Raw genomic sequence first — 68,414 nt, 5'->3', positions numbered from 1 at the left:
CGCAGCAGAGACGGAAGGCCCGGGAGCACCAGGTCATGTCCAATCACCCCCTTCTCCCCCCCCCCCCCAACCCAGAGCCACAATCCAGAAGAGGCTGTTCCTGTTTCGCTTCGGGGACCGCGGCGCCAGGATGAACTGGGTCCACGTGCAAACCTGGTGCGGGCGCACGAGCTGGCGGCCGAGGCGCTCACCGCGGCCAAGGGGCTTCGTGGCCGTGAGTCCGTGCTGTCCTCCCCGCACAGCCCCTCCCCTCCACCACCCCGTCCCGTCCCGTCCCGTCCGTCCGAGGGGCTCCGGGCCCACAGACGGCCTCCTCCACCCGCAGGGCTGGGCAGTCTGCCACCCGAGTCACGGGCGCCCGTGGGGGCTGCTCAGAGGTGCCCTGGCGGGGGCTGGGCGCCACAGGGGAGGCGGGAGGAGCCTGACTGTCCCTCCGTGTTCCCAGAGCGGGCAGGCCTACTACATCAACGACGGGGAGAGCGTCAACCTCTTCGAGTGGATGGCCCCGCTGGTAGGTCCCAGGTGCCACCCCTCTGCTCGCCCTGCACCCTCCCTGCGCTAACACGTCAGACGCCATTTCCAAAGCCGCTGGACATGGTCACGGGTCACACCGGCCCTGCCTGGGCTGGGCGCTAGCTGTCCTTCTGGGGCCTGTGTTCCCCAGTGGGCATAGGCCCTCCGGTGTGCGTCCTCTCCCACACCCTCCGCACCCCTGGGTGCCCCCCATGGCTACCGTAGAAGAATCAGGTCTGCACGGGCGCCTCTGGCTGCCGCGGACGCACAGACAAGGCGTGCGAATGACCCCGGGGACTCCACCCCGGCACTCGGGCCTGCGGGGCTTTCCGCCGAGGCGGGGCTTCACTTCGGACTGGCACGGGGGCCGGGCCGGAGGGACCTCTGTGGCCGGAGGAGGGAGCGTGTGGCTGTTCCGCTCGAGCCCGGGGATGCCTTTACCTCAGGCCCGTTCCCTTGCAGTTCGAGAAGCTGGGGTACAGCCAGCCCTGGATCCAGGTGCCCACCTCCTGCGTCTACCTGACGGGTGAGCAAAGGACGGGCGTCAGCAGCCCCCCGCGTCCCGGGACCTGCACTCCCAGGCCGGGCGGAGGCGAGGGCGCCCGAGGGCAGGGAACTGAGGCGACCTCACTCCCGGCTGGTGCGCCCAGGCCCCCCCCCCCCCCGCACGCCCTCCCCGCCCCTCCCCTGCGTGTTTAAACCTCGTGCCACGTGCAAGGTGGGTCATGTGGGGCCCATGGTAGAGGCGAGGCAACCGAGGCCCTGATAGATCGGTGGCCTCTCGCGCGCCAGGGCGAGAAGAGGGCATTCACCCGGGGCCTGCACTGGAGGGCCTGCACTCTGGCCCCAAGGCCGTCCTGAGCCAGGTGCTTTGGGACTTGAGGTTCCACTTTGACCCTAGACTCTCCTCCTCACCATGAAGGCCAGTCTCTGCTCACACCCCATCCCCTGCTGGCTGCCTCCAGCACAGCAGAGCAGGGGTTAGGCGAGCAGAGCAGGGGTTAGGCGAGCAGAGCAGGGGTTAGGGGAGCAGAGCAGGGGTTAGGGGTTAGGCGAGCAGAGCAGGGGTTAGGCTTGCAGTGTTCACCCTGGGGATGGGGCCCGCGTCACTGGGGGCGGTGCTCCTGGGAACCTCCACGGGACCCGTATTTTACAGGTGCTGGGATGCTGCCTTTTTAAAAATGTATTTTTTATTGATTTCAGAGAGGACGGGAGAGGGAGAGAGAGAGAAACATCAATGATGGGAGAGAACCATCATTGGGGATGGAGCCGGGAGGCTTGCCTGTTAAACAGGAGTTTGTATAATGTTATCCCTGGGGCTCACGGGCGGGAGGGATGCTCAGAGTCCGCATCGCAGGGCGATTGACCCTCCTTAGGCTCCGGAGCTTTCCGGGCTCCGGGAGCCAGCTGAGACTGAAGGCTCTCAGCCCTGCTGCACACTGCAGTCCACCGGGCTTTTAAAATATAACAACGCCTCGGCCGCACCCAGAACATCCGTCTGTGGGACCGGGGGCAGAGAAGCATCAGCTGCCTTTGCGGAGGTCCAGAGCACAACCCAGGAAGAGCCACCACCCGGCTTCTTCCTCTCCTACTCGAGAGCGCGTCCATATAATAAAAGCCCAACAGGCAAGGTGCCCTCGCCCAGGAGTTCGACGGGGCAGGGCCTGTGGCTGCGTGGAGGGAGGCCCCAGCGGCAGCCGCAGCCTGGAGGGACCTCCCGCGCACAGCTGTCATGCACCGGTCTCTGGCGTTGGGATAGAGGTGATGAGGCAGGCGTTACCGGGAGGTAACCTGGGATCTGCTCGGTCCGTCCTTAAAGTGTGGTAACAGCTTAGCTGTGCTGTTTCCCGGCCGAAGAAGGCCCCAGCCTGCGCTGTGAACTGCGGGTGTGAGGAGCCACAGACAGCATGTCTGCAAAGGGAAGACTCCTCCTGGCAAAGCAATAGCCGCCAGGCCCCAGGGCCCTGCAGGTAGCGCAGAGCTAGGCGCCCTGGGCAGCGGCCTCTCTCCCACAGCCGTGCTGATGGAGTACCTGCACCTGGCGCTCAGGCCCCTCTGCAGCGTCCCGCCCCTGCTCACCCGCAGCGAGGTAAGTGCTGCTGCCGGGCCTGTGCCCCGCACCCTCACCCCTTCCCGCCCTCTGTCCACCCACCGCCACCACCTCCCTCTCCCCGCCCCCTGTCCACCCACCGCCACCACCTCCCTCTCCCTGCCCCCTGTCCCCCCACCGCCACCACCTCCCTCTCCCCGCCCCCTGTCCCCCCACCGCCACCACCTCCCTCACCCCTTCCTGCCCTCTGTCCACCCACCGCCACCACCTCCCTCACCCCTTCCTGCCCTCTGTCCACCCACCGCCACCACCTCCCTCACCCCTTCCTGCCCTCTGTCCCCCCAGCGCCACCACCTCCCTCTCCCCGCCCTCTGTCCACCCACCGCCACCACCTCCCTCTCCCTGCCCTCTGTCCCCCCACCGCCACCACCTCCCTCTCCCTGCCCTCTGTCCCCCCACCGCCACCACCTCCCTCTCCCCGCCCCCTGTCCCCCCACCGCCACCACCTCCCTCACCCCTTCCTGCCCTCTGTCCACCCACCGCCACCACCTCCCTCACCCCTTCCTGCCCTCTGTCCACCCACCGCCACCACCTCCCTCACCCCTTCCTGCCCTCTGTCCCCCCAGTGCCACCACCTCCCTCTCCCCGCCCTCTGTCCACCCACCGCCACCACCTCCCTCTCCCTGCCCTCTGTCCCCCCACCGCCACCACCTCCCTCTCCCCGCCCTCTGTCCACCCACCGCCACCACCTCCCTCTCCCTGCCCTCTGTCCCCCCACCGCCACCACCTCCCTCTCCCCGCCCTCTGTCCACCCACCGCCACCACCTCCCTCTCCCTGCCCCCTGTCCCCCCACCGCCACCACCTCCCTCTCCCTGCCCTCTGTCCACCCACCGCCACCACCTCCCTCTCCCCGCCCTCTGTCCACCCACCGCCACCACCTCCCTCTCCCTGCCCCCTGTCCCCCCCCCCACTGCCACCACCCTTCGCCCCTTTGGCACCATGACTGGGACTGGCTGAGGTCTCGGAACCCCCTGGGGGCACAGGTCTCGGGCTAGGTCCTTCGTGAGCATCTGACCCCGGGCTTTGCTGAGGCCGAGTGTTCTCTCTCACTGAATGGTGACAGCTCCAAGCCCTTCCCTCATCATTGTCATCTCCTCCAGTCTATCCTCCCAGCCAACCCGGAGGCTCCAGAAACAGGCCCCATGACATTTACTGTTTATCATTACCTATTTATTTCTAATATGTTTTTATCGATTTCAGAGAGGAAGGGAGAGGGAGAGAGAATCATCCATCACCTGCCTCCTGCGCACCCCACGCTGGGGATCAAGTCCATAACCTGGGCATGTGCCGTGACCAGGAATCGAACCGTGGCCTCCTGGTTGACGATCACCCACTGAGCCACGCAGCCGGGCGTGACTTTTACTTTTTAGAATGCCACAACTCCCCACCTACTCTGCCAACTCGCAGCACTCTGCCGCCCTGAGCCTTTGGCTCCGGGTCCCTGTCCATGCTTACCGCATGGTGTGTACATACCAAGTGCCTGCTCTGCACAGACGTGCTTCCAGAGAGGGGTGTCTCTCCTGGCACACGCAGTTAAAGAGAGGGCGTGTTCGTGCAGAAAACTTTACGGGTGTCTGGTGTTTTTGCAGAACCCTCCTGTGCACTCTCTTTAGTTTTCTCCGCTGGCCTGGGAGGCACTGCACTCGGGCAGTCCTGGTAGGTTAGGAAGGGAAAGAGAATTATGGTTGTGATCTCACTTTCTGGTGAAAAACAGGACTAGAAAAGTCGGTGATCTGTCCGCGGTCACCCCGTTCTGGAACTGGCAAGGCACCCCAAGCTTCGTGCTCCCCACCCGGCAGTGGAGGCTGGGCAGAAAGAGGCAGGTCCCACAGCCTCTCCTGGAACCATCGGAGGGGCAGGGGGATGGAATGGGGACACAGCGCCATCGTGTGAGCAGCTGCTTTCTGTCTCTAGCCATCACCTCCGATCTGGGTGTCCACATCCCACTGCCACTCACAGGGAGGGCCTGAGGCTCTGGGAGAAACAGCCGGCCTGTGCTCCTCGCTTCACCTGCAGCCAGACCTGCAGGCTGTGAACTGACCGCAGCGTGTGCAGTGAGCCAGGGGTCAGTGTGAGCTGCTGACCGCCCGGCGGGGCTCCCTGGCTGGCAGCTCCGGGCAAAGGAGCCCCTCCCGGGGGTGGCCTGGCGCCTCTGCCGCTCGGCCTGCGCACACAGCCGGCCTCCGGCTAGAACCGGAGGTTTCCTCACTGAACTTGCACTTGGCAGGCCCCGCTGGGCGCCGCAGGCAGACACGGTCCCTTCCCGGAGCTCGGTGCAGAGGGGGCCAGGAGCCCACAGCCCGGAGGCCCAGCCGGGAGCTCAGGCGCACAGCCGGGCCGGGCCGTTCTGAGGCGGCGGCGGGGAGGGGGCATGGCCTGGGCTCAGGAGGTCACAGGAGCTCCGCACGGCGCCCCGCAGGTGCACAGCGTGGCCGTGACGCACACCTTCCAGATCCGCAAGGCGCGCGCGCAGCTGGGCTACGCCCCCGACAAGTTCCACTTCGCCGACGCCGTGGAGCACTACGTGCGGGCCCGCCCGCCGCCCCGCGGGGCCCGCGCGCGGGGGCTGCTGCGGCTGCTGCTCGCGCTGCTGCTGCTCGGCCTGCTGGCCGCCGCCCTGCTGCTCCGAGGCCGGCGGCCGGCGGCCTGACCGTCTGACCGTCTGACCGTCTGACCGTCTGACCGGGCCCAGCCCCGCCTCACCCTCCGCCCCGTCCCCGCCCCGCCTCACCCTCCGCCCCGCCTCACCCTCCGGCCTGACACCCCTCTGGGCCTCGGTCCTGCTGCCCGCTCGCTCGGGCCTGGCCCGGTTCCGATGAGGCCCTAGCCTTAAGCCTGCTCCGCCTAACGGGACTGCCCCCCACCCCGGTCCAGCCTTGGTGGCCTTGGGTCTCCCCGCTTTGGTTCCTCCTTTTCCGGACGGAGGGGTGCGCCGGAGCCCAGCCTGGCTGCTCCTCCCTCTGGGCCCGGCCCCGCCCCTCCCGCTCCGGCCCCGCCCCCTCCCGCGTGTCCTGCCCGGCCCCGCCCCTTCCGCTCCGGCCCCGCCCCTCCCTTCATCTCCTGCCCCGCCCCCTCGCTCCCTTCCCAGGTGGGTTCTCGGCCCGGCCTCCGCGGGCGGGTGTGGGCAGCTCCATCTTCCGCTGCAGCCTCTCCGGGGACCGCGCCCTCCTCGCTCCCCGCGCCTCCGGGGCTGCTCCTGGGTCCTCTCGGGACCCCGGGGACCGTTCTGGAAGCGCTGATGGCTCCCGCTGGGCTCCCGCAGGCCCCTGTGTGCGGACGGCCAGGCTGCAGGAGCCCCACACCCACGCGTCTGCCCGCCCAGCCCGGCCCTTTGGACTTCCGTTTAATCTGGGGGTGACTCAGCGTAGCAAACACAGCACCAGCAGCGACATTCAAAGCAAAACAAAACCTTTTTAAATAATTAAACGTCTGGGAAAGTTCCAATATGGTTATAACAGGAAGAATTAGGACTTGGTCGTATTTTATAATTTAGTACCGCTTCTGTTTGTTAAGGAGAGGGCAGTGGTGGTCGCCATCATCTCTGACATTTAAACCCACAAAACGCCTTAAGCAGCCTCGCTTTCCGCAGGGGCGGCGCCTCCGGCTCCTGCGCGGTGCGGACGCCGGCGGCGTGTGTCAATGTTAGCGGTGTGTCCATACTCCGGGAACATCACACAGGCCCGTGTGAACCTCCGGTCAGACTGGGTCCCGGAAAAGATGGAAACAGCACAAATCTACAAACCCTGCGGGGGAGGGGAAGAGTCAGTCAGAGGGAACGGGTCTGCGGTGTGGGCATCCCCGGGGGCTGTCCCTCCGCTGAACGATGAAGGTTGTGAAGCGGCGGCAGAGTGCGCTCCCTTTGCCAGGCTGAGCTGTGTGTGTATAACATACAACGCTCAGTAACGGTCCTTCATGTCTGTGAAACGCTGGGCGGTTTGAAAGGGCTTCCATCTACGTGCTGCTCTGTATCCGTGGGCCACCCTCCCAGCAGGTCTGTCCTTGTCCAGGGAGGAGCCTGGGGCGGGGCTGACCTCAGCGGGGAGCTGCCGCAGGCCCCGGGCCTAAACGTGATACGGGGTGATTTCCGCTTGTCTGCACCTCAGCCATGCCTCCTGTCCCTCCAGAGGGAATTCTTTGAATCCAAATTTGGAACGTGCCACCCTCAGGCTTACAACCTATGGAAGAGCGCAGGATCGAGTCGATGGCCCTCCCCGCCTAACACCTCAGCCTCCTCTTTTGCTCCACTGCTGGCCCTCGGTCCAGCGCCCTGAATCGCCTTCACAGAATTTCAAGTCCCAGCTAAACGTCCCTTCTGCTGCTGGCCCGGCCAGGTTGGCAGGCTGCACTGCTTAGCACCCACTCAGAGGTGTGATTAACGACACTGCCGTGTCTGCAAGCTCTGTGGGTGCAAGCACATGTCTGCCCTGTGTGTCCTGCAGCCTCCCGAGAGCTTGGTTTCCAGCCACAGTAGGTCCTGCCTAAGCAGTTGTTGAGTGAATACATAACCGTCGTGCCCCTAAACCAAGACTGAACACCAAGAAGGAAGTAGACCTGGGAAGCTGGGCCCTCAAGGTTCATCATCCCAGAGAGGGGCAGTGCCCCTCTTCCAGAGCCCCTCCCCGGGGACCCTGAGGTTTCTGGAGTCAGTGGTGCTCTCCCAAGTACACAGAGCCAGCCAGAAGGAACCCTTCTGAGCTCAGGCAATGATTAAGTCACCCCCACATAACCTTGGTACTTGTTGGGCTAAGACATGGAAGCACGAAATGACTGTTGGGAACTTTTCAAAGTATCTCAGATGGTTTTTCCTGGAAATACAGAAAGGCTTTCCTTTTTATTTTTTGGGTAGTAGGATTGGTAGGTTTGTGGGCTAGGCTAGGCATGAGAGGCCTGTGCTGCAGTTTCTTAGTTCTCCTCTCCCCGCCACCAATCCATTTTTTTTAAAAATCGACCGTCAGAAAAGAGGAAAGGAAGAAAGAGAATTGTGAGAATGGCACCAGAAGATTAAATAAGCTTTAATGATAGAAAAGAGAAACCATTAACAGTGTGGCAGCGGTGGGATTCGAACCCACGCCATCGAAATGACTGGAGCCTAAATCCAGCGCCTTAGACCACTCGGCCACGCTACCTCCTGTTCGCCAAGTGTTCCACTGCGACTCTATCAGTCTGATGACGTGGCTCCCGCCGCAAGCCCCGCCCCCGTGCACATGCGCATGCCCAGTAGCAGTCTAGCCTCGGTTCCGCCGGCCCAGCCTCCTGTGCTCTGGGGGTCACAGCGCCCCGGTGATCGCAGCGGCGGCGTGGGAGCGGCGTCGGGAGGAGAGGAGAGCGTCTCCGGTTAAAGCCAACGTCCCGTCCTCCGCTGTGCGGGCACCTGAGCCTCCGTGAGCGTGCACCTGCCGCCCACGGCCGCCTGGGGGCGCGGCAGCGCGGCTCGTGCGACCCTGGGGACTGCCGGGCCCCTGCGAGCTCCCCCGCCTCCGGGCGCCGCTGCCGGCCTGGTGCCCCGGTCCCGCCCGCCGGGCCAGAGGGATCCCCGGAGGCTGTTCCAGGCCGTGGGCACGGGGGGGGGGGGGGGGGGGGCAGAGCCGGCTCCCTCCGGTTTCTAACGCGGCCGCACCGAGCAGCGGCGCCCATCCGCAGCGAGCACCAGCTCCTCCGCTCCCGCCGCCACAAGCAAAACCCTTTCTAACAACAAGCGAATGAACATGTAGACGGGAGCCAGTCCCCTCTGACATCCCGAGCTCTGCTTCCCTTCCTCCTGCCTCAGGAGCTGCAATTCCTGTATACAAATGTTCACAGCGGCGTTATTCACAAGAGCCGGGAAGTGGAAACCATCCAAATGTTCATCCACTGATAAATAGATCAGTAAAATGTGCTAAATACATATATTATCATTTTACTGATCTATTTTTCAGTAATGCTACCTGCTACAAGGTTGATACACTTTTTGAAAACATGATGTTCAGTGAAATAAACCAATCAAAAGGGGGGGAAAAGTTGCAATTCCTTTCAGTCCACTTGTTTTCTAATCACACAAACACGCGCGGGCGCGCGCGCAGGCTTACTCATGAGCATGCAGAGCTAAGGAAGTTGTTAACGAAAAAACCATTGAAACCTGTAAAGGATTTTTTAATGAGTTTATTTGAGCCAAAACTGTCGACAATTGCCGGGAAGCAAAACCTCAACGGTTGAGATAATGCTCCACTGAAATCAAAGGAGGGACAAAGGTGGGTTACATGAAATTCATTGGTGATGGAGTAAGGAGGCGGGAGAAAGCAAAGCGGTGGGAAACTCCTGGGATTGGATAAAAAGTAAAATGATGGACGTGTACTCAGGTGAGTGCAGGAACAATTAACATGATAAAGAAGGAATTTGAGGCATCTGTCCTGGCGCCCACCACATTTGGTTGTTCCCCAGGGCTCCGGAAAAAGGGAAGTTACAAGTTACCCAGACATCTCACAGATATGTTATCTTAGAGGCAAAAAGGCAAACGGGCTCAGTAAAAAGATCAAAGTTGATCTTTGTCTGGGAAAATATCTGGGACATGACTACCTACTATAACCTGTTAGATATTTAATTTTCAAACCATCTTTTGTGGTTATCTTAGGTCTCTGGGTTTGCAAGACTGCCACGCAGGCCTTCCCTGAGCTTGTCAGGTTAGCATGTGGCTTTTTCTTTCACAAAGTAAACAGAAATACAGCAGAGTAAAGACATTTGGATGAATGGGTACACCACTCCCAACCCAGGGGTCCTCATCCACACCCAGAACCTGGGAACACCTGACTCTGTGTGACAAAGGGACTTTGCAGATGGGACTCAAGTCAGGGTCTGGGGACAGGGAGATTACCTGGGCGGGGGGGGGGGGCCCACAGCAATTGAGAGGGCAGGGCGGGGCAAGGATGAGCTCCCAACTCCACCCCGCAGGGCGGAGTTATCCCTAGCCCTCAAAACCCCTGGACTGGGAGAAATTCGCTCTCTTCCGCCATGCTGCCGGCATTGGTGGGAAGGGCCTATGCTAGCATGGTGAAGGCTCTTTTGTTTATTGCATCGGACTTGGCTCCCTGGTGGTCCTTGGGGGATCACGAAGTCTGGGCATAACATATGGGGGAACTCGTCCGGGATCCCCACCCAGGACCATGAGGGACCCCAATCCGGAGAGTCAGACTGGCCGCGGTAGGTGTGTGAGCGCTCTGGAGGGACGTAAAACCCCTCATGGAATTGGTGCCCGAAGACGCCTGGTGGACGCACCATGAAGGCCACGGGCAGGAGGATCAGAAGACGTTCTGACCTCCCTGGAGGGCCCTAGAGGGACCCTCATGGGGAGAGGAATGAATCCTCTCCAGGACGAGGTGAGCGGCGTGAGCCGTTGCCTCACCTGCGGAAAGTGAGCCTTTCCCAGGTCTGAGTTTGGTATCTGCGGGCGACATGGCGCCCCAGGATGGAGCCAGTGAAGTGTGGCCGGCGTGGTGGTGCGGGGCCCCCTGGCGGCGTTGGGTCGGAGGGGGTGCTCCCGCGGGGCTGGGCAGTGGTGGCCTGGCTCGGGGAGCAGGCACCTGGGTTAATTAGCTGGCTGCCCAGAGAAGGGGAAGTGGAGCCGGGAAGCCACTGGGGCGACCCGCGCTTTCTCTCTGGGGGCCGCCTGAGTAGCGTGGCTGGGGCTGCAGTGGCAGCAGCCTCGCTCCGGGGGCCTGGGCTCTGGTGGCCTGGGCCGGCATGGAGGCATCTGGTCCCTGGCGACATCAGGTACTGGAGAAGAGCTCAAGGGCAAATCTCTGTGCTCAGTAAAGTGAAAAGGCCAGTTCAAAACGAGTGCGCATAGTTTTGGGCTGTGCTTAAAACTTTTCTGTGTACAGAATGAGCCAGAATGAGGTTTAAAAATGGTGAAGATAACTGGGAGATAAATTAAAACTAGTTTCCCAAGTCATTGTAAGCAGCTTTTGAAATTCCCAGCCTTGAGGCAGATGGCTGAGAGGCTTCAGGTAAAGAATGTGTTCATTTGCATTTGAAATGCTGCTCCAGCAGCAGGTGATTGGTGGTGAAGCAGCCCACAATGGTTAGTCTTCCTTGTCATTGGTATCAACTAAGCAGAGTCATATAGCTACTTAAGTATGAATTGTGATTGACCTATGATTTACTGACATTGTCTTAAATCCTAGTAAACTGCCTCTGGTGTGGAGAGGTCTAGGGGAGGCCGGAGAGCGCAAGACTATTAGCTCTCCTACAAAGAGATTATTCAGTGCTTTGTTTGAACTTCAGAAAAAAAATTGAGATCTGAAAAAACTGTAGGATTAGATTTGTTGCTGAAACTTTACCCTAAATAAGCAGGATGTATTAGAAATGTAATGTTATTAATCTAAAAAAATGCCAAATATATTTGACTTGCCAGCTTTAAAAGCTCAAAGTATAAATTGAATTAGGAAAAGTTAATTGCAGTAACTAGATGCCTAGAATATGGCAGACTAAACTGTATTATATGTGTTAAGAATAAGCAGTAATGATCGAAAATCTCAAGGGTTGATTTATTCTCATTTGTCAGATGAAAAAGTATGTAATGCTTACACTTAAAAAAATTATTTTAAGTCAGTTTTTCTGAAGTAATGTTTAATGTAACATGAAACTTTTATATTTGATTTGTTTTGTTTTTGCTTTTCTCATATGCCATTGTTGTTGAATTTGGGCTTGTACCTGCATCTTGTATTTTGTTTAAACTTTGGGAATCATTTTTACTTTCAGTCATGTGTATCTACTTTATAGGTTTAAGTAGACTTCATCACAAAGGTTTATAATTTATTTAGAATTGTGTTAAAACAATGTGAAAACAATTATTTGTATGATTTAACCCCCAAGACTGCTTGGACAATTTTCACCGATGTTCTGCGTGGGGGGAGTAGAGGGGGCTTAGAAATGCAGATAGATCTGTATCTGTAGGAAAAATGTGGCATTTTAAATTTCGAGAGGCCTGGGAACAGGTACTGGACCTGCTCCCTCCTCCCTTGCCTTTTCTTTAAAATTTGAGGCATGGTTATGTATTTTTGGAAGATAAGATTTTTATAAAAATTATAAAGATTATGTCCTGGCAGGTTAGCTAGGCGCGAGGCAAGCCTGTTAGTTTCCTGATGGGCATTGGGGCACCCTATTTAGTCTTGAGAGAGCCAATAGGACCCGTACATCAGCCCAGGAAGCCACCGGACAAATTGCCTGTTTTCCTTGGACATCAAGAAGGACTGTGGTCCTCGGAAGGAAAACGTACTGGGGGAATGCAGCTGTTGAACTGGTCCAAAGTGGAACAACGGGTCTTTGAGGAGCTACAGAAGGCTCTCATCTCAGCAGCTACCCTATCCTTGCTGGACGACGCGGAGCCCTTCCACCTCTACGTGAGTGAGGTAAGAGGCATTGCCAAAGGGGTTCTCACTCAGACTCTAGGTCCCTGGAAGAGACCTGTTGCCTATCTGTCTAAGAGACTGGACCCTGTGGCAGCAGGGTGGCCAGCGTGCTTCCAGGCAGTGGCCACCGCAGCATTGCTTGTACCTGCATAAGCAGACTCTGGGCCAGGAGTTAAGCTTTTCTCCGGGACCAGCCCTGTGTCCGGATACATAAGACTCTGGCCATCAACCCTGCCAGCCTGCTTCCAGATAATGAGGAACCCATTCATGACTGCACAGAGGTAACAGACGACAAGGTACTGTTCACGGATGGGAGCAGTTACGTTCAGGATGGGACCTGATATGCAGGGGCAGTGGTAGTCACCTTGGACCACACCATTTGGGCACAGTTCCAGAACTTTTGGCCTTAATCCAGGCCCTTTGATGGAGACACTGTGCCATCCACAGAGGAAAGAGGGTTACCAACTGCAGCCAGAAGGAATTGGCTGAACAGAAGCAAGCCACTGAAGGACGAGATGGTTGATGGACCCTCCAGATGACAAGACTGTTGGTCCCAGAGGCTCTAGGTCAGAGTTGCCCGGTGACACCAGGTTAAGTGTCACCAACTTCTGAACTTCTGTGAGGCAGAGTTGCTAGAAGTACTGTCTGTGCACAGGTAAATGCTAAGCAAGGTAAGGGGATCCCCCCTGGGAATTCAGGTCCCAGGGAACCTCCCCAGGAGAGCATTGGTAGGTGGATTTCAGAGATTAAACCACCAGCATTAAGGTCTAGTTTTTATAGACACTTCAGATTAGGTTGAGGTATACCCCACTGTCAGATAACAGCCCCACCTTGGTAGCTAAGGTATCTCAGAGTATGGCTCTAGCCTTAGGACAGGTAGGTGCGACTTGGGAGGAAGGGGGTTTAACTAAATGTGTCTTAGAATCGGTGAAAATTGGACCAACCCCCTGTCCTTTGCCCTCTTGAGGGCCAGGTGTACCCCTTACTGGGACAAGTTTCCCCTTTTTGGGAGGGGATCATGTATGGTAACCATTTCCTTGCTCAAGTCCTTACAGGCTCTGCAGTTTGCTTGTTCCAGATGCACTGCCAGTGCCCACCACAGACCCTGTAGCCCCGGAACTCAATGTGGGTAAAGAAATTCACTGCCCAAGGACTCAAAGGGATGCTGCACTATTATCCTGAGCACGCCCACTGCTGTTGAAGTATTGTAGATGGCACCCAGACCTGACTACATGACTCCCAGCTCCTGCATGGCCTGGATCCTGGCAACTACAGGCCAGGAGGAGAACTGATACCTGCAGGAGGGGAACTGGACTTCAGTGAGGACAATACTGATGGGAACTGTGGTACTAAGGGTCTTGTATTTGTTGTTTATGCTGAAAGGAAGTAGGCTGAGTCAATGATTTGACTAGGCACATTAGACAAGGGGGGAATGAGAGGGCAGGGCGGGGCAAGGATGAGCTCCCAACTCCACCCCGCAGGGCGGAGTTATCCCTAGCCCTCAAAACCCCTGGACTGGGAGAAATTCGCTCTCTTCCGCCATGCTGCCGGCATTGGTGGGAAGGGCCTATGCTAGCATGGTGAAGGCTCTTTTGTTTATTGCATCGGACTTGGCTCCCTGGTGGTCCTTGGGGGATCACGAAGTCTGGGCATAACACAATCACAGGGAGATTACCTGGGGGGGAGCACAGCAATCACAGGGAGATTACCTGGGGGGGGCACAGCAATCACAGGGAGATTACCTGGGGGGGGGGGGGCACAGCAATCACAGGGAGATTACCTGGGGGGGGGGGGTCACAGCTATCACAGGGAGATTACCTGGGGGGGGCCCACAGCAATCACAGGGAGATTACCTGGGGGGGGGCACAGCAATCACAGGGAGATTACCTGGGGGGGAGCACAGCAATCACAGGGAGATTACCGGGGGGGGGGGGCCCACAGCAATCACAGGGAGATTACCTGGGGGGGGGGGGGGCCCACAGCAATCACAGGGAGATTACCTGGAGAGGAGGGCACAGCAATCACAGGGAGATTACCTGGGGGGGGGGGGGCCCACAGCAATCACAGGGAGATTACCTGGAGAGGAGGGCACAGCAATCACAGGGAGATTACCTGGGGGGGGGGGCCCCACAGCAATCACAGGGAGATTACCTGGAGAGGAGGGCACAGCAATCACAGGGAGATTACCTGGGGGGGGGGCCCCACAGCAATCACAGGGAGATTACCTGGAGAGGAGGGCACAGCAATCACAGGGAGATTACCTGGGGGGGGGGGCCCCACAGCAATCACAGGGAGATTACCTGGGGGGGGGGCACAGCAATCACAGGGAGATTACCTGGGGGGGGGGCCCACAGCAATCACAGGGAGATTACCTGGGGGGGGGGGGCCACAGCAATCACAGGGAGATTACCTGGGGGGGGAGGGGGGGCACAGCAATCACAGGGAGATTACCTGGGGGGGGCACAGCAATCACAGGGAGATTACCCCGGGGCGCCCACAGCAATCACAGGGAGATTACCTGGGGGAGGGGGGCCCACAGCCATCACGGGGTCCTTATAAGAGAGGCGGGGATTGGAGAAGGCCTGAAGACAGAAACAGGTGGGAGTGGTGCACCCACAAGCCGAGACGTACAGGCGGCCTCTGCAGCGGAGAAGGTACAGTACTGATCCCTCCAGAGGCCCTGAGAGGAGGAGCGCGAGGGGACGGACAGAACCGTAAGACAGCTGTGCTGAGCGAAGCCCCTGAATTCGTGGTGATTTGTTGTAGCAGCAACAGGAAACCAATACGGGAGAAGCTCTGGATCTCACAGCCGCGCCTTCACCAGCTGGGTGGGCTCAGGAAAGCGCCCCTCTGGACTGAAGTCACTCGTCCTGCTAACGGCTGACAGTGAGAGTGCCGCCCCACAGAACTTGCTGTGGGGACTGGAGTCATTCATTGTGCAAATACTTCTTGAATGCCTGCCATGTGTTAGGCACAGTCTGGGCACGTGGCCACATCCAAGGGGATCAGATGTGGTGGTGTGTCTCAGGCGCTTAACCAGACCCCTGGCACATGGTGAGCGCTCCATGCCCTCCCGGGACCTCCTGTGCTCCATGAGAGTTCTTACGGGCACTGCTCGGTGGTGGCTTTCCACAAAATCCCCCGCTCCCTGCCCTCAAGCATGTGTGTGTCTCTTCCAGGGACAGCTTGTCCCTGTGGAATGTCAGCTCCAGGAGAGCCGGCGCTGGTGTCGTGTTAGCCCAGTGCTCTGTCCTCAGGACCCGGTTCGGTGTCGACAACAAGACTGTTCCTTGAACCAGGGTTTTCATTTCCTTGGTTGAGGTCACTCCTTCCTGCTACGTGGACTTAGACAAAACCAGAGGCACGTGTTTCTGTGCAGCTGCCCAGCAGGAGTGGCCAGGCTGTGGTCCAGTCCTCAGATGACCACCCACTCCGGCCACAAGGAGGAAGCAGAGCCTCCTGCGGGTGATCGCACAGCACGCTCCAGTATCAGACCATGGCCAGCATCACCCTGCTCCCCCCACCTCTCTCTGACTCTATCTCTCTCTCTCTCTCTCTCTTTGATAATGAACTCAGGTGAACATTGATTTGCCATGACTAGGGCTGAGCTTAAATATGTTTTTATTGGTTTTTTCAGAGGAAGAGAGAAACCTCAATGTGAGAGTGCAACATCCATCGGCTGCCTCCTGCAGGATCCGGCCCACAACCCAGGCCAGGAGTCCTGACTGGGAGCTCTGTGCATGGGCCCACATGCCACGTCTAACCATCCAGCTGAAGCTGGTGCACATTGGAGTGGGCCATCATAAATAATGCTGCTGTGAACACGCGTGTGTACAATTCTGTGCGGACATATGTTTTCATTTCTCTTGGTATGTTCCTGAGAGTGGAATTGCATATGTAGACCCCTGTTTAATATTTTGAGGAATTGCCAAACTGTTGTCCATTTCCCATTCCTGCTAGAAGCGTATGAAGTTTCTAAATTCTGCCATAAACCAAATGTTGTCACTAACAGAGAAATGTGAAAAGGGAATCTGGAAGGCTGGTCAACCTTAATGGCTCTGAATGGTCGGAGCTATTCACTCACTGTTTAGTTGAGACATTGGTAGTTAAAGCAACCTCCACCTGTTAGTCATATGTGAATTCTTGCTGATTGTCTATTATTGGAATTTCCTGCCTAAAGAATATGGGTGTTTCCCACAGCCTCAATGAAAGGGGTGGCGAGGCCAGAGCAGTGGTAGTCCTCCCCCTAGAGATGGACATGGCCCCCTCGTTTTCCCAAATTAACTCTTTTCTAGCCTCTCTATTCATTTTGTGTGCGGCCTCCTCCAGAAACAGAACCCCGAAGAGGAGCCCTGAGCCACGCCGGACATGGAAGGGGCTCCTGCAGATTTCCTCAGATCCTTGTCAACATTTGTTATTATCTGCCTTTCTATTATAGCCATGGCAGTGTATATGGTTTTGAGTTACGTTTTCTAATGGCTAATGATGTTGAATATCTTTTCCTATGCTTATTGGTCATTTGTATATCTTCTTTGGATAAAGGTCCAAATCTTTTGTCCATTTTTAAATTGGGTTACTTATTATTATTGAGTTGCAAGAGTTGTCTAGATAGCCTAGTTACACATCCCTTGCCAGGTAAGACTTTTTTGAGTATTTTCTCCCATAGAGAGCCGTCTTTTCACTTCTTGGTGATATCTTTTTGCCTCCTGTGGGTTGAGTCCTGTGGATTACTCTGGTGAAGAGAAAGGGGGGCAGGGAGAGGGGTTTTCCCAGTGGAGGCGGGATGTCTCTCGGAGCGTGAAGCGGTGATGTTTGTCCGCGTAGGGGAAGGGAGGGAGGCGTGGACCAGAGTGAGCCACACAGTGTCCCTTGGGAAGAGTCTGCTTTTCCTCTTGGAGACTGTGACAGTGAGGAGACAGCTTGTTTTCCTCCTATGTTTGATCCTGAGTTGTTACCCCAAAGCTCTTCGTGAAGAGTGGACAGCCCTGTGTGGCGGTTAAAGGAGGGCATTAAGGAAGGCCCCGCACAGCCTGGGACAGGCTGACCTCGGCTCCCGCTGGGGCAGAGGCAGCGGTGTTCCAAGCCCCTGGAGGTGGGGCCCTGCTCCTGAGCGCAGCTCCAGGCCCTTCCTCAGAGCCGGCTGACCGACCGCGGCGGCCCATCGCCTCGCCTCGTCCCTGTGCTCTCCACTCCTAACGCACCTCGCAGTGTTTATGAGAGGGCAGGGCGGGGCGAGGCTAACCCCTGACTCCATTTTGTACTGGGGGGCAGGGCGGAGCTATCCTCCATTTTGTGTAACTGGACCCCAGCCCTCACCCAACCCATCAGGGTCAGCCAAAGCAGTGCGTCACCACCCCTATAAGACCCCTTGACCTGTCGCAGTTCGGTCTCCCTTCCGCCATGCTGTCGGCGTGGGTGGGACAGAGCCCATGCTAGCATGGAAGAGGCTCTTTTGTTTGTTGCATCGGACTTAGCTCCCTGGTGGTCTTTGGGGATCATGAAGTCTGGGCGTAACATTTAAGCCTGTGAAGTTCTTTTCCCTTTTCCTACCCATCAGACAGCTGGCCTTCCCCCAACTCTTAGCACAACACTTGGCACACAGTAGGAGCATAATAACTATGTGGTTGAGCATTGACCTATTAACCAGGAGGTCATGGTTCGATTCCCAGGGGTCAAGGCACAAGCCTGGGTAGCAGGCTCGATCCCCAGGGCGGAGTGTGCAGGAGGCAGCCAATCTATGGTTCTCTCTCATCATTGATATTTCTGTCTCTGTCTCCCTCTCCCTTCCTCTCTGAAATCAATAAAGATATATATTCTTTAAAATAAATAAATAAATAAAACTGTGCCATAAGAATGAATGCTCAGAAACCCTAGGCTTACATCCTACCAGCCAACACCTGTCTGGAAAAGAATCCCTGATTTGTGAATGCTATAACAGACCCAGGGAAGTGTCTCACTGAGTCACATGCTCATCCCAGAACCAATCATCGGGGTAAAGGGGTAGAATAGACTCATTGGCCAGGTCTGGTCATGTGTCCTCTCGAAGCCAGGATATGGGAGGGCTGTTCTCATAAGCAGAGAATAGGAGTGGGGGCCGGTTCCCTGGAGACAAATGAAGACGTTTGTGCACAGAAGGGGGTACTTCCCAGCAGACAAATTCACAGAGGCTCAGCCCCAGCTGGTTTACTTCCGTGGAGAGAGGGTTGAAGGCACATGCCCAGGTTGAGGGCTTGGTCCCCAGTGGGGAGCATGCAGGAAGCAGCCGGTCAGTGATTCTCATCATCGATGTTTCTATCTCCCTCCCCGTCTCCCTTCTTCTCTGAAACATATATATATAAATTACAGAGGCTCAGGGAGGTTAACCTGCCTATGGCCATAGAACTATAACTTATGCTCTCTGCTAACTTTTGTCTGTTTAGCTTTGGGCTCCAAGAGGTTACTTCTGACTCTTTGTTTCCGCCTGACTTTCCCTTAGTCAGAATTTCAGGTGCAATTCTGTCTTTTGCCAAAAACCAGAGAAGTTTTCCTGAGGTGACCAAAGAGCCAAAACCAAAATAGTATTTTCTAGATCTTGTATGTTCCAGAACTGTAGCACAGAGGCCAAGCGCGAAACACCCCATTCAGAACATTTCTCCCACCACACCTTCCGGGGGCAGGAAAGCCCGCGGGCCCTGATGCCGGCCGGGCCTAGGGACCTATCCAGGGGTCCTGGGCTGTGAGAGGGACTCCCCCTGCACGTGGGCCTCTAGTCTATATTTGTAAAAGCCTAATATGCAAATTGTCTCCTCAGGAGTTCGCTCGCTTGCTCGCTGTGATGTGCGCTGACCACCGGGGGAGGTGCAGGACGAAGGAAGGCCTCTCCGCCCTGACCGCCAGCCAGGCCTAGGGACCCTCCCCGCCCATGAGTTTTGTTCACAGGGCTTTTAGTTAATTAAACTAGAGGCCCAGTGCATGCAATTCGTGAATGGGGGTGGGGGCGGGGGCTTGTCCGTCAGCCCAGTCTGCACCCTCTCCAATCTGGGTCCCCTTGAGAGATGTCCGACTGCCCCTTTAGGCCCCTCCAGGACTGCTGGCTCCCAACTGCTTGCCTGCCTTCCTGATTGCCCCTAACCACTTCTGCCTGTCAGCCTGATCACCCCCTAACCACACACATACCAGCCTCATTGATGCCTAACTGCTCCCCTGCCAGCCTGTTTGCCCCCAACGTCCCTCCTCAGGCAGCCTGGTCACCCCTAACTGCCCTCCCTGCAGGCTTGGTCCCTCCCATCTGCCCTCCCCTGCTGGCCATCTTGTGGTGGCCATCTTGTGTCCACATGGGGCAGGATCTTTGACCACATGGGGGCAGCCATCTTATGGTCACATTATGCTTTTATTAGATAGGATAGAGGCCTGGTGCACGGGTGGGGGCCAGCTGGTTTGCCCTGAAGGGTGTCCCGGATCAGGGTGACGGTTCCCTTGGGATGTGGGGCGGCCTGGGCAAGGAGCCTGTGGTGGTTTGCAGGCCAGCCACGCCCTCCCCCTAAGCCAAGGCCCTGGTATCTGGGGTTTGTTTACCTTCTACAATTGAAACTCTGTAGCCTGGAGTGGAGGCCTGGGCCCCCAGGGTGTGCGGAAAGCTGGCTTCCTCCATTGCCGGAAACCCAAGCCTCCCCCCTGCTCTCTCGGTGGCCCAGCCATCTTGGTTGTGCTAATTTGCATACTCGCTCTGATTGGCTGGTGGATGTGACTGGTGGGCGTGGCTCACTGGGCTGTGTTAATTTGCATATCACTTTTATTAGACTGGATGACACCGCTAACTGCAGTGCCCATAAGAGCCTTAGGAAATCAGGGGAAGGAAGGAATTTCCTATCATAAAACCCCCAAGGTCACGTAGACATTTGTGCACCGAGAGGCTCGCTGGTGGTTTGGGGAAGGACCAATGCAGGAGCCGCGGGCGGGAAGAGGGAAGGCGGCCGGTCACGCGGAGGAAGCCCCCAGCCACCCGTGGGTGCCAGGCCCGCCAGGTCAGGTGCCGCTGGCGCTGCGCCGGGCGGGGCCGAGCTGGCGGAGGGGGGAGGAGGGACCACGTGACAGCCACGCGGTGCCGGCCCCGCCCCGCCCGCCCGCCCGCCCGCCCGCTCCCAGACCGCCCCGCCCGCCCGCCCGCCCCGCCCGCCCCGCCCGCTCCCAGACCGCCGCCCGCGCCGCCCGAGGCAGCCGCTCCGCACCAGCCGCTCCGCGCCGCCGCCGCCGCCCTCCGCCCAGCACCGGCCGGCCGTGCGCCCCGCGCCCCGCGCCCGCGCCCGCTGCGTCCCCGCGGCCCCGCGCCCGGCCCGCCGCCCCCGCTCCGGGGGCCCCGCCTGCACCCTGGAGCGCCGGGCCGCCAGCCTCTGCCTGCTCGCCGTCCTCGCGGCCGCCAGCCCCGGCCGCCCCTGCCCGCCCGCCCGAGGTAGGTGCGGGGTGCGGGCGGCGGGGTGCGGGCGGCGGGGTGCGGGCGGCGGGGTGCGGGCGGCGGGGAGCGGGGTGCGGGGTGCGGGCGGCGCTGCGGGATCCCCCCCCCTCCCTAAGGCCAGCACCGGGCAGCCGGGCGGGGCAGGCAGTGGGACCGCGGAGGGAGGTGGGAGCGCTCCCCCCGGTTAAGCTGTGAGATTGGGGGGTCGCAGGGCAGCGGGGCGTCGGTGCGGTGCACGGTCGGTGCGGTGCACGGTCGGTGCGGTGCACGGTCGGTGCGGTGCACGGTCGGTGCGGTGCACGGTCGGTGCGGTGCACGGTCGGTGCGGTGCACGGTCGGTGGGGTGCACGGTCGGTGCGGTGCACGGTCGGTGCGGTGCACGGTCGGTGCGGTGCACGGTCGGTGGGGTGCACGGTCGGTGCGGTGCACGGTCGGTGCGGTGCACGGTCGGTGGGGTGCACGTCGGTGAGGGTGCACCGGGCCGCGGAGGGGGACAGCGCCGCCGTCCGGTCGCCGCAGGCCCGCAGCGCAGCCCGCTCCGTCAGGGGGACCCGGACCCGGGCCGCGCGGGCGGCGGGCGGCGGGGAGCGGGGAGCGCGGTCCTCGCCGTCGGCCCGCAGTGAGGAGGGAGCGGGGCGAGCGGAGGCTGGGCTGGGCGCCCGCGGGACGGGAGGACACGGTGCCTCCGTGCGGAGGGGGGCCAGGCCCGGGGCCATGCGGACCGGGAGGAAGGTGGACCGAGTGAGGGCGGAGCGCCGCCGGAGGTGCGGCTGGTGCTGCTGTGTGAGTGTGTGTGTGTGTGTGTGTGTGTGTGAGTGTGTGAGTGTGAGTGTGTGTGTGTGCATGGTGTGTGAGTGTGTGTGTGAGTGTGTGTGTGTGTGTGTGTGTGTGCTGGGGGGTGAGTGGAGGCCTCCTGGAACCCGGAACCGGAACCGGAACCAGGGGCGCCCTGAGCTGGAGGGGTGGCTGAGGCAGCGGCCGGGCTCGCACAGAGCGGGAGGTGGGGTCCACGCCTTCCCCTGGTCATGCACGAACCCCACAAACACGGCAACACGTGAGGGCGTGACCCCCCCCATCCCTCCAGCCCGGTCCCAGCTCTCCCCTCGGCGGGCGGGCGGCAGGCCTGCGCTCAGGTGAAATGTCCTGTGTGTGTAGCTGTTGGGGAGAAGCCCCAAAGTCCAAACTCAGGGTCCATTCCTGAGAACTGACAGGAAGCCTTGTTCAAAATCATAAACGCTTTTTAAAACCATTTTAATTGCTATGAGGGAAGGAGGGAGAGAGAGGATCAAGGATGCAGAGAGAAACACCATCAGCGGCCTCTCCCCAGCCCGCACCTCCCAGTGCACAGACAGCTCTGGCCCCTGCGCCGGCCCCGGGCCGGAGCTGTAATGGGAGAAGCCACACACAGGAAGGCGGCGTGCATGTGAGCGCCCCTGTTTAAAGCTCCGGGACCCTAAAAGCCTGGCCCCTGCCCCCATCCCACCGAGGGCCTAGGCTCCGGAGCCACCAGCCTGAAGGAGCCTGGACCCCACAGGCTCCGGACAGAGCCTCCCTCCCTGGGGGCTGGTGCACCTGCTGAAGAGAGGGAGTCTTCCAAGGTCTGGGTGCGAGAGGGCTTGGTGGCTGCCTCCCCCGGCGGCTCTGGCTGGGCCGTTCTGGGGGAGACACCTTTTTTCCTGACCCGGATCAGATTCCCCGCAGAATCTGTCTAGTCTGCAGCAGACTTGTGTCCGGTTGCCAGGAGGCGGGGAGCAGTGGGAGGAGGCTGGAGGTCAACAGCAGAAACTCCTATTTGTTCCAGCTCGTTCTCTAGGATTCATCCTTCCTGGGTTGATTCTGAACTGAAGCAGGAAAATAGTGATGATCAGGACTACGTTCAGAGCAATAGTGGCTGGCTGGACTGATTCAGAAATAGTGTTTATGTTGGAGGGGTTGGGTTTTTGTTGTTGTTTTAAAATCTGTTTTTATTGATTTCAGAGAGGAAGGGAGAGGGGGAGAGAGATAGAAACAATGATGAGGGCAAATCATTGATTAGCTCCTGCACACCCCACTGGGGACTGAGCCGGCAACCCAGGCACGTGCCCCTGCCCGGAATCGAGCCTGGGACCCGTTAGTTCGCAGGCTGATGCTCTGTCCACTGAGCCAAACCAGCTTGGGGGGGGGGGAGGAGACCACTTTTGCTGACCCAGAAGTTCAGACTGTCACCCTTGACCCTGAGAATTTCCTAGAAGAAGATGGTTACAGGGAGGAAGCAGCTTGGCCTCGCGGGCTTCTGGGTTAGACTCCGGGAGCCAAGGCCGATGGGCCGAGCAGGAAAGCTCAGACAGGCGGGGGTCACACAGGCTGATGATGAGGGGAGGTGAAAGCCAGGGTGCACGTGTCCTCTCCGCTGGGACACCCCGCAGGGCAGGGGAGGAACGTGGTGTGCCGGCAGAGTATTCCTCTTCAGAGCTTGAGCTTTCCACAGCGGCCGGGTCTGTTTACGCAGATCGCGGGGCCCGGAGTGTAACTGAGCGGCTAGAGCGGAGCCTGGGGGGCTCCGTGCTCACGTTCCCAGCGAGGCCACCGCCCCCGCTGGCCCAGGCCCTGCTGTGAGGACCGGGCGGGCGGGGAGGACGGGGGGGGGGGGGGGGGGGGGGGGGGGACGGGGAGACCGGGGAGACCGGGCCGGCGGGGGGACGGGGGGACCGGGCCGGCGGGGGGGACGGGGGGGACGGGGGAGACCGGGCCGGCGGGGGGGACAGGAGGACCAGCTGATGGTGCTCACCGGGGGCCCGGAGGTTCCCGGGAGGAGGAGTCTCAGCTGCAGCGGAGGGAGCTGGCTGGGAGGGCGGGAGGCGACATTCAGCTGCAGGGGGATAGCAGAGGAGCTGGCCGGGAGGGTCAAACAGGCCTCTGTGAGGAGCCGGGTGCGGATGGGCAGCCTGCCCTCAGGGAGGAGGCAGGCGCTGGGTAAGATGCCGAGATGATGCTCTGCGGGATCAGGATCTCAGTGTGTCTGCGGGATCGCAGGTGGAGACGGGACCCAGGGGGGAATGGGCTGTTGGTGTGGGCTCAGAAGCAGCCCATATTCCATTGGCCCCTGTGCAGTCACATGGTCCCACCTATAGGCAAAGGGTGCTGGGAAATGTAGTCCCTGGCCAGGAGGGGCCGCACGGCTTCGGTGGAGAGCTGCCTGCCACGGTGGCCTTTCTGCCCCGGCCAGCTCTCCCAGCCCTCTCCCACACCCCGCTCCGCTTTCTGACCAGTGGATCTGACCGTGAGGAGGCTGAGGTCCCCAAAGCCACTCACTGGCGGTAGCAGTCAGGACCCGAACCCCGGAACCCGGACCGGTGTGCCCCCAAAGCCTTGTCAGGCCAGGCCCTCGTCTTGGGCGCTTTTCGGGGGCTCCGCCTGGTGCAGGCTCTCCACTCAGAGCTCAGCCATGCTTCCGAGACTGGACAGCAATGGATCCGGCTGCCTTCACCACGTGAGCCTGTGAAGCAGGGACAGGGCTGGGCCCTGTGTGAGCCTTTATTCCAGCCACGCCGGCAGCACGGGGGGGGGGGGGGGGGGGGGCGGACGGGGACGGGACGGACACGACCACAAGCCGGTCACCCAGGAAAGTCTGTTCTGTGCGCCCCCCTGCCCCCCCCCCCCCCCCCAAGCCAGCAGCTTATACACCGGGAAGAAGGCAAAAGGAACGAAGAGGGTAAAATGGTTGCAGGCGATGTGGCCTGGCGTTGCAGAGGGCCAGTGCCTTCCGGACTCCGTTGTTTCGCCAACGAGGCTGTCACTCTGTGCGGTGACAGGCAGTTCTGGATGAGAACGGGCCGCATCCCGGCTTAACTCCCAGGCCCGGTGCAACTCCCTCCGGTCAGAGCGTGCTTTCTCCCTCAGCGCGAAGCGGCCTCAGCTGACAGCGCGAGGTTCACGCTTCTCAGCTCTCCCCACTGTTCTCTCCGCCCAACACTGTCAGCCAACGAACCCGACACCCGGTGGCTGTACCCCCGTCCCTCACGCCGGCCTGCAGCGCCCGTGAGACCGCAGAGGCTGCCCACGTCTCCGCGTGCCGGTTAGTGCCTGCAGCACGCATTCCCGCAGGCCCTGCCGTGCGCCCTGCAGAGTGCCGACTGCACGGGAGAAAGGACGGCAGGGGCGGGGGCTGGCCACGGGGAGGCGCGTGGACGGCTCCCCTGAGAGCGAGAGGCTGTGTCCCTGGTTCCCGGCGTGCACGGTGTCCTGAGCACATCGTTAAAAATTAATCTTTTTTTTTTAATAAAATTATATTGTTCATATTATTACAAATGTTCCTCTCCCCCCCCATTGCTCCCCTCCACCAGGTTCCCACCCCACCCTCTGCCCTTTCCTCACCCCCCATTGTCCTCATCCCTAGGTGCACAGTTTATGTTCAGTCTCTTCCCGCACCCCCCACTCCCCTTTTCCCCGAGAATCGTCAGTTCACTCCCCTTCCATACCTCTGATTCTATTATATTCACCAGTTGATATTGTTCATTAGGTTTTTTAATTCCCTTGGTTTTTAGTTTCACTTGTTGATAGTTTCATATTTGTTGATCATAATTTTTTTTATCTTTATCTTCTTCCTCTTCCTAAAGAACCCCCTTCAACAATTCATATAATTCTGGTTTGGCAGTGATGAACTCCTTTAGCTTTTTTTTATTTGTGAAGCTCTTTATCTGGCCTTTGATTCTGAGTTATAGCTTTGCTGGGTAGAGTATTTTTGGCTGTAGGTTCTTGCTATTCATCACCTTGAATATTTCTTGCCATTCCCGTCTGGCCTGCATGGTTTCTGTTGAGAAATCAGCTGACAATCATATGGGTGCTCCTTTATAGGTAACTACCTGCTTTGCTCTTGCTTCTTTTAATATTCTCCCTTTGTCTTTTGCTCTTGGAATTTTAATTATGATGTGTCTTGATGTGGTCCTCTTTGGATTCCTTATGTTTGGAGTTCTGTGCGCTTCCTGGACTTGTAAGTCTAATTCTTTCACCAGGTGGGGGAAGTTTTCTGTCACTATTTCTTTCAGTATGTTTTTGATATCTTGCTCTCTCTCATCTTCTGGGACCCCATAATTCTGATGTTGGATCGTTTGAAGTTGTCCCAGAGGTTTCTTACATTATCTTCAACTTTCTGGATTCTCTTGTCTTCTTGCTTCTGCGGAGAAGTGTCTTCTGGCTCTTTATGTTCCAAATCTTTGACTTGATTCTTGCGATCTTCCATTCTGTTTTTAGGACTCTGTATAATATTTTTTATTTCAAACAATGTATTCTTTATTTCTTGTTGATCCCTTATCATTTCTTGTTGATTCCTTATTGATTCTAGTTGATCCCTTTTCATATCCTCATAGGTCTTATTGACCCTTTCTAGGAAATTCTTGAAAAACCTTATAAGTGTAGATTTGAATTCTATATCTAGCCGCTTTTTGTCCTCCATTTCTTTCTTTTGTGATCTATTTCGTTGTCGCATTTTCACACCTTCCCTGATGGGGCAGAGTTTCAGGGTCGAGCCTACAGCCTTGGCTTCCGTCAGCCCCCCCCCATGCGGCTCCTGAGTCTCAGGGTCCTTCAGTACTCGCTGCAAGCACCTCTGAGAGAAAGGTGCCCTCGATTTTCACCTGCTACCAAACAGTCTAGACTCTCCCCCCAATGAGTCTGGAACTGGGGTTCAGTTCAGTTGGAAGTGGAGTTGGGGGTGGCGTTCAGAGCAGTCTGGAGCCCCTGTCTCCTCCCTGCCCGGGCAGTCCTGCGGCACAGCCAACCGTCCCTTCTCTGCTCGTAATGTGCCTCTGGGACCTCCTTTCGCTGCTCTCCCGGGGTTCCGCCTTACAGTCCAGCTCCCTATGGATGAGCCTGGTTCCCCGGGGTTTGGCCCAGAACTGGGGTTCAGAGCAGTCGGAACTGGGGCCCAGCACAGTCAGAGCTTTTATCTCCTTCCCGCTAGGGAACGCCAGCCAGGCACTCAGCCTCCCTCCTCTCCGGCTCTGTCCTCTCTGCGCACCGTGTGTCTCCGTACCTTAGGCTCCTCCGCTCTTCCTTCTGCTTTTCTCCTTGCTTCTCGTTGTAGATTTCCAGTCAGTCGACTTTCCTGTAGTTCTGGGTAATGTCCATTTTATATTTTAGTTGTATTTTATTGAAATTGTTGTGTGCGGCTGCGGCTAGGTGTTTACCTGTGTAGCCATCTTGGATTCTCCAGCTAAAAATTAATCTTCAAACTCTCATGTGCATTTGATAAAGCCATGATGAGAATAATTGTGCTTTGTATTCAGACGTGCTTTTCTGACGTTGAAGGCCTGGAGCAGCCTTGTGCTGCAGCGTTCTGTGTGGAGGGAGCCTGGGTCTGGCCGTGGCTGTCTGAGCTGCAGCAAGGCCAGTGCTGACCGCTCCTCGCTTCAGCGTGAGGAGTGCCTGTCTCCCCTGTCCGGGGTGAGGAGTTTGTTTGTAGGGGAGGAAGCGGGGGGAGCTTCTTGGAATTCGCCGGAATCATCCGGAGCAGGTCTCAGCCCGGCGCTGCTGACGCTGGCAGATACCCGTGTGCCGGGGCAGCCGGGGTGAGGCCTTGAGCAGCCTCCCTGGGCTGACCTGCTAGGAACCCAGAGTCCTGGCAGCCAAACTCCGGCCACGGCAGTGCCCCCGCTGGCGAATTCCCGGGTGCAGGACGACTTTCCGGGCCCAGCCAGTCACAGCCTGGGGCTAACATGGCACAGACCTCTTCTCCGAGTCGTCCAGGAGGCCGAAGCCCACAGCCAGGGCTCACACGGCTTCCCGTTTCCAGAGCCTTCCTGTGCCTGCGGCCCTTCCTTCAGCCTCACACCGGCCCCTGGCGTCTCCTCTCTCCCTGGCTCAGCCCTCCTCCTCCCTTAGAGGGTCCTGTGGATGTGCTGGGGATGGGGCCGGGGATGGGGATGTGGATGGGCTGGGGATGGAGCCGGGGATGGGATGGAAATGGGGTCAGGGATGAGGCCGTGGATGGGGCGGTGGATGGGAATGGAAATGGGGCCGGGGATGGGGATGGGGATGGGATGGAAATGGGGCCAGGGATGAGGCCGTGGATGGGGCGGTGGATGGGAATGGAAATGGGGACGGGGATAGGGATAGGGATGGGGATGGGGATGGGGATGGGGCCGGGGATGGGGCCGGGGATGGGGCCGGGGATGGGGCCGGGGATGGGGATGGGGATGGGATGGAAATGGGGACGGGGATAGGGATAGGGATGGGGATGGGGATGGGGATGGGGATGGGGATGAGGCCGTGGATGGGGCGGTGGATGGGAATGGAAATGGGGACGGGGATAGGGATAGGGATGGGGATGGGGATGGGGATGGGGCCGGGGATGGGGCTGGGGATGGGGATGGGGATGGGGATGGGGCCGGGGATGGGGCCGGGGATGGGGATGGGAATGGGGATGTGGACGGGGATGGGGCCGGGGATGGGGATGGGAATGGGGATGTGGACGGGGATGGGGATGGGGACGGGGCCGGGGCCGGGAATGGGGATGGGCCGGGGCCGGGGATGGGGATGGGGACGGGGATCGGGCTGGGGATGGGGATGTGAATGGGGATCGGGCCGGGGATGGGGATGTGGATGGGGATGGGGATGGGGATGGGGACGGGGCCGGGGATGGGGATGGGGACGGGGATCGGGCCGGGGATGGGGATGTGGATGGGGATGTGGGTGGGGATCGGGCCGGGGATGGGGATGTGGGCAGGGATCGGGCCGGGGATGGGGATGGGGACGGGGATGGGGATGGGGATGGGGCCGGGGCCCCGCACCCACTCCTGCCTCCCTTTGCAGGGCCCTCCCCGCAGCAGCTGCCCGCGGACTCTGGCACCTGGATGGGACCATGGCCCACGAGGACCTCATCTTCCACCTGGAGGGCGTCGGCGGCAGTCGGACCCCCGGGGCCGGCCGTGACGGGGACTTGGACCCGGACAGCGAGGACGAGGACGGCTACCGCCTCTGGCCCCTCACCGAGGCCCCCGGGCCGCTCCGGCGTGGCCCCGGCGAGGCCGCCGACCTCTGCGGCGCCCTGAAGAGCAGCCCACAGCCCGGCCATGCCGCCCTGGGCAGCGCCTTCCGCGTGCGGGTGAGTGGCTGCCCCGGGCTTGGCCTGGTCCGCACGCCGAGCGGGGCCTCGGGCTGCGGGGCCTCGGGCTGCGGGGCCTCCTGACCGTGGGGCGGGGCCTCCTGACTGTGGGGCCTCCGGACTGCGGGGCCTCGGGACTGCGGGGCCTCCGGACTGCGGGGCCTCGGGCTGCGGGGCCTCCTGGCTTCGGGGCCTCCGGACTGCGGGGCCTCGGGCTGCGGGGCCTCGGGCTGCGGGGCCTCGGGCTGCGGGGCCTCCTGACTGCGGGGCCTCGGGCTGCGGGGCCTCGGGCTGCGGGGCCTCCTGGCTTCGGGGCCTCCGGACTGCGGGGCCTCGGGCTGCGGGGCCTCGGGCTGCGGGGCCTCGGGCAGCGGGGCCTTGGGCAGCGGGGCCTCCTGACTGCGGGGCCTTCGGGCTGCGGCTGAGGCTGTTGCGAGCTCGGCTCACAGGACTCTCAGCCGGCTCAGGGCCTCCTGGTGAACCGACCGGCTTCTAATGAAGCAGGAGGGAACAGGACTAGGAAATAGGGAGGCAGAGCAGGTTGTAAAGGTGCTGTTTTTCGGAACATGTGTTTGCACACGTTCACACACGTTCAGCTTCTTGTGGCAGACTGGTTAAGTATTTTTATTTCATGAGTGTGTGTGTGTGTGTGTGTGAGAGTGTGTGAGTGTCTGTGTGTGTGAGTATATGTCTGTGTGTGTGTGTGTGTGTGAGAGAGAGAGAGAGAGTGTGAGTGTGTGTGTGTGTGTGTGTGTGAGAGTGTGAGTGTGTGTGTGTGTGTGTGTGTGTGTGTGAGTGTGTGAGTGTGAGTGTGTGCGTATGTCTGTGTGTGTGCGTGCGCGCGCGCATGCGGTCCAGGGACGTGCGGTGGAGCCAGTCCATGGCATTGTCTGCAGAAATAAAATCCTGTGCCTGGCGGGGCCCGTGTAGCTCAGCGGTTGAGCAACGACCCAGGAGCCACGGCCACTGGTGCGATTCCTGGTCAGGGCACAGCCCGGGCTGCGGGCTCCATCCCCTGTGCCGGAGGCAGCTGATGGAGATGGTTGTCTGTCCACCTCGATGCCCCTCTCTCTAAAGATAAACAAGAGCGCGTTTTTTAAAGACAGCCCGCGCGTGGCCGGCCTCCCGCTGCCTGGGGAAGCACTGTCATGGGGTCTGTGTTCACTCGTGGCACAGCCTGTGTGACGGACGGACGGACGGACGGAGAGAAATGTTACGGACTTCCATAGAGCTGGTGTGAAAAAACGCAACGCAGCACTGCTGTCCTGGTTTAACCTGACCCTCACAGACAGGCTAGTAGCAAAATGCTTATTACGTTAGGGATTTTAAATTAAGATTTAAGATTCGTGTTTGTAACTCCAGAATTCATCTTTCTTAGGAGATTAACCATTCCGGTTGGACAGCCGAATGTTTTCCTTTAGGCCCAGTCTATCGGAGTTCCTCGGGCAGGCGCTCCAGGAACAGCCTGGGGCCCCGAGGCACACAGCCTGCGGGGAGCTGCCCTCTGTCCGTCCAGGCCAGGGAGCTCAGGGATCCCTGTGGGTGGTGTCCTGCCCAGAGGGCGGGCAGAGGGACTGCTAGACAGAAACCAGCTTGCAGGCTGCAGGGAAAGGGGAGTTGATTGGGACAGTCGTGGGGGTGGGAGGGGTGGGAGGGGAGAGAAGGAGAAGAGAGGAGAGGGAGAGAGAGGAGAGGGGAGGGGAGGGTGCCATTTTTTTTTTCTCTTATGCATTCATTGGTTGATTTTATATGTGCCCTGACCAGGGATCGAATCCACAGCCTTGGTGTATCAGGTCGATGCTCTCACTAACTGAGCTACCCAGCCAGCCCTCTCTGCCTCTTCTTTATAGAGGCCGGTGCATGGAGTTCATGCCTGGGGGGAGGTCCCTCAGCCTAGCCTGGACCCTCTCCGACCCAGGACCCCTCAAGGGATGTCTGACTGCCGGCTTTGGCCTGATCCAGGGGTTGGGCCAAAACCAGCAATTGGACATCCCTGTCACAATCCGGGACCACCAGCTCCTAACTGCTCGCCTGCCTGCCGGCCTGATCGCCCCTAACCACCTCTGCCTGCCAGCGTCATTGCCCCTAAATGCCCCCTGCCAGCCTGATCACCCCCCACTGCCCCCCCTGCCGTCCTGGTCATCCCTAACTGCCCCCCCTGCCGTCCTGGTCGCCCCTAACTGCTCCACCTGCCGACCTGGTCGCCCACGCAGCCTGCTGGTCACTCGTTTGTCGTCCCTCGCTAACCCCCCTGCCCTGCCGGTCTTGTCACCCCACGCAGCTGCTGTTCGCGGTTACTGAGGGAGTCATGACCGATTTGCATTGTATAGATTCTCGTATTAGCATAGATTCCTCTCTGCCCCTCAGTCTCACAGGGAGAACAGGGCCTCCCGCTCACAGGCCTCCTCCGGGAGGACCACATGCAGAGGCAGGCTTCCCCTCTGCACCCGATCTGGGGGGGAGGAGGGATCTGCTGGCCTGGCTGGGCCCTGCGTCCTCCATTGCCGATGTGTCCGTGCTGGCCAGCTGGCCAGGCGTGGGGTGGGGCTGGGTCACAGGGGGTCCTGCTGGCCTTGGCGGCAGGGGAGGCAGGAGGGGGAGGTGAGCGGGGGACTCCGGAGAGCTCCCTCCAGCTCCTGTCCCCGTCTGACGTGGGCTCAGCTTTCCAAACCGCACCCTCCCTGGCACTCCACAACCTAATTATTTATGGTCGGCATGGCAACCTGGCTGGTTAAGCAGAATGGCCCCGCCCTCCTCCAGCGCCCGCCGGCGCCAGCCGGGTTCTGCCCCGGGCTGAAGGGCCGGGCCGATGGGCAGGGCTCTGGCACAGCCGCTCAGCGTGGCGAGGCTTTGCAGGGAGCCAGGCGGTGGGCCGGGAGGGGCTCCTGTAGTGGTGGGGTTAGAGTGTGAGCCTGTGAGGGCGCCCTGTGTGGCCTTTGGCCACTCCCCCGTGCCTGCGGCCTGCCGTGCACAGGCAGGTGCTTCCTGTGGGGCCGGCGAGGCGGTGGTGCGTGCTGAGCTCACTCCCCTGTGGGTGCTGTCTCTGACGAGCAGGTGGAAACAGCATTTGCATAAACCCCTGTGGGCTCTGACTGGCAGTGGTTATTAAAATAAAACACAGCTCGGACGGCAGTCCCATCTCCAGGGTCCATCCCAGCCTCAGTGTCCGGCAGGGTGCGAGGCCACTTGGGGGGACAGTTCTCAGTGGGAGGAGTGTCCTTACACTGCGGGGGAGTCAGCACGCTGGCCCCGCCCACGGGGGCCGCGTACCCACCATGTGACAGCCCGTGTTCTCCGCGTGGGGTCCGCCTCCACGAGAACCAGGACAGGGTGCATCCCGTGTTGTGTTCACACGGTCAGAGTGCACGCTGCCCGGGGGATGGGGACACGGAACCGTTCCAGACCGGCCTGCGCGCCGCATCACCGGGGGCACGGGATCCGGCGGGTCTGAGGAGAGCCTCCGGCTCAGTGCTGGTCCTACGGACCACTGTTTTGTTCTTGTTTTATTTTTAAATGTATTTTCATTGATTTCAGAGAGGAAGGGAGAGAGATTGAAACATCAATGAGAGAATCATCCATCAGCTGCCTTCTGCACACCCCCTACTGGGGATCGAGCCCACCACCCAGGCATGTGCCCTTGATAGGAATCGAACCCGGGATCCTTTAGTCCACAGGCCGATGCTCTGTCCCCTGAGCCAAACCGGCTAGGGCTGCTGTTTTGTTTTTATATGCTGATATATAAAAAAGCAAGTTGAAATATAATATGATCCCACTTTTATATAAGAATATATATACACACACACACATATTTGTATTTGCATGACAGAAACTCACAGATGTTTGCCTGCAGCAATAAGCAGTAATTCTCTCTGAGGGGGAGGGTGCAGTTGAGGGGACTTTGATGACCTATTTTATTATATATCACGTATTATATATCATACATTACATATTATTGTAAACGTTTGGCGCTTTTAAAACTACACGTATGTTACTTACATGCAGAAAAAGTGTTTTTAGAAGGAAAATAAAGCAAAAATCAAATCAGGAAGTTCCAAGGCCTTCCCAAGCCCGAGGCCCAGGCGTCGGCTTTGCTTTGTGGCTCCCTGAGCCTCCCTCTCCGCTGGCTGGCTGTCTGTGTCTGTGTCCGCGGGGTGTCAGGGCTCCCTGGGGACCCGAGCTGAAGACGGGGTGGGGGTGGGGGGCAGGGGGCCATCTCGGTGCCCCCGGGGCGGGGCAGGCGCAGAGCCTGTCCACGAGGCAGCCTGACTGCAGGGGGGCTCTGGGTGCCCCGAATGGGCCCTGGCCGTCTGACGTGAGTTCGGGGTTCTTGAGACAGCAGCTCAGCTTTCCAAACCGCACCCTCCCCGGCACTCCACAAACTGATTGTTTACTGTCGGCATGGCAACCTGGCAGGTAAGCAGAATGGCCCTTGGCCCTCCTCCAGCGCCCGCCAGGCGGTGCTGGGCGTGGTCGGATGACGGGTCTGCCCCACCCGGGCCAGCCCCCCCCCCCCCCCCCATGCCGCCCAGGGACGGTGTTGGGAACAGGATTCGCTCCTTCCCCCTCCTTCCTCCGGTTCCCAGAATAAGCACAGCTGTTCACATTTTTAGTGCAGTGGGACGTTTATTTTTAAAAGTTGGGGATCACTCCACATCAGCACACAGCCCTGGTCTTCCGGCCTGGCTGCTTCCCCTGGCATGAAGTCTTACCTCCAGGACCTCCTCTCTGCTGCCCACCACACTCCATCGCAGGAGCGGACCCTGACCCTGACCCTCCGGTTCCCCTGCGGGCAGCTTCTGTCTCTCCTGGGGAGACGCGGGGAGAGGGTGCTCTGTATGGGGCCCATGTTCTTTCTGTGAAAGGGCAGCAGCTGGGGCTTGGCAAGTTGTGTGTTTAAAAAAATTATATATATATATATATATATATAACCGAAACTGGTTTGGCTCAGTGGTAGAGCATCCGTCTGCGGACTGAAAGGTCCTAGGTTCGGTCCCGGTCAGTGGCATGTACATTAGTTGCGGGCACATCCCCGGTAGGGGGTGTGCAAGAGGCAGCTGGTCGATGTTTCTCTCTCATCGATGTTTCTAGCTCTATCCCTCTCTCCTCCTCTCTGTAAAAAATCAATAAAATATATTTTTTTAAAAAGAAAAGAAAATGTAAGTAAATAAAAATATTTTTAAAAATTATATATATATATTTCAGAGGGAGAGGAGAGAGAAACATCAGTGATGACAGGAAATCACCGATCAGCTGCCTCCTGCACGCCCCCCACTGGGGGTCCAGCCCACAACCCAGGTCTGTGCCCTGTCCAGGAACCATGACCTCCTGGCTCCTCGGCTGACGCTCAGCCACTGAGCCACGCTGGCCGGGACAAGCTTGCGCTTGAGTCCCGGGTCTGCAGGTCTGCAGGCAAGCCTCCCCCTCGCTCCTGGCCTCGGGGCCCTCCCGGGGCTGAGCGCTCCTGCCTGCCTGTCCGCCCTCAGCCAGGGGCCCGTCAGGGGGGCCTCAGGGGCCCAGGGCGCCGGGCCATCCTATCGCCACTGCTTTGCTGTTCTCTCCGGCCTCCAGCCGTGGCTCTGGCGCCCGCTGGCCGGGGAGGGATCAGCTGCCACCACTACTTGTGACAAAGATTTCGTGAGGTTTTCAGCTTTGCTTCTTTCTCAGTTACCATTTCACTGATTGTGGAAGGAATTGGCAAGTGCAGATGTGATTGCTGCGAAGGCCCCCGTGTGTGGTTCAGGCTGTTCTGTGATTCAGTGCAGACACAGCCCGGGCCCAGCCGGGGGCGTGGTGCTGCTGGCAGGCTGTGCCCGGCGCCCGCTGCCCGGGCCCAGCCCGCTCTGCGTCCTCACACCGTGAACAACCCGGTCGTCCGTCATGCTTCACGGAGGCTGTGCCTGGGTGCACGCTGCTGCCCTCAGCATCTCCTCGGCGGGGACTGGTCTTGTCGCCGTGCGTGCTGGGTTCTCGGGAAGCTGGAGCTCTAACTGCGTGTGGCCGGGGGCCTGCCATGAGCGCCCTCGCTGCTGCCCCTCCTCTGGGTGGTCCTGGCTGGTTCCCGTTGGCGAGGGCTGTGGGCAGAGGGTGTGACAGCGGCCGCCGGGAGAAGGCCTCGGCAGCCGGGGCCGCGGTGCGGCTGGGCCGCGGTGGCAGCGAGTGACAGGACAGCAGCCACGTCCCGGGGGCCGAGGAGCTGCAGACGCGGACTCACCCCGCCTCGCTGGCTCCGGGACCCGGAGGCCGACCCCTGCAGTCTCTGTCACGTTTCTGTTCCGTGCTCTCCGGTTCAAAGAGCCAGATCCTTTCTGCCCGCCGGGCAGGCTCTGCCCTCCTTGTCCTGGACCCCGAGTCCCCGCCTGTGCGAGGGCCATTCGCCCGTCACAGCCAGGTGAGATCGTCAGAACTGGGACTGTTGGAGCCGGCGGGGCCTGGAGAGGCATTACCCAGAGGCCTTTGTGGGTTTTGGTTTGCCTGTGCAATCCCTAAGACATTCTTAAAGCTGAACACACACAGTGCAGGATGGTCTCCTCATGCACCGCCCATCCTCTGCTCCCAGAGAGAATCGTTGTATCTGTTCGGTGTCAGTCACTTTCAGACCTTTTTAAATGCATTTATATCTAAATAGACTTTTAGGTATATACTAGGGACCTGGTGCACAAAATTTGTCCCTCAGCCCAGCCTGTACCCTCTCCAATCTGAGACCCCTCCAGGGATGTCCACAGGGTTGGGCCTAAATGGGCAGTCACCCCTAACTGCCCCCCATGCCAGCCTGGCCACCCCTAATTGTCCTCCCCTGCAGGCCTGGTTGTCCCCAACTGCCCTCTCCTGTTGGCTTGGTCACCCCCAACTTCCCTCCCCTACAAGCCTTGGTCTCCCCGCCCCCAACTGCCCTCCCCTGCTGGCCTGATCACCCACAACTGCCCATTCATGCTGGCCATCTTGTGGCAGCCATCTTTGACCACATGGATGTGGCCAGCTTGTGAGTTTGGATGACGGTCAATTTGCATATTACTCTTTTATTAGATAGGAGGATAGAGGCCATGTGCGTGAATTCATGTATTCATGCACAGGTGGGGTCCCTTGGCCTGGCGGGCGATCAGGGCTGATGGGAAGGGTGGGGCCAGCTGACCTTGGTGAGGAACAGCAGGAGGTTGCCCAGCCAGTTGGCTGTGGGAGCACACTGACCACCAGGGGGAAGCTCCTGTGCTGAGCACCTGCCCCCTGGTGGTCAGTGCACATCATAGCAACCAGTCATTCGGTCACTTAGGCTTTTATATATATAGATTTGTTGACACACCCCTAGAAATCTATGATAGCAACTTATGGGTTTCTGCCACCAATAAATGGGGTTAAGTTGCATTATGTAGCAACTTACTTTCTTTTTTTTTTTTTCCCCTAAGGCTTAGGGCCTAAGTAATAAGCTCTAGAGATTGCCCGTGTCAGCACCTTGATCTTTAACAGCTGGTGCAAGTGCGGCCACGCACGGTTTAACGACAGGGTGCGTCCTGGGAAGTGCTCGTTAGGCAGTCTCATCGGGGTGTGAACACCAGGGAGGCCTCGCCAGGGGCGGGACAGCGTGCTGCACGCCCGGCTGCGCCTGGTGCTGATACTGCAGGTGGTGCCCCCTCAGGGCACTTACCGGGAGGGGAGCGCAGGCTGGACGGGCTCCGGGCGGCGGTGAGGGGAAGGAGTGACGTCAGTGCAGACTGTGAGCACCGTGCACTCGGCCGGACTTACAGAGCAGCACGAGATCACACCGAGCATGAGAGAAAGGCGCGGTGCACAGGAGGTGTGCTTTATGAGTAGAAAGAGTGCATTCTAAAGTGACAGTGAAACTAGAGTAACCTCATCAGGGAGCACCTTATCCCTCACGTCATTGAGGCTACGAAGGCACAGTTCTGTGCCCGAGGCGGTGGGAATTCTCGGCTCTATGACCTCACGAGCGCTGTGACCTCAGCGAGCGCCATGACCTCAGCAAGCACGTGACCTCAGGGAGCGCCGTGACCTCAGTGAGCACGTGACCTCAGCGAGCGCTGTGACCTCAGCGAGCACGTGACCTCAGCGAGCGCTGTGACCTCAGCGAGCACGTGACCTCAGCGAGCCCTATGACCTCAGCGAGCACGTGACCTCAGCGAGCACGTGACCTCAGGGAGCGCCGTGACCTCAGCGAGCGCCGTGACCTCAGAGCCATGGTTTCTGCTGGGAACGCCGGTACCGGGTTTGGGCAGGAAAAGTTGACCGCTGCTAGTCAAGCATTCTCCGTTGTCCTTTGTAAACAGGAAATGGCTCTTCCATCAGCCAGTCAGTGAAGGGAACCATGTCTGAGTAGAGACATGGTTCTGCGTTTTTCATTTTTCATTCTGCGTTTTAAAAACTGCAATTGCATTAAACCCGTCTGTCGCCAACAACGGCATGTGTCTTTTCCGGGTTTTGTGGAAAAGTAAGTTTCACGCTGTAAAGTACTCTGATTCTGAAGTTCTTTCCTCCGTGACTGGCTTTGGAGGTTGCCCCAGCCTCCAGCCAGGAGGTGATTCCTGTGGTCCTCGTAATCGAATGTGGGGCCCTGTCTTTGGTGTTTTGGGGAGCTTTGAGCCCCCCGCTGAGAGGGTGTGGTTGGAGAGCTGTGTCAGGCACGGACGGCCACGCCCAGAAGGAGCCGGCTGGCTGCTGGCACCTGCAGGCCCCCGGCAGGCGGGGCTGGAGGCCAAGGAGCAGAGGCCCTCTGTCAGGAACAGAAGCTCAGAAGCTCCCCTGGTGTAAACGTGCAGCTGCAGGGCATTGGTAGCAGGAAAAGCCGGGAGGGCTCAGAGTCTGCCTGTGGTGAGCCCAGTCAGTACCCACACCGTGGCCAGTAAGCCAGCTACCTCGTAAATTCAGTCACGCTGGCGTTAACTCGTCTAAGCAATATGTTCGCTGTCTCTTGGAGTGCGACTGAGAACCTTTGGGAGGAAAGCTTCAAATTGTAAACTCAAACGTGATTCAGCGGTCACACTTCGAGGGCGTGTCCTCCTGAGCTCCTGCACGTCCACACGTGTTGGCATGAGGACGTGCTGGGAGGCCCGCCTCCCGGAGCGGAGGGAGGCGCCCTCGGGGCACTCACCGTTAGCATCTCCACCACGGGGGAGGGAGGCACGGAGGACACAGCCAGCCCCTGTGCGCCTGCAGGGCTCTCAGACTCCGCACGCGTGTGCGTGTGCGTGTGCGTGGGCCGGTGCGCGGCTGCAGGGACGGACCGGGTGAGAGCACTTCCGCATCCTCCTGCGGAGCTCCATGGTGCTCAGCGTCTTACGTATCTAACAGGGGGCACAGTGGAGTCAGGAAAGAACACAGATCGCTAAATGAAAGTCCCCAGGCGCATCGGCCCATGCTCCTGAAATGCTGTGAGTTACACTGACAGTGTCATTCCAGTCTTATTTTATTTTTTAACATATTTTATTGATTTTTTGCAGAGAGGAAGGGAGAGAGAGAGAGATTTAGAATCATCGATGAGAGAGAAATATCAGCTGTCTCCTGCACATCTCCCACTGGGGATGTGCCCACAACCAAGGTGCATGCCCTCGACCAGAATCGAGCCAGGGACCCTTCAGTTGGCAGGCTGAGGCTCTATCCACTGAGCCACACCGGTTTTGGCTCCAGCCTTATTTTAAAAATGCATGGGGCTGGCCAGTATGGCTCAGTGGTTGAGCCTCGACCCATGCACCAGGAGGTCACTGGTTCAATTCCCAGTCAGGGCACATGCCCGGTTTCTGCCTCAATCCCCAGAGGGAGTGTGCAGGAGAAGCCAGTCATGTTCTCTGTATCATCGATGTTTCTCTCCTTCTCTCCTCTCTAGAAATCAATAAGAACTTTTTCTTTTTTAATGCATGGACAGGATCTGGAAAGAACTGGTTAGTCTAAACCAGTGATGATAGTTGTGGCAAGCTTGTTTTCCCTTTTTTCTGTTTTAGTTTTTTTCTTTTTCCTTTTTTACCAAGTATTGTGATTAAATGTGAATTAGTTTCCAAATTAAAATTTAAAAATTACAGGCTTTATTTTTTGACTTTGGAAATGTTAGAAAGCCCCAGCAAGGAGCCCTGGGCTGCGTGCGTGTGTGTGTGTGTGTGTGTGTGTGTGTGTGTGTGTGTATACCTGTCTCTGTCTGTCTCTTGGAAGGCCCGGCTCCTCGGCCCCGTCTCCCCGGGGCAGGACCGGCGGTGGGCGGGGGCGGGGGCGGGGGGGCTGGGCTCTGCAGGCCGGTCTGCGTGGCTGAGGGATGGTGTGGGGTGAGGGGTCTGCACGCGTGGCCTGCCACGCCCAGGCATTTCCACGCGCACCGGCTGCTCCGGCTCCGGCCGGGGGCCCGGACAGGCGCTGTCTCGGACGCGGGGTGAGGTTCCGGCTGCTCGGGAAGAGGGAGAGGATCGCCGAGTGTGGGTGTTGAGTGTGTGTGTCGGGAGTGCTGGTTGGTGGGGGCAGGGCAGGGGTCCACGTTGAGGTTATGTAAAAGCCATAAAATGAGGTTTTACAACAAAAAATGGGGCTGAACCACGAGCCAGTGGAGAGAACTCTCTCTGTTTTCATCACGTGGCTTCGCTGGCTGAGTGGGTCCCGGAGAGCCGGGCCCCGCAGCCTGAGCGTTTGGGACGATGTTAGTCATCACAGCCTCGGCGGGGGCACCGCGGCCTGGCGCCGGGCCCGGGGAAGGTGCCACCTGCTGTGGCTCAGGTGCTCTGAGCCGAGGGGCCACGCTCTCGGACTGGGGTTCAGGGTGGTAAACGGTGCATTAAAATGGGTAACACCAGTGAGGCCACAGCCACAGCCACCGCGTGCCTCTCGGGCAGGTCTGCACTGCGTCTGTTTCCTGCGTCACTGGTCACCCCGAGAGCTCGCAGCCGTGCCAGCCTGCACCCCCGTCCCCGCGCCCCCCCCGTCCCTGCGCCCTCCGTCCCCGTGCCCCCGTCCCCGCCCCTCGTCCCCGCGCCCCCCCCCGTCCCCGTGCCCCCGTCCCCGCCCCTCGTCCCCGCGCCCCCCCCCGTCCCCGTGCCCCCGTCCCCGCCCCTCGTCCCCGCGCCCCCCCCCGTCCCCGTGCCCCCGTCCCCGCCCCTCGTCCCCGCGCCCCCCCCCGTCCCCGTGCCCCCGTCCCCGCCCCTCGTCCCCGCGCCCCCCCCTGTCCCCGTGCCCCCGTCCCCGCCCCTCGTCCCCGCGCCCCCAGACCCCCAACCTGACAGGACATTAAGATTAAATCATGTCACAGGGACGGTGCGTGCTCCTCTCTCCCGGACGCCTCCCTGGAGGCGGGGACCGGGAGCCGGGCGGGTGGGGGCTGGCCCCCCGTCCCGGAAGCCCCTGGGCTGACGCCCCTTTGCCTCTGCAGGAGGCGTGGAAGCATGCCATCGAGAAGGCCAAGCACATGCCCGACCCGTGGGCGGAGTTCCACCTGGAGGACGTCGCCGCCGAGTGCGCCACGCGCCACAGGTCAGCGCCGGGGCGGCGGGGCCGGCCTCGGGGCCGGGGCCCGGGTCCCCACGGAGGGGGCCCTCAGACACCCGCCCGGTCTGGTCCCTGCTGGAAAGCAGAGGGAGGGAGAGCTTTCTCAGGAAGAGTGAAAAGCAAACCAAAGCCACGCCACCACGTGGACGTGAGGGCACAGAGGCCGCGGGGACGGGCGTACGGGGTCCTCCTGCCAGGCTGTGCCCGGCGCCGCGTCTGCTCTGGCACCGGGCAGCCTGGGCAGGAGGCGTGCCGCGCTCCGGGCCCCTCTGAGACTCCGAGGGGCCGACAGAAAGCGGCACACGTATGTTAATGTCGCTCAGAATTTAAGAGGCTCGTGCACCTGCCCTGGAGCCCGCCCTCCGTGCCCCGGCAGGCCCTCCAGCTCCGAATGACAGGCCCTCGCTGCCCCAGGGGGAGGGGTCTGTCGGGTCAGCCCAGGCCTTCACGTTAGCCAGAACTCCGTTTCAGATGTGGGAGCAGAGCCTGTCCAAGCAGCTTAAGGATAAAAAGGAACATCTGGTTGGGATGCAGGCAGGGCCAGAGTTAGATGTAAGCTGGGTGTGAGACAGATTATTCTGCGCTGTTATTAATTGCCGTATTGTTTTCCATACAAACGACCGTAAGCCTACTGTGCTTCGCCTGTGTGAGCTTCAGGCACGGCTGGTTCCAGGCGCTCTGAGGATCTTTCAGCTTTGACCTCAGGCAGACGCTTATCTCAGCAGCGCAAGGGCCCTGGGGCCCCGCCACCCATATCACTCTGTAGAAAAGGACCTTTTTAAAAACAAAAGTTCCACATCTGAACCTCAGTGGCCTGGCTTTGGTTATATGCCCGTCTCTGAGCCCGGCATTGTACCAGGGTGCGCTGCTCCGATTGGCCAGGCCTGGTCACATGCCACAAGCCCCGGTGCTGGGCCCAGCCTCACCCCGGCCACGTGTGCCGAGAACGGAGCCTCCCACCTCTCACCTTCCGAGAGAGCAGAGCCCGCACGCACCCCTCCACCGCCCGCGGCCACCTCCCCGTGCCAGCAGCCCCGGGCAGCTGTGGGGCCTGCAGGGGGCGCTGTGAGCTCTGCCCCTGCCCCACCAGGGCAGCGTGGTGGCGGCTGGTGAGACATGGCCGGGGGCGGGGGGGGGGGGGGGGAGGGGGGGATATGAAGGCCCCAGGAAAGCAAGACCCAGCTCCGGGCCGGCGCTGCGTGTCCGAGCCTTGCAGGCCTGAGACAGGGGCCCCGCCAAACTGCTCTCCTCGCCAAAGCCTCTGCCGTCGCCTCCCTGGCGGGAGCGGTCAGCGTGACCCCGGAGGCTTCTGAGCTGGAGGCCTCCCGCGTCCCCCGTTTGGAGAGAGCTGAGCGAGCCGGACCTCTGGGCAGATGTCCTGTTCCGGGGTGGACCCGGCTCTGCTACATTCACCGAGCCGACCCCTGCGTGAGCGGGGCTGAGCTTCCCCCGGCCTCTGCGCCCCCTGGAGGTCAGCGCTGAGGCCCTTCTCACGGGCTGGTGGGTCCTGGCGGCTGCGCCCCCAGACGCCTCTGTGGAACTAAGAACCGGGGCCTGGAGAGGGGGTCAGATAGAGACGGACGGACAGACGGACACACGAGGCCCTTTCCCCTGGCTCCTGGGAAGGACAGGCTGGCCGTGCCCCCAGCGCTCCGCCGGTCCCGGGCACACGTGTCGGGTGGCCGGTCATAAAGGACGCTTGCTCCGTCACTTACCCCCGTGCGTTACCGCACCCGCCACACCGGCCGGCGGACCGGCAGCCCTGGGCCCGGCGCCGCACCGGGGTGAGCTGAGGGGCGGAGCAGGGGCGCCTGGTGCGGAAGGGAAGGAGGACCCTGGGGGCGGGGGCTGGGCGGCCGGAGAGGCCCCCCCAGCCAGGGGGCTGGGCCGCTGGGCAGGGAGGGGCGCCAGGCCTCTGCCGCAGTGACCGGTGCTGCTTCCGCAGGTACAACGCCGTCACCGGCCAGTGGCATGAGGACGAGGTTCTGATCAAGATGGCTGCTCAGGTGAGCAGGTGCAGAGCGGCTGGGGCTTCTCTGACTCTGACTCCAGTTCCTTTCCCTCTCCTCCAGCCCGTCTGTCCAACCTTGGGGGTTCTTTGAAGTATTGTATGTTTAATTTTTATTGATCTCAGGGAGGGAGAGTTAGAAACATCACTGATGAGAGAGAGTCATGGATCGGCTGCCTCCTGCACACCCCGCACTGGGGATGGAGCCCACAACCGGGGCACGTGCCCTGACCCTTCAGTCCACAGACCGGCGCTCTGTCCACTGAGCCCCACCGGCCAGGCTGAATATTTAACTTTTCATGGCGGCTGTATGAGGGGACTCACAACACGCAGCACGCCCACGACGGGGGCCAGGCCGGGCTTTGGCGAGTCACGGAGTGGCCAGTGCCCAGGGCTGCCTCCTGCCGCCAGACCTCCCTGTTCCGGACGTTTCACATGTTCATTGTATATAGAACCCCCTCTTGGCACTCTTGTTGAAGACCGTTGGCTATAAATAGTTGTGAAATTGCAGGCTGCCGGCTGTTACTGAGTTAAACGTGAACTCTGTGGCTGCCACCGGCCTTTGGAAGGAATAGTCGCGAAGGCCGGCCCCTGCTCTGGCGGGGGGAGGGGGCGTGGGAAGCTGCCCGGCGCCTGCGCACGCGGAGAGGCCGCAGCTCCGGGTGCACCGGGAGCGGGTCCCACGCCCGGAGCCTCGCCCGCACTCCCGCGCCCTGAGGCCCGGGCCTGAGCGGCGCCCGCCGCCAGTGGTGCCCGTTCTGGGGGAGCTTCCGTGTGGCTTTTGTGCTCAGCATTCCCATCTGCGAGCTTTGGCCTGGTTTTGCTGGAACTGAAAGTGTCACACACGTTGCTGTGCGGTCTCACCACGTGAACACGCGTGACTTACCGTGCTGCTGATGGACAGTGGGCTCTGCTCATGTGCTGTCTCCCCACTCCTTCGCCCGTAACACCTTCCCCCGAGGGTTCTGCTCAGCTAGGCCAGGGAATGGGGAGGCCAGTCCTTCAGCCTTCAGTGCGGGCGCAGTGCAGGGCACAGGGTGCAGTGCAGGGCGGAGCACGGAGGGTGCAGTGCCAGGCAGAGGTCAGAGGGCAGGGCGCAGGACGGAGGGCGGAGGGCAGGGCGCAGGGCAGGATGCAGGGCAGGGTGCAGTCCCAGGCGGAGGTCAGAGGGCAGGGCGCAGGGCAGGGCGGAGGGCGCAGTGCCAGGCGGAGGTCAGAGGGCAGGGCGCAGGGCAGGGCGGAGGGCGCAGTGCCAGGCGGAGGTCAGAGGGCAGGGCGCAGGGCAGGGCGGAGGGCGCAGTGCCAGGCGGAGGTCAGAGGGCAGGGCGCAGGGCAGGACGGAGGGCAGGATGCAGTGCAGGGCAGAGGGCAGGATGCAGGGCAGGGTGCAGTCCCAGGCGGAGGTCAGAGGGCAGGGCGCAGGGCAGGGTGGAGGGTGCAGTGCTAGGCAGAGGTCAGAGGGCAGGGCGCAGGGCACAGTGCCAGGTGGAGGGCGCAGGGCAGGGCGGAGGGTGCAGTGCCAGGCGGAGGGCAGAAGGCGGAGGGCAGGGCGCAGGGCAGGGCGGAGGGCGCAGGGCAGGGTGGAGGGCGCAGGGCAGGGCGGAGGGTGCAGGGCAGGGCGGAGGGTGCAGTGCAGGGCGGAGGTCAGAGGGCAGGGCGGAGGGCGCAGTGCCAGGCAGAGGTCAGAGGGCAGGGCGCAGTGCCAGGCGGAAGGCAGAGGGCAGGGCGCAGTGCCAGGCGGAGGGTGCAGGGCAGGGTGGAGGGTGCAGTGCAGGGCGGAGGTCAGAGGGCAGGGCGGAGGGCGCAGTGCCAGGCAGAGGGCAGGGTGCAGGGCGGAGGTCAGAGGGCAGGGCGGAGGGCGCGGTGCCAGGCAGAGGGCAGGGTGCAGGGCGGAGGTCAGAGGGCAGGGCGGAGGGCGCGGTGCCAGGCAGCGGGCAGGGTGCAGGGCGGGGCGGAGGGTGCGGTGCAGGTGCAGTGCCGGACAGGGGCCGGATTATGGAGTTGGGATGAGGTTCGTGGCGTGTGCCCCCCCAGGGAGACCTCGGCCTCGGTGCCACTGTGGGCGGGGGACTGACAGCCTCCGTGTCTTCCAGCCCTTCGGCCGCGGCGCCATGCGGGAGTGCTTCCGGACGTAAGTGCAGCGGCTCCGAGCCCCCCCACCCCTCCGTCACAACCCCTGGGCCCCAGATCAGCCTGGTGTGGGGGGATGAGCCCGGGAGCATCTATCACCTCAGCTCTGGCCCTCGGAGGCCGAGGGGTCGGCGCAGACTCGGGGCAGCCCCTCCCGCCTCCCGTCCCGCTCCTGGCCCGGCCGGCCTCCTCCCGCGAGGTCCCCGGTCCCCGGGAGCCCCAGTGCAGCCGGCCCCGCTGATCCCCAGGAAGAAGCTGTCCAACTTCCTGCACGCCCAGCAGTGGAGGGCAGCCTCCAACTACGTGGCCAAGCGCTACCTGGAGCCGGTGGACCGGGGCGTGTACTTCGAGGACGTGCGTCTGCAGATGGAGGCCAAGCTCTGGGGGCAGGAGTACAACCGGCACAAGCCCCCCAAGCAGGTGCGCCCCCCGCCCCCCGCCCCGCCGGGCGGCCGGCACAAGGAGACCCGGTGGCGGAGGTGCCAGCCGGCTCCTTCCTCACGGTCTCACTGTCGCAGCCCCGGGTACGAGCAGGAGGCCTGGAGCTGGGCGTGCACGGCTGTTTGTTCTGAAGCAGCGCTGGGAGCCGGTGGGGTGTTCTCATCCCCTTTACAGACGGGATCTGAGAGTCAGGGCTTTTGTTTGCAAATGACAGAAACCCACACAGGGGGTTTAAGGCAGAAAGGAGAGGTTTGCCTCAGGGACTGAGCCATAGCCCTGCCCACAGCCAGGACCGAGCTGAGGGCTGGGACCCCTGGCCTCGCTGCCCATGCAGCAGCAGGCCGGCACAGCCGCAGCCCTGCCTGCCCAGCGGTCCTGGAGACAGCCGTTTCCCAGGAGCTCCATGAAAGCCCAGACCGGGTTCGTTGCTCTGGCTAAACCAGGTGCCTTCCCTGAACCGGCCGTGAGGGCCGCCAGGGGAGGGGAATGCACAGATTGGGCAGGCCCGGCCTCTTGTCCACCATTAGAACCAGGAATGCGGTCCTCCTGGGACTGAGAGTGTGACCCGAGAGAAAGCAGGAGGAGGAGAGGGAACAGGTCCCAAAGGGGTCAGTGGCCTCCTCACAGGCAGAGGGGGAGCCAGGGCCCAGCACCCAGCCTTCCCGTCCCCCAGGAGGCGTCCCCCGTGGGCCCAGGCGGAGGACGCAGAGGCTCCTCTGCCTGTGGGCATCGGGGACAGGGCGCCGCCCCACCCTGCGCAGTGCGGGGTCCCCCTCCCGCCGTGTGAGCGCCCACACCCCACGCTCTCCCTGCGCCCCTGGAGCTTCCTGAAGCCTTAGCGTGGCCCATGGCCGCCCCCAGGGGCAGGCTGCGTAGCGTCACCTTGTTCAAAGCAGAGTTGGGGGTTGTCTTAGTCCATTTGGCTGTTATAACAAAATAGAGGGTGTGATAGTCAGTTGGCATATCCCCTCCTTATTGGCTGTGGGTGCTGCCATCTCTGTGATGGTGTGAGGGCCGATTAGCATATCCCCTCTGTATTAGACAGGATGCCGCAGGCTGGGTGGTCATCAGTGTTAGGGGTTGGGAAGATGGGGGTCTGGGTGGTCGCCTCTGAGGCCTCCTGGGTCAGAGCCTGCGCTCTGGCTGGACCTGGCACGGAGGAGGAGGAGGGTGCACCTTCCCATCCATCAGGCTCCGCCCTTGGGGCCTGTGACCTCCCACAGGGCCCACCCCCTGACACCTCCACCTTCGAAGGGAAGACTCACAGAGGTTCCCAGCCTGTTTGGGGCCAGGCCCCATCTAAGAGTCTGTAAGAGCCCGATGGCCTGTGACACAGAATTCTTATTACTCAAAAAGCGAGCTGCTCACGTGGTCTAAGCAAGCTTCCAAAGAACATGGCCTCCATGAAAGAGAAAAATAAAAGAATGAAAGGACATTGAAGTGCTGAGGAAGAAATCACTAAGAAACTGTTTAAAAAATAACAATATGAAGTGATATGGAAAAAATAGCAAATGAAGTTTCAAAACTACAAAGAGAACTGAAATGCATAAACATGTCACAATATGTATTTATATGCTGTATATGAGGCCCCAGAACCATAGAAGTGCAAAAACTCACTGTTAATGGCTCATTCGCGAACTGCCCGTGTGGGGCGGGTGCCAGCTGGGGGGCCGCTGGACAGACGGGTTCCGCAGGGGAGCTCATTCGGGCCGGGCGGTGGGGTGGGGGGGGCGGTGGATTGGGGGACGGCAGCGGCTGTCGGAGCTGCGGGCGTGGACCCTGCGGGCGGGCGGGCCCCTCAGCTCCTGGCTGGCCGTGTCCGGAGGTGCCGCCGGGCCCTGACCCCCCCCCCCCCCGCCCCCGCAGGTGGACATCGTGCAGATGTGCGTGCTGGAGCTGAGGGACCGGCCGGGCGCGCCCCTCTTCCACCTGGAGCACTACATCGAGGGCCAGTACACCAAGTACAACTCCAACTCGGGCTTCGTGCGCGACGACGCGCGCCTCACGCCGCAGGTGAGGCCGGGCGGGGGTCCTGGCGGGCGGGTCTCGCCCCGGCCCTCAGGCCCCGGCTTCCCGGGGCACCCTCCACCCCCGGCTCTGTCCGCCGGAGGCCCCGGCCCCGGACGGGACCTGAGAAGGCCGTCCCCACCTTCCCCTCCCGCTCCCGCAGGCCTTCAGCCACTTCACCTTCGAGCGCTCCGGCCACCAGCTGATCATGGTGGACATCCAGGGTGTGGGCGACCTCTACACCGACCCTCAGATCCACACCGAGAAGGGCACTGACTTCGGAGACGGCAACCTCGGTGGGTGGGGGCGGCCTGTTGCACGGAGACCAACCCCTCCCCGACCTCCCGGCTCCTTGCACTCAGGAGCCAGGCCGTGGCCTCGGCAGGGCTGTGGCGGGGGGAGCCGGGACGTCTGACCCCCACTTCAGCGTGGTTCCCCCTCCCCCCCTCCCCCTCCCCAACACCGCCCGCTGGTCCGTCCGCAGGGGTCCGGGGCATGGCGCTCTTCTTCCACTCCCACGCCTGCAACCGGATCTGCAAGAGCATGGGCCTCACGCCCTTCGACCTCTCGCCGCGGGAGCAGGACGCGGTGGACCAGAGCACCGCGCTGCTGGTGGGTCCCTCCGCGCCTCCCGTGCCCGGCCAGGCCTGCGCCGCCTAACGAGGAGCATCGGGACCGAGGGCCCCCTCCCATCGGGCCACCCCCCAAACCTGTGCACGGAGCCCCGGGTCCCACGAGCGAGGAACTGGCTCCGCTCGGTTTGGGCCCGTTTCCCCAGAGTGAGGAGACCGGGCGGGCAGAGCGTGGGGGAGAGGTGTTTGCACACGTGTGTGTGTGTGTGTGTGTGTGTGTGTGTGTGTGAGTGTGTGCGCGTGTGTGCATGTGTATGTGTGTGTGTGCGTGCGTGCGTGTGTGAGTGTGTGCGTGTGTGTGCATGTGTGTGTGTGTGCGCGTGTGCGTGAGGCTGTTTGCCAAGGACTAGACCTGAGCTTGGCTGGGTGGAGGCTGTTCCCACTGCGTGGCCCAGACACAGGAACGGTGGCAAAGCCCAGCGCGGGATTTCGGACGTGTGGTGACACGAATGCCCGGCTCAGGGCCGAAGCCTGGCCCGCCTTTGGGGAGCGTTGGCGGCCGGCGCCCAGGCGCCCCGTGGGTTGTTGTTAGCAGACAGCCGGGGTGGAGCCTGGGCTCAGAGCTCAGGCAGCGGTGGCAGGAAGAGCCCTCCCTGCAGCGGGCGCCCTGTGACGAGCGTCCGGGTGCTCCTCAGCAGTCCGCCCAGACCCTCCTGCGGGGGACGGAGGAGAAGTGCGGGAGCCCCCTGGCCAGCAGCCTCCCCGGGGCCCGGCCGCCCCTGCGCCCCCGCCTGTCGGAGAACTCCGGAGACGAGAGCATGAGCGACGCCGCCTGGGACTCGCTCTCCTCCTCCCCGTGCTCGGCCACGCCGCACAGCCAGAAGCTGGACCCGCCCCGTGAGTGAGGCGCCGGCCTGAGGTCGGAGGGGGCGGTGCCGGGGCTGCGGACTGGAACCACGTGTGTGTGTTAACGTTTGCATTGGCTTTGGAGGAAGAGGAGGGGCAGGGAGAGACAGAATGCCATTAGAGAGAGCGTCATCGAGCAGCTGCCCCCTCGCGGGGCCCGAGCCGCACCGGGCCTGTGCCCTGCCGCAGTCCAGCCGGGCCCCGGTCACAGGCGGGCGCTCAGCGCGGAGCAGGTCGGCCGAGCCCCGTAAACGCGGTAGGCTCGGGCACGCGCCTCTCGTGTGGATGGGGTGGCAGACGGTGGCTCGGGTGCCAGCACTCCTGCCGGCATCCACGTCCCAATGTCAGGTGGTTTTCACCTATCGGAAGATGTTAGTCTTTCATATTTCCAGTCATTTAAGAAGGAAAAAAACATTCTTAAAGAAACCACACAAAAACAGGAGGCGGCCTGGCTGGCGTGGCTCAGTGGTTGGTCTTTGACCTATGAACCAGGTCATGGTTCGATTCCTGGTCAGGGCGCGTGCCTGGGCGGGCGCTCAGTCCCAGTGTGGGGCTTGCAGGAGGAAGGTGCCCTCTCATCACTGGTGCTCCTGTGTCTCTCCCTCTGCCTCCCTCTCTGAAGCAGTAATATCTGTTTGAAAGGAAAAACCAGAGGCCAGCCAGGTGTGGCTCGGGAGCTCGAGCAGGAGGCAGAGACGGGGCCCCAGGCAGTCAGCTCCAGGTGTAGGTGGGGCGTGGGGGCTCCCAGCAGCGGGCCCAGCACCTCCTCTGTCTCTCTCCTGCCCAGACTGGCCCGTGTTCAGCGACTTGGACGGTGTGGCTCCCCGAGATCATGACCATCCGGACGACCAGCCGGACAACCACCGGGTACGGAGCGGGAGGAGCAGCGGGTGGGCGGAGTCCCGGAGGGAACGAGGGTGGGCGCCCAGGTCTGCTCTGTGCGGCCGGGGACACAGGTAACTCCGCCTCCAGCCCTCAGCAGCCGTGCTTTTCGGAAACAGCTGGTCCTCGCTCCGGTGAAGTGGGTAGAGAGGGAATCCAGGTCACCGCAGTGACGCTGCAGCTCAGCCCTCAGGGTCGGCCCGTGGTGTGGACAGCTGGCGGGGGGTGGAGGGTCAGCAGGCCCCTCGCCGCACGGCCAGCGGGGAGCGCTCAGCTGGGTAAACGAACAGGTTCTGGCAGCTCTGGTGGCGCAGTGGTGAACGACTGGAAGCACCGTGTTTGCATTCAGGCAAACATGTCCCAGTATCAGGTCTAAAATTCACAGGAGTTCTTAAAGCAGACCTTGTAGATGGGTCACACCTGCCCAGACCACACTGCACCCCCAGATGGCTCCAAAGGTTGGATTTACTCGTGAGTGCTCTTCAGAATTGAGAGGGAAGAGAAAAGGAACAGCTGACACGCTCAGCACCGTCCCCGAGGGCAGACGCTGTGCAAGGACTGGGGTAGACGCCTCCAGTCCGTCCTTTTAACGGCATCAGCACAGCGCCACGCTCTCTCCCAGCCTCAGCCACCTGCCCCTTCGCCCGGGACCGCCTCTGGGCGGGAGGGCACGGAGGCACCCAGAGGGTGGGCCACTCGCTCCTGGTCCCTCGGTGAGGACCCAGTACTCAGACCCCTCTGTGCTGCTCTGCCTGCACCTCCATCTCTGTGGTAGCCCCCATCCCTCAGACGACGAGCCCTCCGTCTGGAGAGGTTGGCTGCCTCTCCAGGCCCAGAGCGGGGTTTGCCGGGGGCTCTTTGCTCAGCTCGGCATGATTCTGGCGGAGGGATAAGGGGTGCGGGGGGCAGGCTGCTGGAGCGTGCTCAGTAGCCTTCGCTCCACGCCTGGAGCATTCCGTTTGGTGGCCTGTGTTAAAAACCGGGAAAAGCACGTTCAGCTCACAGGGTGAGGCGTGGGGGCGGCTGGCGGGAGGTCAGCAGGCTTCTGCGTGGAGGGTCCCGGCCAGATCCGGGACCGGGATCCCAGTGTGTGCCTCCCCGGGACCCGGGTCCCGCAGTGTGTGCCTCCCCGGGACCCGGGTCCCGCAGTGTGTGCCTCCCCGGCACCCGGGTCCCGCAGTGTGTGCCTCCGCTCCTCCTGTTCGGGAGTGAGACAGGCTTCATGTGAAAGCCAGCGATGCGCACTTCTTTTAAAAGGGCGCTTACAGAGGTAACACGAAAGGGCTCTCCAAAGGAAAACCACACGCGAGGGGTGAGTTCCCGACTCTATCTAGAGGGGAGAGCGTAGGGATCTAACGTTAGCAGCAGTTTTAGTTCCTTTCACAAACAGCATCCAGCCCCGGCCGGTGTGCCCGGAGGTTACAGCATGCCCTCCGCTCCCGGGCGGGCAGGCGCCTCGGTTGCAGGCTTGATCCCCAGCCCAGTCGGGCCCGTGCGGGAGGCAGCCCGTCGAGGGGTCTCACATCGATTCCTCCCCCTCGTCTCTCCCCTCCCTTCCACGCTCTAACATCAATAGGAAAACACCCTCAGGCTGGGATTAACAAAAGTAAGTGACTAAGTAAACACACAGTGACCAGAGTCACTGAGGCCGCCTTTGGGGTGACAGAGCCGGGCGGCAGCGGGGTGCCCCCTCGGCCTCCGCTCCTGCGTGTGTGTGGAAGGGAAGCAGTGACGGTGTGAGCGGGATGGTAGATAAATGACGGTGGTTTTAGCGGTTGCCATCACACCAGATCCCTTCTGAGCAGATCGCAGACCTAGAACACACGCACACCCAGGTGCCCGGTGCGGTGTTGGCACAGGCTTAGTTGTGGTGATACTGGTCCCAGCGCTGCATCTCACCTGTGGCTTAGAACCCTCAACCAGCCTGTGTTCCTGCCTGGGAAATGGAGGCGCCACGCCAACCGTGGGGCCGGCTGTGACTTATCCTCAGCCTCTGACGGGGGCGCTGTAACGAGTCCCGTACGAAGGGGATGGAGATGGAGGCGGGCACGCCCCGCCCGCGGGCAGGCAGGGTCCGGTTTGAGCGGAGCAGCCGCGCTCAGAGCCGGGCCTCGGCTGCTTGTCACTGTGGTCGCAGCCGCTCTGTGGTCGCGGCGGGCGGGCGGGCGGGCGGGCGGGCGGGCGGGCGCTCCGTGAGACGAGGGGGGCGAGGGGAAGGAAGGGCTGGGTCCGGCCGTCAGCACCGGGCCCTCGGACCCTGAGCCCTCGCGCCCTCTCTCCACAGGACTCGGAGAACAGCGGGGACAGCGGCTACCCCAGTGAGAAGCGGGGCGAGCTGGACGAGCCGGAGCCCCGGGAGCGGGTAAGGAGCCCCGGGAGGCGGCTCCGACCCCGTCGTCCGGGGGGGGGCAGCGGGCCGTGCGGAGGATGAGTATGAGACCACGAAGCTCCGTTCGGGAGGCGGACGCGGGGCCCGCGGAGGAGCGGGCGATGGGGCAGTGGGTGTGGGAAGGAGGCGGGAGGGGCTGGCCGCACCCAGGCACCGGCGCGGGGAGAGCCGGAGGGCGGCTCCCGGAGGGCGGCTCCCGGAGGGCGGCCCGGGCAGCGCCTGAGCCCGGCCTCCCAGCCTCCGGTCCAGCCTCGTCCCTGGGGAGGCGGGCAGGGGAGCGAGGGCGGCCGTGGTCCGGGATCCGCGAGAGAGGAAGGCGGTGGCTCCGGCACGGGGCCCCCCTCTCCGGCGCGGGCCCCCTCTCCGGCACGGGCCCCTCTCCGGCACGGCCCCCCTCTCCGGCACGGGCCCCCCTCTCCGGCACGGCCCCCCTCTCCGGCGCGGGCCCCCTCTCCGGCACGGGCCCCTCTCCGGCACGGGCCCCCTCTCCGGCACGGCCCCCCTCTCCGGCACGGCCCCCCTCTCCGGCGCGGGCCCCCCTCTCCGGCACGGGCCCCCCTCTCCGGCACGGCCCCCCTCTCCGGCACGGCCCCCCTCTCCGGCGCGGGCCCCCCTCTCCGGCACGGGCCCCCCTCTCTCCAGCACGGCCCCCCTCTCCGGCACGGCCCCCTCTCCGGCACGGCCCCCCTCTCCGGCACGGGGTCCTGCCCTCCGGCACGGGGTCCTGCCCTCCGGCACGGGGTCCCGCCTGTCCCCACAGTCTCCGCCGCTGGCCGGGCTCCAGCTTCCCCGGGGCCGGCGCCTGAGGGAGCTCCTGGGGGAGGTGCAGGGCCGCCCGGCGGGGGAGCTGCCCTCTGACCTCTCTGCATCCACAGGGCCACTCCAACGGCAGCCAGAGGTCCGAGTCGGACGAAGACAGCCTGGGCAGCTGCGCACGGGTGAGGCCCCTGTGTCCCCCCAGCTGCCTGTGTGTGTGTGTGTGTGTGTGTGTTTGTGTCCGGCTGTCTGTGTCCCCCCAGCTGCCTGTGTGTATGTGTGTGTGTATCCGGCTGTCTGTGTTCCCCCTGCAGACTGTGTGTGTGTGTGCGTGTGTGTGTGTGTGTGTGTCCGGCTGTCTGTGTCCCCCCAGCTGCCTGTGTGTATGTGTGTGTGTGTGTGTTTGTGTCCGGCTGTCTGTGTTCCCCCAGCTGACTGTGTGTGTGTGTGTGTGTGTGTGTGTGTGTTTGTGTCCGGCTGTCTGTGTCCCCCCAGCTGCCTGTGTGTATGTGTGTGTGTGTGTGTGTGTGTCCGGCTGTCTGTGTTCCCCCAGCTGACTGTGTGTGTGTGTGTGTGTGTGTGTGTGTTTGTGTCCGGCTGTCTGTGTCCCCCCAGCTGCCTGTGTGTATGTGTGTGTGTGTCCGGCTGTCTGTGTTCCCCCTGCAGACTGTGTGTGTGTGTGTGTGTGTGTGTGTGTGTCCGGCTGTCTGTGTCCCCCCAGCTGCCTGTGTGTATGTGTGTGTGTGTGTGTTTGTGTCCGGCTGTCTGTGTTCCCCCAGCTGACTGTGTGTGTGTGTGTGTGTGTGTGTGTGTCCGGCTGTCTGTGTTCCCCCTGCTGACTGTGTGTATGTGTGTGTGTGTGTGTTTGTGTGTGTGTATGTGTCCGGCTGTCTGTGTTCCCCCGGCTGCCTGTGTCTGTCCACCCCCGGCTGTCTGTGTTCCCCCTGCTGACTGTGTGTATGTGTGTGTGTGTGTGTTTGTGTCCGGCTGTCTGTGTTCCCCCTGCTGACTGTGTGTATGTGTGTGTGTGCGTGTATGTGTCCGGCTGTCTGTGTTTCCCCGGCTGCCTGTGTCTGTCCACCCCCGGCTGTCTGTGTTCCCCCTGCTGACTGTGTGTATGTGTGTGTGTGTGTGTATGTGTCCGGCTGTCTGTGTTTCCCCGGCTGCCTGTGTCTGTCCACCCGAGGCTGTCTGTGTTCCCCCGGCTGACTGTGTGTGTGTGTGTGTGTGTGTGTGTGTTCCCCCACCCCGGCTGCCTGTGTACCCCGGCTGTCTGTGGGCCCCCCCCGGCTGCCTGTGTTTCCCCCCCCACCCCACCCCAGCTGGCTATGTCCCTGGCTGCCCATGTCATGCTCACACCCTGCAGCCCGCCCCACGCACTTCATGCTTCCTGAAGGCCATGCTGCAAAGAAGTCAGTCTCCTTGCCCTGGGCTGGCTATGGCCTCCCCTCTCTCTGAGCCCCTCCCTGGCGGCGATGGCCCTCCCCTCTCTCAGCCCCTCCCTGGCGGCGATGGCCCTCCCCTCTCTCAGCCTCTCCCTGGCGGCGATGGAGGCTGGGGAGGATTAGGGATGGTTCCGGAGGGGATCAAACAGCCACAGCTCACTGTCCCAGTCCTGCCCACACAGCGGCTGTAGCTAACTCCCTCCTGACAGCCCGGAGACAGGCTAATGGTGCTGCCCCACGTTAGGATGAGGAGACGGGTCTCACTCGCTCCCCAGCTACTGGCTACCTGACGTGTCCTCACCCTGGGGGGGCGCAGCCCACAGGCGGGGGCCCTCTGGTCCTGCCTCCAGCCTCCACTACAGAGCCCCTCTGGCCTGAAGGGCCTTCCCTCCCGCTCCTTCTGAGCACAGCCCACTCACCCCGGCTCTGGGCTCCCTCTGAGCACAGCCCACTCACCCCGGCTCTGGGCTCCCTCCCTCCGCTGGGTCCAGGCTCACCCCGGCCCTGGGCTCCCTCCCTCCGCTGGGTCCGGGCTCACCCCGGCCCTGGGCTCCCTCCCTCCGCTGGGTCCGGGCTCACCCCGGCTCTGGGTTGGCGTCCTGAGCCGGACCACGCTCCGTGGGGGCCGCGTGGCTGTGGGGTGCTTGGCACACACGTCTGCCGGCGCTGCTCTGAAGGAACCTTTCAACCCGGTTTTATTATTTTATTTTATTTTTCAAATATATTTTTATTGATTTCAGAGGGGAAGGGAGAGGGAGAGAGAGAGAGAAACATCAATGGTGAGAGGAAATCATGGATTGGCTGCCTCCTGCATGCCCCCAGCCGGGAGTCACCGTGACCTGGGCGTGTGTCCTGACCGGGATTGGCACCGTGACCTCCTGGTTCCGAGGTCGCTGGTGGGCGGACGGGCGTGTTCAGCTGGGATGTCCCGGAGCACCTGCAGCGGAGGAGAGCAGAGGGGGTGGAGGGCGGGCCACAGGCCTGGGCTCGCCTCCGACCTCACCCAGATTGGCCTGTAGGGCGGCGCCTCTGAGCCGCGTGGTCTGGCCGTGGTCCGGCTGCGGCCGTGCTGCCCTCGGCCTGGGTGCCTCGAGCTGACCGAGCTGAGTGACTGGAACTGGGGCCGGTGGTCCCAGAGAACTCGCACCCTCAGGGTCTGCCCCCGGCCTCCGGCCCGGAAGCCATGCCCGGCTCTCTCCCCAGGTCTGTGTGGAGAAGTGGAGCCTCCTTAACCCCGCCCGCCTCCACCTGCCCAGGCCCTCCGCCGCGGCCCTGGAAGTGCGCAGGCTTAGCGCCCTGGACCTCGGCCGCAGGATCGGGAAGTCCGTGCTGGGGAAGGTAGGGCGATGCCTCTGCAGAGCCCTCCCTGGTCCGGCCTCGCCGCACCGCCCGCTCACCGCCCACGCCCGTCTTGTGCAGGTCCACCTGGCGCTGGTGCGCTACCACGAGGGCGGGCGCTTCTGCGGGCAGGACGGGGCCTGGGACCGGGAGTCGGCCCTCTTCCACCTGGAGCACGCGGCCGACCTGGGCGAGCTGGAGGCCGTCGTGGGCCTGGGGCTCCTGTACTCGCAGCTGCCGCACCACATCCTGGCCGAGGTGGCCCTGCAGGTGAGGGCCCCGCCTTCCCCACCGGTCTGACCGCCGGAGAGCCGGAGAGCTGGAGGGCCCGGCTCCTCGAAGTCAGAGAGGCCTCGCCCTGGGGCATTTCCGGCAGGTCCGGGGCAGGGGGAGGAGCAGAGAGACAGGAGGGACAGGGGAGGGCCCTGCCTGGGCCGGGCAGCTGCTTCCCCAGTGCTGGCTCCGCCGTGCCCTGAGGCCAGAGCAGCCCAGCACATAGTAGGTGCTTAGGATTTGCTTGTGGATCAGTGAATAAGATGACATTTAAGTTAGACCTAAAGGCCGGGTGGTGAGTAAGAGCAGTTCAGGGAGGGGGCACACAGGCTGGCAGGTCTGCGGCCCGGAGGCCATTGGTGCGGCCAGAGCCCGCGGCGTTGGGGTGGCGGAGAGGAGGCTGCGTGGGGTCTGGCGCTGCGGGATGTGGGGTGGGAAGCCCATGAGGCCGCTCCACTGCCCCCTGGCCCCTGGGCACCGTGAGGGGAGGAGAGGTCCCGAGACCACGCTCCAACCAACCGGCCCACACCAGCCAGGGCATAAAAATACTCTATTGTAGCCCTGGCCAGTGTGGCTCAGTGGTAGAGCATCGGCCCAGGCACTGAAGGTCACGGGTTCAATTCCCAAAGGCACATACCTGGGTTGCAGGTCGATCCCAGGCCCCAGTTAGAGCATGTGCAAAAGGCAACCAATCGATGTTTCTCTCTCTTCTACCGCTCCTCCCCTTTGCCCCCTCCCTCCCTCTACTCTCTGAAAATCCATGGAAAAGAATATCCTCGGGTGAGGATTAACAAAAGAGCAAACACTCTCTTATAAATTCCATATATTCAGTGGATTATCACAGGATGCTCAGCCTTTCAGCAGATGGGAGGACACTCCAGCTAAGGGCCACACTGGCCAGGGCATGAACGACTCCATCATTGCCTGGCCAGTGTGGCTCAGTGGTTGAGCATCGACCTATGAACCAAGAAGTCAGAGTTCAGTTCCCGGTCAGGGCACATTGCCTGGGTTGTGGGGCGTGCAGGAGGCAGCGGATCAACGATTCTCATCACTGATGTTTCTTTCTCTCTCTCCCCCCTCCTTTCCTCTCTGAAGTCAATAATATATATATTTTTAAAAGACCATTGTAAATTCGATACAGTCGGCATTCTCACGGATGCTTTGGTACTTATTGTGGATCTTTATATCTGCTACCCGCTATGGTTGCAGCTGAGGGAGGTGTGACACTCTGACATAAACATTGGCCATTGAAATGTTGGTTGAAACTTTCATTTACTTCGAATGTAAGAGGAAGGTGAAATGAGGAAGGTCTCTGTCCGAACCGGAAGTTGGTTCGTTTGCCGCTGATAGAGCAGCCTCATGCTGATAATAGGAAGAATGTCCTCAGTGTCCTGTGCTGGCCCCGCGCGTCTAGGTTAATCTGCGTTATGAATATCCTTTCATCTCTTTTTCAACCAAGATAGTCAAAAAGACAGTTATTCAAACCTTGACTTGTAGCAGTTTCTGCTTCCTGTGTTGTGAATGTGGCCGAGTTCCTAAGTGTGACATCGCTGAGCGCAGCTTGGGAGGAAGTGAGCAGAGGACATGGTTTCAGGGTGCGTCCACCCAGTTTCAAACCCGGTAGTTCTCCGCCAGCCCCTCTGCCTCCGCTTTCCAGAGGACACTGGCTGTCCACAGACATGGCTTGTCGCAGCTCTGGGGATGCAGCTGGCACTAGCAGGGATGCTGCTGAATACCCTACACGGCACAGGGCAGCCCAAGGCACAGTCATCAGATTCAAGACCATCTACAACAGTGTTTCCCAACCTTCTCTCATGATGAGAATCACCTGGTGGAGTTGTTAAAACACAGATTCCTGAATCCCAACTAAGAAGTGCTAAACTAGAATTTTTGAGAACATATAGGTAAAATTGCATACCTAACTTAGTGCTCTGTATATAACACCTGTCTTAGAGCACTAGTTAAGTATACAATTTTACCTATATGTTCCCAAAAATTCTAGTTTAGCACTTCTTAGTTGGGATTCAGGAATCTGTGTTTTAACAACTCCACCAGGTGATTCTCATCATGAGAGAAGTTTGGGAAACACTGATCTAGAATAATAAAAGCATAATATGCTAATTAGACCGGACAGCCAAACAACCTTCTGGACATCATTTCAGATATCCTTCTGGACAAAGCTGACACAGCAGGGGCCAAAGCCAAGGTGGTTAGGGGTGATCAGGCAGGTGAGTGGTTAGGGGTGATCAGGCAGGCAGGCAGAGTGGTTGGGGGTGATCAGGCAGGCAGAGTGGTTAGGGGTGATCAGGCAGGCAGAGTGGTTGGGGGTGATCAGGCAGGCAGAGTGGTTGGGGGTGATCAGGCAGGCAGAGTGGTTAGGGGTGATCAGGCAGGCAGAGTGGTTGGGGGTGATTAGGCAGGCAGAGTGGTTGGGGGTGATCAGGCAGGCAGAGTGGTTAGGGGTGATCAGGCAGGCAGAGTGGTTAGGGGTGATCAGGCAGGCAGAGTGGTTGGGGGTGATCAGGCAGGCAGAGTGGTTAGGGGTGATCAGGCAGGCAGAGTGGTTGGGGGTGATCAGGCAGGCAGAGTGGTTGGGGGTGATCAGGCAGGCAGAGTGGTTGGGGGTGATCAGGCAGGCAGAGTGGTTAGGGGTGATCAGGCAGGCAGAGTGGTTAGGGGTGATCAGGCAGGCAGAGTGGTTGGGGGTGATCAGGCAGGCAGAGTGGTTGGGGGTGATCAGGCAGGCAGAGTGGTTAGGGGTGATCAGGCAGGCAGAGTGGTTAGGGGTGATCAGGCAGGCAGAGTGGTTAGGGGTGATTAGGCAGGCAGGCAGAGTGGTTGGGGGTGTTCAGGCAGTCAGGTGAATGGTTGGGGGTGATCAGTCAGGCAGGTGAGTGGTTGAGGGGGTGACCAGTCAGGCAGAGTGGTTGGGGGCGATCAGGCAGGCAGGCCAGTGGTTAGGAGCTAGTGGTCCCAGATTGCAAGAGGGTGTAGGTGGGGCTGAGGGGACCACTCTTCCCCCCTACCCCGGCATGAATTTTGAGCATAGGGCCTCTAGCATGTAGTGAAATAACCAGGGAGTGATACTTTTTTGTTGTTAATCCCCACCTGAAGATAGATTGCTTTTCAGTGAGAGTGGAAGGGAGGGAGAGAAGGAGGGAGGGGGAGAGAAAGAGAGAGAAGCATCAATGTGAGAGAGACACATTAACTGGTTGCCTCCTGCATGCGCCCTGATTAGGGGTGGGGAGCAAACCCTTGAACTGGAATTGAACTTGTGACCCTTGGGTGGACAGCCAACACTCTAACCACTGAACACACTGGCCAGGGCTGAATAATCAGAATGTGGCATAGCTACGCAATGGGACGCTATTTGGCCACAAGAAGAATGAAGCGCCGAAACTGGTTTGGCTCAATGGATAGAGCATCGGCCTGTGGACTGAAAGGTTCTGGGTTCGATTCCGGTCAAGGGCATGTACCCTGGTTGCGGGCACATCCCCAGTAGGGGGTGCGCAAGAGGCAGCTGATCGATGTCTCTCTCATCGATGTTTCTAACTCTCTATCCCTCTCTCCTCCTCTCTGTAAAAAATCAATAAAATATATTTTTTTAAAAAAAAGAAGAAGAAGAAGAAGAAGAATGAAGCACTGGTACCTGCCACAGCACAGATAAACCCGAATGCTTTATGCCGTGGGGAAGAGGCCAGCCACATGTTATATGATTTCATTCGTATTAAATGTCCAGAACAGGGGAATCTCTAGAAACAGATGATAGGTGAGCCTGGCTGGTGTGGCTCAGTGGTTGAGCACCAACCAGGTGGTCACAGTTCGGTTCCAAGTGAGGCACATGTCTGGGTTGCTAGCTTGGTCCTGACAAGGGATGTGCGGGAGGCAGCCGATCAGTGATACCCTCTCATCGTTGGTGTTTCTCTCTCTCCCTCGCCCTTCCTCTCTGAAAAGAATAAGAGAGAAACGGTGCTGCCAGGGCTGGGGGGATGGGCGCCTGGAGGTGCGGTGAGGCTGTGTGCCGTTGTCTGAGTGTCAGCAATGGCTGCGCTTTGTGCTGAATGCTGACACTGTCGGTGTGCGTGCTTCCACGGGGGTTCTGTGGCGTAAAGGATGTCTCAGAGGGGGAGGGCGGGCCCGTCGGAGGCAGGACCTGAGTGGCTCCCCAGAAGACAGAGCCGGCAGACGGCAGTGAGCAGGAGCGGGTAAGCTTCCGCCCCGCCCTCCGTGGGCACCAGGAGGTGCCGCGGTGCCCGCCCGGTCTGTCACGCCGTTCTCAGCGGCCCGCCGGCGCTCACAGCACCCGGGCGAGGGGGCCGTGGCCCGCAGCCCCTCCAGGGCAGGCTCACTCTCCCCCTCCCTCTGGTTGGCATCGGCAGGAGACGGAAGAAAACAAGACCAAAGGATTCGATTACTTACTGAAGGCGGCGGGAGCTGGCGACAGGCAGTCCATGATCCTGGTGGCACGGGCTTTTGATACCGGCCAGAACCTCAGCCCAGACAGGTACTGTGGCCGCCCCTGGGGGCGCGGGTGGGGGTGAGGGGAGGGCTGGGGACTGGGTCCAGGTGGAGCTTCCCCTCCGGTACCGGCGCTGGCCTGGGTGTCCGCGGCACCGGGGCTGGCCTGGGTGTCCGCGGTACCAGCGCTGGCCTGGGTGTCGGTAAAACGAAGGGGGGTCAGTGCGCGCCTGAGGCCTCCTGGCCAGCGTGTTCACCGCCCGGCCCTGCCTCCTGGGTCATGTCCTCGGGACCTGTCCTCGCGCTGAGCGACAGACCGGAGCCGTCGTAGGAAATGGGGTGTCAGAGGGCGGCTGAGGAGGAGGCTCAGGCGCTGAGGAGCCGGGTGAGAGAGAGGAAGGAGCTGAGCCGTGTGTCTGGGATCAGAGAACCGGCCTGAGGCGGAGCCAGGCTGGGAGCCGGAGGAGAGGCGGCAGAGAACCGAGGCCGGAGGCAGAGCAGAGGCTGGAGGCAGAGCAGAGGGAGCCGAGGCCGGAGGCAGAGGGGAGGGAGCTGAGGCCGGAGGCAGAGCCAAGGCTGGAGGCTGAGCAGAGGGAGCTGAGCCGAGGCTGGAGGCAGAGCCGAGTCTGGAGGCAGGAGGCTGGAGGCAGAGCGGAGAGCCGCCCCTTCCGGAGTCTGTGATGGCCATTCTCTCACAGGGTCTGAGCCGCGCGAAGGGGCCACTCACCCCCTCACCCAGCCCCAGCACAGACCGATGGCGCCGGCTGCTGCCCGTGCGGCCGGGCTCAGGGAAGCCGCTCGCACCCTGCGGGGAGCGGCGGGGGCAGCAGCCCTGAGGGCCGGCCCGGGGCCCTCACTGACGTGCAGCCTGAGGGCTGGCGAGGCCCGCGCTGTGGTGGCAGCTGGTGCTGAGTCGGGGTTCCTGGGGGGCCCTGAGGGTCCCAGACCCGCTGCTCGGCCGCGGGGCTTCTCCTGCCTGCCGGCGGCCATGGTAACGCCCTCCTCTCTCTGCCTCCTGCCCAGGTCCCGGGACTGGCCGGAGGCCCTGCACTGGTACAGCTCCGCCCTGGAGAAGTCGGACTGCGACGAGGGCGGGGGGTACGACGGGATGGCGGACGAGCCGCGGTACGCGCTGCTGGCCCGGGAGGCCGAGATGCTGCTGGCTGGCGGCTTCCGGCTGCCCAGGGACCCGCAGAGATCAGGTAGGGCGGGAGCCTGCCCCGGGGGGGGGGGGCAGGGAGGTGAGGGCCGCGGCTCTGCCTCCTGGCCCTCCATTCTGCCAGGCCGATCCTGCGCGGGGCTGCCTAGGGGCTTCGTGGAGCGGGTGTGCAGACGAGCATGTATATTTAATGGTCCTATGTCAGGGGCTTGGGGTTTAGGCTTGTTTGGTTTTGGTTTGGGGGGGCGGTTTTACTATTAAAAATCAACTGAACTGACATTTCCTAACCTGAAACTCACCGTTGTAAAATGCACACGTGCGGTGGAGTGAGTCTCCTCAGGTGCTGAGCACCCAGCACCGCTCGCCGACGAGAAAGCCGGTCCCTGGTAGCAGTGACTTCCCGCCCCCTCCGTTCCTGCAAACCCCTAAGCTGCTTTTTGTGTGGATTTACCGATTCTGGACATTTCGTAAAGAGAACCATACAATATGTGGCTTCTGTGTCTGGCTTCTTTCACGGAGCATATTTCAAGGTCCATCCATGTTGTAGCGTGTATTAGTACTTCATTACTTTTTATTATCTAACTAGAGGCCCCTTGCAGGAAGATTCCTGCAATAGAGCTTCCTGCTGCGGTCTCCGCTGCCCGCCCGCTTCTCTCCCTTCTTCGCTCCCTTCTGCAGGCTTGGCTTCCTTCTACGCTGTCTTCAGTCTTTGCTCTGGCCTGGGTATGCAAATTAACTGCCATCTTTGTTGGGTTAATTTGCATACTCAACCTGATTGGCTGTTGGGCATGGCTTGTGGGTGTAGCGAAGATGCGGTTAATTTGCATGTTTCTCTTTCATTAGAGAGGATAACATTCCATTGTACAAATGAGCTCTATTCTGCTTATCCACTCAGCAGCTGACACACACTGGATGTTTTTTCTGTTATATAATAAACATACTGAACTCCTTATTTTCTTATTTCACAGGGAGGCTAGGTTTTTAAAAAATGTTCAGGGTGCATACAAAATTAAGCAGTTCTATAATTCTTTATTTGGAATTCCTAAATCTCAGAAGCTCTGAAGAACCGTGTTTTTATTCATGTGGCACAAATCCATCTGGTGCCAAACCTGCCCGGAACTGACAGTGGCTGTTTGTGATCTTTGTTTCTTCCGCTTGCATACCTTCCCCAAACGGGCCTGCAAAGGCTCCGCCTGCTTCTCATTGGCTCAGACGGAAGCACCCCCCCAACCCTCTTACCCCCTATGCCAGTCCTGGTACTCACTGAGCTGGCTGCTCTGATTGGCTGTGCCTCGGGCCGGGCCAGAGCCCCACCCAGGTCGTGTGGAGGGAGGGGGAATTGGTGGTATTGGGGTGCAGCTACCGGGGAGGTGGGGGACCCTGGGCTGGCTCAGCTGTGTGAGGCCCCTTTGCTGTCTTTTCAGGCGACTTGTACACCCAGGCGGCCGAGGCAGCGATGGAGGCCATGAAGGGCCGGCTGGCCAGCCAGTACTACGAGAAGGCGGAGGAGGCCTGGGCGCAGATGGAGGAGTAGCTGGGGGACGCACTGGCCGGTCCGCACCGGCTGGAGGGAGACCCGCCTCCTCACCGCGGCTACGGCGGCATTTCCAGTGTGTGGTGCACCAGCTTTTGTACACGTTCTTGGACCTGTCGGCAGAGACACAGCTGCCCCGGGCGGTGCTCGGGGCTGGGGTTGAAAAGCAGCCTGAGGACCGGCACATGGATGTGAGGTTCTGTTTTCTTGTGTTTCCTCACAAGATGCAAAAAGGTGCTTTTGGGAACATTTGGACGTTGCTCCCAGCGTTTCAGCCGCATTCCGAGCCGGCGAGGACTGTCTGCTGCCCGGGCCGCTCCGTGGTGTGCACGCCCCCGCGCTCAGCCTCAGCTCGGCCGCGGAGTGAGATGGACCGCGCCGCCCTCTTCGGCCGTGGGGGCCCTCCCACGGGCGGCACCCTTATTTTCTAGTTTTTTTTCCTTCCTGATCCTCAGCTGGTTTCCTGGACCACGGCCAGATCCCTGGTTTCCGCAGACGGCTTTCCGGACAGGCCGGCGTGCGCGCCCGGTCCTGCTCTGAGCGCCGTCCGCGGGGTGGGCGCCCACGGCCTCCTCTCCACGGGGAGGACGGCGCTGGCGAGGGGAGCCCTCCCCTCTCCCGGCGGGGCTCAGGCCCTCCGTCCCCCGGGCAGCGGTCCGGCCGGCTCTGCGGGAGGCAGCCTCTCCCGCACTCACCTCGGGCGCTCAGCGCCCTCCGGGCTGTCCGCCAGGGCGGAGGGCGGGCAGGAGCTCCCTGGATGCTCACATCCCTGTCCCCGCGGCGGGCGGGCTGCTGCACAGCACGAGTGAGAGGCCGCCTGCCTGCAGCCGCCGGCCGGAGTGGGGAGCCGCCGGCCGGCAGCGCTGACCGGGAAGCCGCCGGCGGGGGCTCCGCCGCTGGTTCTGCGGTTGTCAGGGAGCAGGGAAGAGGCTCAGCCCCGGCTGGGGTGGCTCAGTGGACAGAGCTCGGCCTCAGACGGAGGAGCTGGCTTTGGTTCTGGCCGCGGGCATCACCTGGGTTGCAGGCTTGGTCCTTGGCCAGGTTGGGGCACTTTGGGGAGGCAGCCAGTCGATGTGTTTCTCTCACATCGATGTTTCCCTCTGTCTCTTTCCCTCCCTCCACTCTCTAAAAATCAGTTTAAAAATATCCTCAGGTGAGGATTAAAAAATAAAAAGAATTCGATTTGTATCAGTGTGACTTCAGTTGGTATTTAAGTAGCAGAGAAAGCAGACGGCTGTGACGAAGCCCCGGTGACTAAGGAGCTTTGCTGTATTCGCTTAAAGCAGAGGGTGACACGCAAACCCTCTGCCCTGCTCGCGGAGCGAGGCCTCATGCGGAGCCGTGCGCGGGGCGGCTGGCGCCGGAGCCGGAGCGGGCCGGGAGGAAAAGCCGCAGGGCCGAGGGCCGGGTCCCCCGGCACCGCCACCGGCTGCCGGCGTGGGCACTGCGCTCATCACAGTGTCCGATGAGGCTGCGGCTCCTCGCTCTCCTCCCGCAGGTCAGGCAGCAGCTTTCTGTTTTAAACCAGCTGCATGCAGTCACATTGCATAAATGTAAGTCCCAGGCGATTTCATTGTGGCTTACTTCCCTCTTCAGAGTAATCGAGCCTCACGTAGTTCATGCCTCTTTGTTGTCATTTATTCAGCCAGCCCCTCCTCTCTCAGACTTCATTTGCAAATCATTTGTTCCCTGATCACTTCTCTCAGTTCTTGGTTACGCATTAGTGTTTCCCTTTAACGCTGGGATCGGTAAAGAGCCGGATAGTAAGTATTTTAGGCCACATGCTCTGCAGGCTCAGCTCAGCGGTGGTGGAGCAGAAGCAGCCACAATTAAACAAATGGGCGTCGCTGGTGTTCCAATAAAACTTTATTTTGAAGCCAGGTGGCTGTCTGGGCTGTAGTTTGCCTACCTCTGCTCCAATCCTTGACTGAGACACACTGCATAAGCTTTGGGCACAAGCTCTCCGTTTTCCCCTCGGGGCTCACGCACTGCGGCACAGAGCAGCACCGCGGCACAGAGCAGCCCTCGGCGATGGTGGGCACTGGGAGGCGGTCACTGCACCCGGTGCTTCCGTCAGGGAGCGATGCAGTGCCCGAGTGGCTGGAACCGCCACCCTGCCTCTCTCTCCGCCCGCAGGCCTGCATCTCAGCACAGGCGCTCCTCCAGGAGGCAGCCGCGCCTGGAGGGAGAGTCAGCAAATGCTTCTCTCAGGACCATTGAGAGGAAACCATCGGTAGGATGTTGAGATACTTCTGAGCCAGCAGGAGAATTTACTTGATCTTTGAAACCTAGTTTTGTGCTCTCGCTATCTCTCCTGCTCCCCGGCAGCTGCAGCCATGAAGGTCGAGCTGTGTGGTTTCAGTGGGCACAGGATCCACCCCGGACACAGGAGGCACAATGCCAGGACCCACGGGGAGTTTTCCAGTTTCTTTTCTTATTTTTTTTTTAAATATATTTTATTGATTTTTTACAGAGAGGAAGAGAGAGGGATAGAGAGTTAGAAACATTGATGAAAGAGAAACATCGACCAGCTGCCTCTTGCACACCCCCTACCGGGGCTGTGTCTGAAACCAAGGTACAGGCCCTTGACCAGAATCGAACCTGGGACCCTACAGTCGGCAGGGCCGATGCTCTATCCACTGAACCAAACAGCTTTTGGCGGTTTTCAGTTTCTTAATGCAAAATGCGAGTTGGCATTCCTGTCCAAGAGGAATCCTGGGCAGATAAACTCGGCTGCCCTCTACAGAAGAAAGCACCAAAACGGACAGAAGAATTTCAAAAGAAAAGACCCCGCCGTGCAGTCCGATTCCAGAGGCCATCACTGGTGCATCTCTTCCAAGAGGAACCAGAAACCTGAGGTTAGGAAAGTCAACGAGAACCAGCTATCAGGGCTGCCAAGGAAGCAGAAGAGGCTAAGCAAGCGCCTAAAAGAACAGCACTGGCTGCACCTGAGCCGAGGGCTGAGGCCTGGGAAGGTTTCTGCTCCCAGGGTTGGAGGGAAGCGCTCAGTTGGCAGTAAAGACCTGACTAACTAAACACACACACACCTAGTTTTGTGCCTTCTAAAGCTGGCACAAATGCTGAGCGTGCAGCCAGCAACAGTCCCCTGTCTCCCCTCCTCCCCCACCACCTCACATACCCGGCCCAATTGGAAACCAGCAGACTATCTTCCATGAAGAAACAGGTGAAGTCTGGGGGATTAGACAAGCAGAGTTGGGTTGGTTGTCATCTGGGGCCTCCAGTCACAGACGGAGAAAGTGAAGTTCTGAGAGGCAGAATCTTCGCGGTGACTGCCGGCCAGCCGCCAAACCGGAGCTGGGTTTTGAGAGCTGCTGTTATTTAGAGGACTCTGAGAGGAAAACGTAAACTCAAACTGGACTGTGCTATCCTTTTCTGTTTTACTACAGGTGGGACCGTGGGGGGGGGGCGGGGGGGGGCTTGGCCCTGGCCGTGTGGTTCACTTGGTTACAGCATCTCCCAATCCACCAAGGTTGCAGGTTCAATCCCTAGTCAGGGCACATACAAGACTCAACCAATGAATGTATCGATAAGTGAGATGACAAATGGGTGTTTCCCTCCCTCTCTTTCTCCCTATCTCTAAAATCAACCAATAAGCCGAAACCGGTTTGGCTCAGTGGATAGAGCCTCGGCCTGCGGACTGAAAGGTCCCGGGTTCGATTCCGGTCAAGGGCAATGTGCCTTGGTTGCAGGCACATCCCCAGTATGGGGTGTGCAGGAGGCAGCTGATTGATGTTTCTCATTGACGTTTCTAACTATCCCTCTCAATTCCTCTCTGTGTAAAATCAATAAAATATATTTTAAAAAAAATAAAATAAAATCAATCAATAAAGAACAGAATTTTTAAGGTTTTATTAATCTAAGAAGAGAAAAAAACAACAAAACACCATTGTGTCTGAATGTTCTCTTCCCTCCGCCTCATTCTCAGCGCGGTGGGGACTTACCGATGCCACCTCGATGGCCCTGCCAGGTAGACTACCCTTTGCTGCTTTAGTGACTTCATTTCTTCCCATCCCCACCCCTCACATTGGTGTGCAGGGCTGGACATGTTTTGCCAGTCAAATGTTCACACAATGTGTGCAGCGCGCGGGTTTGTGTGTGACTCGTGTGTCTGGGCTCTGGGTAACCATGTAACAGACACGGTGGACCTGGTGGGACCCGGAGGAGCAGCTTGCGGTGTAGATAAGGACGGAGTTCATTTTGTGTTTACAGTGAATGGTTTCTTCCCTCTGGTCCCACATCCAAGCGCCTCCTGCTGGCAGCGAGGAGGAGCTGGCTGGAGGCAGTGTGAGCTGCTGTCCCCGGGAAAGGAGCAACCGATTCAGCTGCAAATGTGTCACCGTGGAGAGCGTGTGCCCGCTGCCCCGTCTTCTGGTTGGTTGGTTGTTCTAAGAGCTTTTGAAAACTGAACTTTTTAATCCAAGGCCTGATTTTTTATCATTTATAATCACTTTGATTTTTTAAAAGGCCTTCCAGATTTGGTCCGTACGCTGCCACTCTGCTTTAGATAAAGTGTGAGCCTCTTCTTTCTTTAATTTCTCTCAGCTGTCAGACAGAAAGAATGCCATTACAGAGTTGTCATCAGTTTCAAAGAAGAGGGTACATTTAAAAGATGCTTTATGACCCAAAGTAAGAAACTTGGCTATGGGTGTGATCGCTGGGTTTCAAGCTAATGGCACTTTACTTTTAAGGAATTTGCACATCAGCATAGCTCTGGCAGCGGACTGAACACACACATTTGCATGCTCCTGAGTCCCCACCTGTGTGACACGAAAGAGATTGTGATGGCGTCAGCCCAAGAGGATGAAGACAAAGAGGCATCACAGCAACAAAATGCTGGATGCTGTAATTGAATTAGCGATTAAATTAGAAATGCCTCCAAGAGCCCTGACCGGTGTGGCTCAGTGGATAGAGCGTCGGCCTGCCCACTGAAGGGTCCCAGGTTTGATTCCGGTCAAGGGCATGTACCTTGGTTGTGGGCACATCCCCAGTAGGGGGTGTACAGGAGGCGGCTGATCGATGTTTCTCTCAACTCTCTACCCCTCTCCCTCTCTGTAAAAAAATCAATTAACTATATATTTTTTAAAAAGAGGAAATGCCTTCAAGAAGACTGAATCCTAGGGCAGCAGTAAGGGAACCTCAGGAACTACCCAGTTGTGATCATGAAGAACCCCAAAGGCTGAGGAACTCTTCCTTCTGGAAGGGGAAATAAAATGAGGCTAAAACTGGAGGATCCGTTGAAAGAAGATTAAAGCGTCAAAGTACTAGCTCCCTCCCCGTGGAGCCGCCAGCCGCCTCCATCGGCATGCGGAAGCTGGGACGGCGCCACAGGCCACGCTGCTAACAGGACTGCGCGGAGGGCTCCCTGAGGGGTGTGGCGGCTCCCCCGCCTTTTCCTCTGTGCCCCAGCTCTGCTAGTCTGACCCTCCCGACAGGCCAGCGATTGCAGAAATCTCCCGGGATCTGACCAGCCCCAGATAAAAGACGGGAAGGTGTTCCCAGCCAATGAGACGGCTGGCCTGAGCGCTTCACAGGAAAATGCTCAGCCGCCAACCCACACCCCCAGAAATGTCCAGAGCCTCATTGTTGAATGTAGAAAACCACCCAGCCAATGTCCACATGTCAGGAAAGCATGTCACATACAGGACATCAGAGCTACAGGAGCAAGTGTCTGCAGAAAGCTTCAGGGAGAAGAAACCTTTAAAAACAAAAAGTTACTGATGTCCTTACATAGATCAGGGCATCCGCTAAAAGAGACCAAGGTGTGACTATAAACTCGTAAATACAATGTACCCCCCAGAATGAGTAACCATACAAAGGCTGGGAAATAGTTGAGGGAATCTAGGGGAAATAGAGAGAATCCCGGAGTTGGAGGAACAGGCAAACACCTGCACACTGTTCCACAGCGGAGCACTGACACTGTTTTTCTTTTTGCTTCACAGAGAAATTAGCAAGGACAGCCCAAGATTTTGTGTGTGTGTGTGTGTGTGTGTGTGTGTGTGTGTTTTAATCCGCATGAGGATATTTTTCCATTGATTTTTTTTTTTTAAAGAGAGGGAAAGACAGAGAGAAATACCAATGTGAGAGAAATACATCGACTGGTTGCCTCTT

At 60.3% G+C, this 68,414-nt stretch overlaps 2 protein-coding genes across 4 annotated transcripts in view; both read left to right on the top strand.

Moving 5' to 3' along the window:
• SDR42E2 (short chain dehydrogenase/reductase family 42E, member 2) overlaps positions 1 to 5,283 on the top strand; it is a gene marked incomplete at its 5' end in the record, with an annotated part of 6,174 nt that extends 891 nt beyond the window's left edge. The window contains 7 exon segments of the mRNA XM_084882146.1: positions 76 to 146; positions 149 to 201; positions 203 to 214; positions 446 to 511; positions 976 to 1,039; positions 2,529 to 2,602; positions 5,044 to 5,283. Coding sequence (XP_084738272.1) covers positions 76 to 146; positions 149 to 201; positions 203 to 214; positions 446 to 511; positions 976 to 1,039; positions 2,529 to 2,602; positions 5,044 to 5,274 — 571 coding nt within the window. The 3' untranslated portion in view covers positions 5,275 to 5,283.
• Positions 5,284 to 20,275: 14,992 nt separating this feature from the next.
• EEF2K (eukaryotic elongation factor 2 kinase) lies at positions 20,276 to 64,161 on the top strand. 3 transcript variants are annotated; one of them, XM_084882724.1, is made up of 18 exons: positions 20,276 to 20,435; positions 28,227 to 28,518; positions 39,872 to 39,972; positions 41,933 to 41,993; positions 44,089 to 44,126; positions 44,374 to 44,545; positions 46,433 to 46,579; positions 46,737 to 46,869; positions 47,058 to 47,185; positions 47,844 to 48,042; positions 48,839 to 48,918; positions 51,218 to 51,295; positions 52,198 to 52,260; positions 54,727 to 54,861; positions 54,943 to 55,131; positions 59,514 to 59,638; positions 60,616 to 60,794; positions 62,176 to 64,161. In XM_084882724.1, exons 2-18 carry the CDS (start codon positions 28,276 to 28,278, stop codon positions 62,283 to 62,285), a joined length of 2,181 nt encoding a protein of 726 aa, XP_084738850.1. In that variant the 5' UTR covers positions 20,276 to 20,435; positions 28,227 to 28,275; the 3' UTR covers positions 62,286 to 64,161. The 3 variants fall into 3 exon arrangements, with proteins under 3 accessions (XP_084738850.1, XP_084738849.1, XP_084738851.1); XM_084882723.1 differs by having other exon boundaries at positions 47,841 to 48,042; XM_084882725.1 differs by lacking the exon at positions 54,727 to 54,861 and having other exon boundaries at positions 47,841 to 48,042.
• Positions 64,162 to 68,414: the final 4,253 nt, after the last annotated feature.

This window comes from Pipistrellus hanaki (assembly GCF_964339955.1).
Source record: "Pipistrellus hanaki genome assembly, chromosome: 4".
Lineage (NCBI taxonomy): Eukaryota > Metazoa > Chordata > Mammalia > Chiroptera > Vespertilionidae > Pipistrellus > Pipistrellus hanaki.
Note: the sequence above shows the minus strand (reverse complement) of the source record. Positions and strands in the feature narration are given on the sequence as shown.

Coding starts and splice junctions, on each gene's coding strand:
- EEF2K (XM_084882723.1), top strand. CDS start 28,276: ATGGCCCACGAGGACCTCATCTTCCACCTGGAGGGCGTCGGCGGCAGT. Junction 28,519..39,871: donor GCAGCGCCTTCCGCGTGCGG/GTGAGTGGCTGC, acceptor TTGCCTCTGCAG/GAGGCGTGGAAGCATGCCAT. Junction 54,862..54,942: donor GGAAGTCCGTGCTGGGGAAG/GTAGGGCGATGC, acceptor CGTCTTGTGCAG/GTCCACCTGGCGCTGGTGCG.